Raw genomic sequence first — 56,311 nt, forward strand, 5'->3', positions numbered from 1 at the left:
AATCCTTTGTCTCTATCCCGTAAAGGCAATACCCGTATATGAAAAAACTGAAGCTAGTGACATCTGACGCATCTCAGTGCATCAGAAATATTAGTTAACACATACTCCAAACACTCCAAGGATACATCATCTTGAATTCATCCATTGTACCAATATTACAAACCAACGATCTACATTATTTGTCTTACAAAATAAGGGAGCTAACAATACTAAGCATCAAAGAAGTCTTTCCAACCATTTTTATTTTTCAGTCAATGCTAGAGAACACCAGCACAATTCCAATAACAAATGAGGAAATTTCATCTCAAATTAGCAAGTTACACAGGCACCATAGTAGACAATAAAATACTTTACAATGAAATTTTTGCATTCAAAAGCCAACTGTGCAATCATTCGGAAGTGCTTAAAGCTGAACAAAACAGCACATAAAACAGTACGTAAAGACATGCACCCTGTAGAGTTTATATTTTCTGCACCTGAAACAAAAGTGGCTCCGATAATGGAACAAAATGCACTGAAACAGCAGCTACTCCACAGAGTTTCCCCCTTCTTACTACAAGATGATGGTTAAGGACAGCCTACTCCAAATATTGCAGTATTACATATGAACACCCAGAAGGCTCAGTTAAAAAATGAAGAGCTCTAACAAAAGCAGGAAGCTGCCTCTGACATCCAAAACATAGCTACGTAAACGTTTAGAAACATGTAATTTAGAGCGGAACATGATTCGCAAGATTTTCTTCTTCCCTTTACAGTACCTATCAAACAACCACGCTTCTCTACAGGAAAAAAAGGACTTACAAACAGCCAAAACCAGCTCTGTATTACGGAGAGTTCAGGGTAAAAAACAAACAAACAAAACAACACATGCTAGAGAAATGAAAGCCTCTTAATGTTCTATCTTGCAGTGCACAATAAAAACAGGTTAAAAACTAAGATGGTATCTCCAGAGTTTGCGACATCTCGATTTGTTTCGATTCAGTGTATTCTGAAAACAACTTCACCTATCAAAATTATCAGATGACTTTTTGTATATCTTGTAAATATAAAACTCCTGGATATATTAAAATTTCCTCACCAGCATAAGCGTTTATGTTTTCTTCCTCAGAACAGTAAGACACCAGTAACAAGTCAACTCCACTAGAAAACTTCATGAGAGCTAAAAAAAACACTACTTCCTTGAAAATTAAATAGCTATTGGTCATAAAATAAATTAAAAAATGCTATAAAATACTCCAGAAGAAGTTATTTATCTGATCAGAAACAGGCAGAATATTCAGGAACTCGCAGGATTCTAGTATCTTCAGAATTTGTCCATATTACTTTGTATAATCCTCAGACCTAGCAATTTATTTAATAACTTCTCTATTCACAGAGTTTGTTCCTCGCAATTAAATCAACAGGGTTGAGTCCTGCCTCTCCAGAGGCCTTCTATAAAAGCAGAAAATGTACTTCAGACTTTGATCACACAGATGTTTGGAACAGTTTGGCTCCGTCTGTGCTTCAAAGAGGATTATAATGTGCTCAAAAATTCCTTCACCTGCAAAAAGAAACACATACTGTCAACCAAAAAAGAATTTATCAACACAAATACACAGTAACTACATTTACCTCTCCATTGCTTTATGCCGTACTACAGGACGCAGGACCTGGGAAAAATAAACTTAGAATTGTCCGTGCCATTTCTTGTCCACTAAGACCTTTTTTTCCAGCCACAGTGCCTGTAATTTAGCAGGTGCGAAGAGCAACACCTTGGAATGACGCTTGTTCCTCCCACGCTCCTAAACTACAACCCTACATCACAAATGAATTCATTTAAAAGCAGGTCTAACCTAACCACAAGGAAGATAATGACCACCTCAAAAAAATCCGTCATTTGGAAAACATCAGGCCACACCCACTACCACAACACTGCTCATATTTTATGTCAACGAAGAGCCCAATGTTCTTTTAATCCATTTAATGGGTTCCTCATAATTTGAGGTTGGAAAATAAATAATAAAACAACACCTAGCAAAACCACAGTCCTTCAAAAAGATCTAATACTGTAGGACAATGTCATAAATATTCCAGGTACTGTTAAACTCCATGTCCTGTGGTTGAAGAATGGATCAAATGTTACCTAAAAATTAATACTGAAGTTCTGGCCCACAGAACGTAGACCTCTGGGTTCTAGGTACCATGTTCTACTTAGAGCACCAAGACCCAGTACAGCACTTCAAATAATCCTTACAATTGAACGAGAAATGACTCCAAAAGAGACAGTGTACCAAGCAGTAGAGTAGCACCATGCTTTAAGGTGCAATCCCTTTAGACAACATCCTCAATTCAGGTCACTACCAAAGGCTGCAGGAAGACAACGTGTTGAGAATGCTCTTATCACAGGTATGCAGCCTTTTTGTTGTGCCCCCGCCACTCCCCCTCCCCAAGAGGAAATTCCTTTAAAGCACAGAGGTAGCAAGAAGTGGCAGTGAGGCCCAGGCACCCTTCTTTAAAATATTTAAAACCTAATCATTACAGGACCCAAGGAATCCAGTGTCTAGGGACAAAACTCCTCTCTTTCAAAGGATTCCACATAATCCTAGCAACTACACTGTGATACAATCAGAACTAGGAGAGTTTTCCTCTCCTTCCACTCAAGCAAGACTACTGCATAGAGAAGTATGCACAATTCACTAGAGAACATGGCGTTATTCCATTGGCAGAAGCTCTCATACATGGGACACATCTGTAAATGTTTTGTCTAAATTCCTGATGTGAAATGGAAACAGATCTTGGATCACATTCTCAAATCGTGACCATTCCTTTCCTATTTCAGGGCTCCAGGAAGCAGAAATAAAGAGGTCAAATCCTTTCATGTAGTGAAGGGAACTGAGTCTTCTAGTCAGAGTAATGGCAATCATAAGACAGCCATCCTCCATTTTAGAAAGTAGCAACAATAATGCTGCGTGAGGAAATTTATAAAAATGATTTAGGCACTAGTTTCAGGACTAATCTTTGAAAGCGAACATTGCAACAGAGGCGAGCAGGAAACGTGGGTTTTGGATCGACATCAGCCATAAGCACATATTAAAGGCCAAAGCACCCAGCCTCAAGAAGAGCATAGCAGTTTCACCACCTGGGATATACCAAAAAATAAGGCCAACACAGGGCTTAGGTTGTTCGCAGGTAGCGTCACAGCAACACAGGAGAAAACTTCACTGAAATCCCTACGTAGCTGCCTGAGCCTGGTCTTCACTCTCTGTGCAGGCAGAAAGAAAATCAACTCTACAGCCAGGATGATCAGTCCTTCCATCAACTGACAAGCTTTAAAGGAGCAAATATGATGAATGCTGGTTTTAATCAGGTGAACGGTTCCACTTCTCAGTGGCTAAACTGATTGCAAAGTACAGAGTCGCTTTCCTTGAGGGTAAATAAGCAATTGCCAAAGGAAGGAAAAGCACGCACTTAACATCGCTAAGGCCTGGAACTCATTGCAACTACTCAAACACATCGGGTTGTCCTCAGGTGAATCCCATCATGATTCAACTACCAGACACTTGAGTTATTAAAATTTGTGTGTTACACCAGTTGGTGCTAAGATTTAGATTTTCTCAATGCAAACAAAAATCTCAGCTTGAATTCCTTTCATACCAATATTTTTTTCCATGCCTTCAAATAAAAGAGTAACTCTGATTCAGATTCTGCATTACTTCTCAAATAAAATAAGAAGCCATATTCAAAGAGTACTCCCTGAATGTTAAGATCACTGCTTTTGAGAAGGATTTTGAGTAACACTATCAAACACAACTGAAAGGAAAAGCTTTAACGATACTGCCAATTTAGCAAACGTGATCCCAACTAAGCAGTATTGCAGCAGGCTATATGGCTGTTCAGTATCTGAACGTAACTCCATGCTTTAAATATTTTAGGATGATTACATAAGTAAATACATTATTTTTAGAGAATCTCTTTTCATTAGCTTTGTTATATAGTCCCTTATTGTAGCAGACTTACCAGAAGACAGAAGGATAGCTTTACTCTTTCATTTAATTAGAAAAACCTACAAAACCTAAAATATTTTTCCATTGACTCACTGCTTTGCATCAAAACTCAGCTGCAGGTTCAGTAAACTCATCCTTCCGTTGTCTGTTTAAACGGTTTTGTACTCTGTTTTCACAGCACCCGGAACCAAAATTCCTCCACTGACTAGCACTCTAGGTTAGACTTCTTCACACATATTACAGGGAAGACCTTAACCCAAACATCTGACCTGTGTAGCCTCTCTCTCTCTTCCTCTCATCAGCTAGCCTTTCTCATCCTCTCCCACTTCCATCACATTTCTTAGGACAGCTGCATGATGTTATAAGCATGACATAGCAAATAACACTTCCTTTAAACACTTGAGGGTTTAAAGTCGGCATTATATTTGCAAACAAAACTAATTGTCAAAGTTTTCTCAAATAAGCCTGGAATATTTCCTTTTTTATTTATTTATTTTTTTTAAATCAAAAACTTAGGTCAGAAGTTACATCAAGAGACAATTTTGAAGATCAGTCTGACTTCGAAGAACAGCACACTTTTTGACGTAAGTATCATCCTGAAATCATTTTGACAGGTTGTCAATCCAAACAATCAGTTTGTTCTGTTCACAAGATTTTTTACCTTTTCAGTCATGTGATCATATCTGTCCTTTTTGCCTTTGAAGTCCTCATTAACATCTAATGTTAAGATAGGTATTTCCTGTAGATATTCAAAATCCGTTCTGTATTGGAATAGAAACAAAGAAAATATTAGTAGCTGCAAAAAAAAAAAAAGCACGTATCCATTGTTTTTTGTTATTAAGAAACCCATGAAAAGAGCTGCACATTTAAATCACAGCCATGAATTCTGAATATAAACAAAAAAGCTTACATTGACAGTGTAGCTCCTATGATACATTATTGATCCTTGAACACACTGCTCCCCCAGCACCCAACGATCAATTCAGCCATATATTAGAATGAGTTCAGCTGAACCATCTGCTCTTCAGAGCTCTATGTGAAAAGAACTGAAAGCACATTGCATGTCCTAGCAACAATTAACACATAAAGTCAATACCACTAAGGATGTATAGATAGATAGATTCCTGGGGTTTGACTTGATATATCAAAGGAAAAGCTGAAGTTTCACTGGTAGAAAAAGCATTATAGAACGTCCTTAGAGCATTTATCCATCCTAAAGTAATTGTTAAACAGATCTTACCGCAGCGTCCTATGCTGAAGCCAGCTTTCATGTTTGTAGTGAAGCTTCTCCAGATATTCGATGGGAATTTCTTGTTCTTCATCTCTTCCACGCAAGTAAATCCTATTTAAGCATTTCTAAATGCAAAATTGAAAAGAGAAAAGATTGGTTATTTTTGCAGACATACAGAGGAAGTCTAGTTTGCTGCGTTTTGTGTTGTTTTTTTTGTTTGTTTTTGTTTTTTTCCCTGACAACCCTTTCTACTGTGCTAAATATGTCAAAAATGAATTTTCAACTTGCTTCCTATCTTAGGAACAGAGAAACGTTGCTCCATTTCCAGCTGATGGAGCCTACCGACTATCTTCAAAATCAAAGAAGGACTCAAGGAAATTTATTGCATTGTTTCTCCTCTACAAGGAATGTCTCATATAAGCTTTTTTATTAAAAGAACAAGGGGACTGGTGTATTGAATGGAAAGAGAATAGAAACACCCTTACAACATTACAGACTGGCATTTCAAAATCTCCTTATGTATTTCTGGGTCTAAAGAGCTCTGTTTTTGAATGCCATACTTCGTTTCAGTCCTAAACACATCCAACACCTCCAGTATAAGATGATCAAAATTCTTTAAAACTGCTTAGTTTTTTAAGTATACATTCTCAAACTAAAGGAGGAAAAAAATCCCTTGACAGTAAGCCTAGGAAAAAAGCCCTCACAGAAACTCTATCTAGCATGTTACATTACTGAGTTGTTAAGCACAAAAACAAAAGATCAAAGTAGAGAAGTATGGAAGTGACCTACAAGTCAGTCAGTTACTAAAATCGGAGCCTTTTAAAACTCTTATTTTTTATCCTCTTGTGCAACTTTCATACTCAAGAGTGGTATTTATGTTGTTACCTTCTTTTAAAATACATTGGACACCCAGTCATCAAAGCATCGTGCTGAAGCACTGCATCAACCAAATGCATTCATCTGGCTTAGCTCCATTGCTCCAGGTGAAAGGGCTTCACAAACACACACCCCATATCCTCTGAGGCGTTAACTATAAATTATTCTGTCACAGCAAAGATCCTATAGCTAATTTTGCACTTTTCGCTTATTTTATTATCAATGGTATTTTCTAGTTTGCTCGTCACATAAACGACCTGCTTTTATAATTAGAAAACCATTATCTTCACATTTTATTTACAAATACGCAGGCTACATTTGAAAGAACATTCTTATGTTAAGTACTTCCAGATGGTATTAGTAATAACTCAAGTATTATAGTCTCTGGGGGAATACTACAATCTAAACTGAACTCTAATCATCAGGATTCTTATGGTGAAGGTTAAGGATAGCTCAATATTTTGAAAAGATTATATTTGAAGGCAAGTTTTTCAACTGTTTCCTTGTCTTAGACATTCAAAACCATCCGTAAAACAAAGAAATGGTGAGATGTAACGACAAAGAACTGTGACCTTAGTAGAGTTGCTTACAAGTACATTATTCTTCAATCATGAAGTCCTATAATCATAGTTGAAACCTGCATTTTTAGCAGAAGAAGATACCGTGGGAGTACACACGAAGACCACATTTTAACAGCAAGGCATGGAACAGGTACTAATTTTCTCTGTTGTCATAATTTTTTACTCCTTACCTCAGGAGTAGCTCTGAGATAAATGATCCCATCCAGCGCTAGGCTTTGACCGAACTGCTTATTCATCCAGTCATGCCAGTCTTGGTAAATAGTCCATTCTGTTTCATTCATGCAATCAGACTCATATAAATTAGCTGCAAAGATGTATCTGTGAAAACAAAATAGTTCTGTAAACAAAACTAAGCTTGTATACATTCATCAAGTTCTTTGCCTGAACTACTGGGCAGCAACTAGGAAAAGAAGCAACATAATAACTGTGTAACTTTCATGAATATTTGGACAGGAAATAAACAGCTGGTTTCCTCATTCTGTACCTCTGTCTATTGCAGTTGCCAATAGGAGCATCCACAAGGAACAGTAAAAATTGCAGCTCAGGTATCTGTTCAGGAGTAATTTACAAGCCACTGAAACACTGTGGCAATTTGTTTACAATCTATTAGAACACAGTAAACCAGGATGAAGAATTCTGTGACGGAATTCAGTGATCAAATCTAACCTTCTGCAACTACACACGGAGAGGTACAGCAATATAGAACAGCTAGACCTCTTTCATGAAGCATAAAAGAAAACAAGAGCAAGCAACAAAGAAACTGCTATTTGTTCATCTTGTTGCCTACTCCCCTTTTGTTTAAAAGGAAATGTGCATGCACAAGCCATAAAAAGATACCCAGAAAGAGTAAGAAACTACAAATAGTTTATCGAGGCTTGGGGGCAACCTTATAATTCTCTACAACTACCACTAGTACCTCAAAGGAGATTCTAGTAAGGTGGGGGTCGATCTCTTCTCCCAAGCAAGAAGTGAAAGGACAGGAAGAAGTGTCCTGAAGTTGCACCAGGAAAGATTTCTGCTGGGTATTAGGAAAAATGCCTTCATTGAAAGGGTTGTGAGGCATTGGAACAGGCTGCCCAGGGAAGTGGCTGAGTCACCATCCCTGTAGGTCTTTAAGAAACGTGTAGGTATGGTGCTTAGGGACATGGTCTAGTTGCAGTGCTACCACTTGGCAGTGCTAGGCTAATAGCTGGACTTCATGATCTTACTGGTCTTTTCCCATCTAAATGATTCAATTCTATGACTTCAAGGTTATTCAACAAAAGTATAAACCCTCAACTCAGTAAAATTATTTCACTGTCAACACCAATGAGAGAATGCTAACAAGCCTCTTATTGCTATCCTTGTGATTCACCTGCATCAAAGTTAAGACAAAGGAAGTGACAAAGCTCAGGCCTGCTCCACCTGTTATTTGTTTCTGGGCTGTATTTAGGAGGATTTTGCTCTTCACTCGAAGGACTTCACATCCAACATACCTGTCGCTGTAGACAGATCGTTCGAAGAAGACCACAGGATTCTCTGCCTCTCTGAGTTTGCCTTCAAGGGATTTGATCTGAGCCCGAATCCTGCTGAGGCAGACGTATGTCTGGAAAGTGAAAGACCACCTCTCTGGTTTATCATACATCATCCGAAGCACATTTCCACCGCTCTTCTGTGATGTAGTCAGCTCCTGTTTTTAAATAGATATGGTGACCCTTTAAAAGTTGGGAAGGTAGAGTATTAAGCTAAAACAGAATTGCTCTACTACATTGAACTACAACTTCATCCAGCTTTTCTTTCAGGTTTGTAATTGCATCATTTACCTCTCAACCCTATTAGTATACAAAGCATACATAGCAGTAACATTACTTCTCCTAGCACTGAATACTCTACAGTGTCAAAATGCTCAAGTACAAAAAAAAAAAAACACTTTGATCAGTATTTACAAACTTTAATGAAAGAACAACATTCTATCAGTACAAGAAGTCAACAACATTGTGAAAAAATCCATGCTCCTTTCACTCTGACAAGCCTATGTTTAATTATGAAGTTGAGCTATTTTTGTTTTTCCGTGCATTCCAGTTCAGTAATTACAGTACAATTACAACAGCTACTAATACAGCACCTTAAGATGTTCTCATCATACCTGAGAGGTTCAGAACAGGCTCCAGGCCAAAAATATCCCTCAGCCCACAGAATGTTGCTCAAACACCTTGAGGCAGCCACTAAAGCCACCAAAACTGAAAGCTGCATGCCTCAGCTTTACTAGAAAACATAATCTATCAAATATGATTGCTTCTGTCTGAATATTTTTGCCACATTACCTCTAGATGTTTGAAAATATCTCAGTATTTGGACTTAGTGTTTTAGCTCAACTCAAATTCTAGAACAAAACTGGAACAAACAGCTTAACACACAGTAGTCTTGTCTTTATATATATATATATATTTTTTTAAAGTGTTTCCTGACTAATTCTAGGAGTTATATATAACGTCATGTTTCTTCAAACCAGACAAAGCAACTGCAGAAAAGTGCCATTTTTAAGGCTAGCCTCAAGGGGTTATTATGATGGATTTGAAATTTCACGCAAGTATGCTGGACCCAGCCGCAATGGAGTTGTTACAGAACAGCCCATAGTGTGATGCATTATGTTTTTGAGGCTAGAACAGTTAATCCCAGACTAACGTTCTGTCTATTATTGAACAGCGCTTGCACAACATAAAGGCTTTCTCCGTTTCCCACTCTGACCGCAACAAGCAGGCTGGGGGTGCACAAGAAGTTGGGAGGGACACAGCTGGGACAGCTGACTCAGACAGGCCAAAGTGATATTCCACGTCATAAGACATCACGCCCAGCAATTAGCTCAGGTAGCTGGAGGAGGAGGAGGGGAGGGGTTTGATTTGCAGGGTAGTGGTGCTCAGAGGCTGCCAGGGCATTGGTCTGCTTCTGGGAGGAGGTCAGTGATTGCCTTCACATTACTTGTTATCTTACCCCTCACCCCTTTTTTTTTTTTTTTTTTTTTTTTAATAAGACTTCATCTTGACTCAGGAGTTTTCTTGCTTTGGAAAGGCTTTAAACTAAAAGAGGGTAGGTTTAGATCAGACATTAGGAAAAATATCTGTACTCTACTCTGAGGGTGGTGAGGCACTGCACAGGCTGCCCAGAGAAGCTGTGGATGCTCCATCCCTGGAATTGCCCAAGGCCAGGCTGGATGGCGCTTTGGGCAACTTGGTAAGGTGGGAGGTGTCCCTGCCCATGGCAGGGATTCTAACAGAACTGGATGGCTTTTAAGATCCCTTCCAACCCAAACTGTTCTATGATGATAGTCAGTGAAAAAGATATCACATGTATTTTCTAAACATACCTGTTTTTTTCAGAAGACCACTACCTCTCATATTAGAAGAGCACTTAACTGGTTTTGAGAAAAATAAAGCTTCATCTTAGTTTATCATACCTCACAATCCTCTTCCGAATTTTGTTGAACATTGCACCATCTAGCTACAGGCTCATGAACAACTTCCCATTCTTCATCAGCTTGTTTGAGGATATTCACAAACGTTGATTTCCCTGCAGCTGTAGAAAAGCATTGAGGAAGAATAGTAGTCAAGAATGCTATCATTCTTTAACAAGGGAACAACTATTTCCAAGTATCATAAACGAGTGTCACCCGCCCTTTTGACATCATGCAGGTATGATTCAGAGACCCTAGCACACCACAAATTATCAAGGAACTGAAACACCATTTTTTTGTGTTTTTAAAAACCTTACAACACTCATATCAAAGCATTAATGACAGCAAGCCTGTCAATTATCTGGAAAGTTACATTTGCTTGTTGGTCCGCTCTTGGGCTCAAAGTTGCTGCAGTTTATATTTCAGGCAAAAAAAAAAAAAGGAATAGCAAAGAAGAAACATAGAGCAGAAGGGATGTTTTCTCAAAGATACAGCATGCAAGTCCACCACCAATTGAAAAAACGCTCAGATTTTAAAAGGGGTACTTAGACCTGAGAGATGCCAAGCAGTTGGTTCTCAAGTGCAGGAGTAGGCACCAGTTAGCAAACTGGTACCTACTCCTTAGAACTCCTACCCTCAATTTTGAGCTCAGCCTCTTGGAAAAAAAAGAGCATCTTATTATGAAGGAACCTCCTGCTCTTCACAACAGTTAAACAGGTTTCTCTCGTTTGCTGAGAGAGGTATTGAATACTACAAGTTTAACCTGACAGCCTGCATTTACACAGGTGTCTTATGCTACAGTCAGGAAAGAATAAATCTTTATAGGAAAGGCAGGAGAGAATAATCCTTTAAAAATAAATCCTTAGAAAGGCGAACAAGTTAAAAACCATCCCGGGAAGCTTTCTTTTTCCCTCAAAACCCCCGCAGCTTTCCCAGCACCGACGTTCTCGTCACGTTATCCCCCGGCTCGCTATCGCGCCGCGACTCCGGTTCTGGGGACGGAACCGGAGGGAAAAGCCGTCCTCGGGCACCAACCGCAGCGGCGGGGCGCCCCCTCAGCCCCCCGACTCACCGATGTTGCCCTCCACGGCGATCTTCTTCACCCTGCCCTCCAACCGCCCGCGCTTGGGGGGAGTCGCCATGAGGGGACGGCACCGGGGGGGGGGGGGGAAGACGCTGTGTGAGGGAGCCGCGCGCGCACAGAAACCGCGCGAGCCGCCAACGGCCGCAACGGAAATAACCGTCGCCCCTTCCGCCGCCGCGCTCGCGCCCGCCTTTCGAATTTGGCGCGCGCCGGCCCCCGCCTCAGGGGCGGCGGCGCCCTGAGGGGACGGGAAGGGGAAGCGGCGGGGGGACGGGCAAAATAAATAAGACAACTGTGGTCAAACATAAGCTATTTATTTTCCTCTTATAAACAGCCTTCAGCTCCTTGTTGAAAAAAAAACAAAAACAAAAAAAAACTAGAATTTAAATATTTTGTCCCATCACAGACAACGATCTGTATACATTATTTACAACTCTCAAATAAACATGTTGCAAATTTTCAGACATTCAACTTTTTTTTTTCTTTTTGTAAATCAAAAGCTGTCATTTAAAACTAAGGAACAATCAGTGACTACAAACTGAAGCGATATTGGCACAGTTAGCTTACAGTAAGGGTTCTCGTCTTGCATTTTACACCATATTTTCTCCCATATGTTATTAAGATTTTAAGAGGAGGAAAGGTTAGCGTTGCTTCTGTAATATACATATATATATATATATATATATATATATATATATATTTTGCCTTCAGAAATGACCTTTTATTGAAACCTTGTTCACTCCTACTGCATTCTTCTCTCCCATTGCACAGCAAGGTATGTGCTTCTGTGGTACGAAGCAACACGACTACAGCACACAGAAGTAATAAAACAGCAATGTAAATAAGCGTTCCCTCTGCGACACATCTCTGAAAAATGTCAGAAGTTGCAAACGTACAAAAATAATGAGTATAGTTTAGTGACTATAAAAATTAATTTCCCCTAAAAATACAATATTCTATGAACAATTCAGGGAATTTGTTTCTAAAACAAAAACGTAATCTGGTATTTACCTAGGCTGCAATCTTAACCTGGTAAAAGGAAATTGTAAGAAAAGCATGAAAGTAGAAAGGTTTAACACTTAAAATGACCAATGTTAGCCTCATCTTATAAGATATCCAGGAAAAGACAACAGACATTCGTAAACCTACTAGTGGTTTTAGTGCAGTTTGGGAAAAAACAACTGGAATTAGCAGTAAAGGAAATAAGATTCAGAGTGAATCTTTTAGTGAAAGAAAAGCAAGGAATCTGTATTCATGCTGCACCTCTTTAAATAGTCTAACTAAAAGGGGGTGTTTTATATACAGTAATATAGCACTCTGGCAGGTAGGAAGGGGGGAAAGGCTGGTAAGAAAAAGGAAAGCTACCCAAAAAGGATATGTTTATAATAAAACTGTGTCTTGTGGTTCAAGAGAAAGGGGGGCAAGAAGCAGAAAGGAACAATCTGAAAGGTACGTTAAGTCCATAGCAGCAAATAGGTATCCTTTACCTGTTAAGTGAGTGTCAGGGAGACTGGGAGAGTGTTCAGTTCCTAAATACTGAAGAAGGACAGTGCTCCTCTGCAGCTTGAAGTAAAAGCTAAAGTTCAAAGCTCTACATTGCATAGTAAGCAGTAAAAGAAACTTGATGCTTGCAGACGGGCCGTCAGCCCCTTGAAACCTGTTTTCTCCCCTCACCTACCATTCAGCTACCTGCAACAGCAGAATGTGGCATTTTTCTTTTCTATTTGCACAATTAACTTGTATCCCTGACTTGAATATGAAAGACTGCAAGCATAACATATCCAAAACCATCTCAACAGTGTCAACACTGGCAAAGGTGGCCAAACGTGCTTAACTAACAGTTTGTCCCATCCCGGCTTGAGGTAGATGACCTCCTGAAGTTACCACCCACATCACTGACATGGTCAAATATGCTGGTAGCTGAAGAACACCCCAAACAGCAGAATTTAAGGACATCAGTAGACTGGAAGGCCTCAGCAACCACTGGCAGCACCCAGCCTGATTTAGCCCCATCGGCACCTTCTGCTCCCGATAGCCACAAAGCAGAAAGGTTTTGTTTCAAAGATCTCATGACACGTAACAGAGACTGTTTGTAACACAGGCCTAAAGCAGCACATTTGTTCTGGGTTCATTTCTCTGGGTTTTATTTGGGGGGTTGCCACCCCCCAACCGATGCACTATTTTATAAACATATTCACTCTACCCAGATTTGGCTTGTAAAACATGACAACTTTTGTGTAGCATTTTGATGTGCCCTTACTTCACAAGTGTAAACACACATGAATTTCTGGTCCCACATCTTTTTGAAGCAAAAAAGGAAAAAGTAATTAAAAGCTGCAAATATAAACAGCATAGGGATATTGAATCCCAAACACTGCATGCTTACCTTTAATGTTATTTTCAAGTGTTGTATAATTAAACAATGTGTTCATACAGTTGTCAGGCAAATCAAGATCTCCAAGCTTTTATTACATGCCTAGAAACTATTCTGTAGGAGTGTTTTCTACTGCCAGATCCTAAATGCAAAAAAATACACTATCTCCATAAAAATAATATTTTAAGTAATACATTCAAATTCTGATTTGCTGAACTGCAGTGAATGCCTCTGAATTTCTAGAATTGGGTGTTCAAAAAAAGGAAAAAAAAAATATTTCAGAGTGCAAGTCTGCGAAAAATGAGGAGAGGAGAGCAACTGCAATGGTTACCAGTCACAGCAAATCCTCACTTTTAAGTATTCTTCTTTTTAATTTCTTTCTTGTATATGCCACCAAACCAACAAAAAAGCTTTAAATCTAATAGGGGGTATCTCCCCTTGGTGCAGACTTGTGCCACTGTCACGTCTTGTTGCAATGTGATAACACAAACTCTAGCACTGGTTCAAAGGCTCCAGTAAGCTTTATCAGCACGGTGAATATATACATGCAGCCTATTGAGCTGTAGTGACTCAACTCAGTAAAGCAGTTTTCATTGGCAAGTTTATAGGATTTTTAATTTCAAACTGCATCCGCAGCACTCTTCACGCCTCTGTAGCTGAACGCCTATCTCCCTCAAGCTTAGAAGTTTCAGTCATTAAACACTTCTTGGATAGAAGTATGCATAGAAGGCTGTGTGTGCAAGATCCTGTTCTAAATTCAGCTTCCTGCATGACTGAAGTCCATTTAAAATACTGCACTTCGAATTCAGGAGCTAAGCTGCTTTTGCATAGTCACGTGAGTGCTCTCCACCCCCATAGCTCTGCAAAGATGTTAGTCTTCTGCATTGTTTAGTCCTGAACTAAAAGAGCCCTCCAAGCCTCCACCCAGAGCTAGCAGCAGCCTAACTAGGCTCAGAGTCACATCCAGATCAGATGTCAGGCATGCTACTCAGTTCAAAACAATTCTGCAGCTGCAAAGACATCATGAATCATGCACAGTCCCTACAAGGACTGCATTCCCAGCTACCTTGCTGAATGTACCATACAGCACAAAAAATAAAATAAAATAAAATAAAATAAAATAAAATAAAATAAAAGGTAGTGCATGGGAGGAGAACTGTTTTTGCAACTATTAAAAAGGATGGTACTTGCCCAATCCAACACATGGGATGTTCTGCCTATGAGAGCTCCTTTCTTACTAGCACATTACTCGACCCCTGACAGCAGGATTTAGATGTTACACCACTGACTGACTCTTCCACCGGCCAACAAAATTTCATGGGGATGCCTGTCAGACCACGTATATCCTCTGAACAGGAAGACTGACAAAAGCATTGGGGTGAATACTGCAGTCATAGGTGTCTTGACAAAGGGAAGGAAATTGCGCTTGTGTCTCTTATGTACTTTTGCCTTCAGTTTTCTTTTACCTTGCACATTTTTTTCTGACCTCCAACTCACTGAAGAGAGAACAAACACGGGATACCTCTCCTCTTTTCCTCCCACGTGCACGTACACACAGGGGAGAGTCAATATCGTGACTGGCTGCAAAATGGTATGACCCTACTCTATCTTTTTTAAGCTAGGAGTCTGTCAAAACATTTGAGGGAAAGCTCTCTTTGCATCATCAGCTTGACCTACTTCATCTTTCCAGCGTGGACTGTGATCAATGTAATCCAATCCCAATTTCCAAGTTAACAAAAATCACAGCAAAGAAGCCCTTTCCCTTGATAGTTACATATTAGGAAAATGTCTTCATTCTGTGTAGACACAAGCTGAAACAGAGTAAGTGAAATTTTCCCTTGTCCTTAACTTATAAGCAGCTTCTATTGGACATTGACCTTGACCTGCAAAGGAGACAAAATGTATTCTATGTTTTTTTGAACTTTAGCAAAGCTTCTAATGAAGCCAAGGGCTGTCTGAATTACCTATGCTAAACTCCAGGTGTTTTGCAAGCAGTCGCTGTATCTAACTTTACTGTAACCAAACCTAAATTCACTATGAACACTACTGCATGACCACTCTTCACTACTCTACAAGAAGAAGAACAGTTTCCATTTCTAAATGAAAAGCTGTGAAAAAAAGCACACAAGGCCATTTTTCTTGTTCAGTACTAGGTCTTCTCAACTATTCTCCAGTCTGGTAAGAAAAAAAGAGACAGAAGTAACAAAAGTTTAAACTGCTTCTCATGCTGACTAGGTAATTTAACTCCACTGAGGAACAATATTGCTCTTAAAATAAGCTTCTGATGATTTTGAAGTACAGTATTTTAACTCAAAATCAACGATTCTTGTCTCCAAAATGAACATATATTTATTATTGTGCTTAAATACTTCTTAGCTGTCTATACTAATGGCCACTTAGATGTTTTGCAGGCTGCTGCACAGCATTTTCTCCTTTACTCAACGCTTTCAGTCAAGCAGAGGTGCCCAAAATAAAAGCTCAACTTTTCTGCCATGACTTTACCTGTAAATTTCTGAGGTTTGAGAGTCAATGTAGTATACGTGGGTCAGTTGATACATACACATTACTCAGATCTAAAAATGGTGTTTTAGGAAAGTCACAACCTAGAAAAGCCTGCCAACCTTAACCACCTACTGTATTAGATCTGGCAACTAGTGATATCATGGGATAGCACACTGCAGACCCTAATGCATATTTATTTGAAGCCCAAATGCAGCAGCATTGACAAGACCCATAAATGAACCAGAGAGGAGAGTCATATAGGCTTCTGCAATGGGAAACCCAACTGATATAGTTGCAGCAGAGATTTCCAAGCCATTGTCTGCAACAGCCCCAGAAGTTAACTTGTCACAGGTGATTCTCATGTCTGGTTTGAGGCAAGAGAAAGCTAGGGAGGCAGAGAGGCTAACACAGGTGGGGGGAAGGACACATTTCAGTTAGGTTTTCTCAGAAACAACAGATGCACTTACAAAATTACAAACCACTAAAAATCACCAGTATGTTCCCATTACTTTTCCCAACTTCTGTAGTTCTTTGGAGATGGGCAGCAATTTTAAATGGGGGAGAACACTGTTGTGCTAATGAAAATCCTAAACAGTTCACAAAATTACCTTCCCTTCAAGCTATGTTCCCTATTACAGAAAACACTGGCCATCAGACCTCCTCCATGGAGCTGGGCTTTTTATTCCTAATTTACAAACACCATCTCATTAGTTATTTTTAAAGGCAGGATTTTCTTAGTATTACTCCAGTGTAGTTTTGCTATTGACTATCTTCCCTAACTGTATTTGTGCAAACTGACGGTTCATTTGGCAAACGCTAGGAAACTTAACAGAAGTGCCCTACCCAACTTGGTATTGTACTCACCTGTTACAAAAAAGTAACCACAAAAAGCAAAAAACAGTGCAACAGACGTGTAAGTATTTGCTAACCACAAGTTCTCTGTAATTTTGACACCTCCTTCATCATTTTGATTTGGCGACTAGAGGTTCGTATCACTTCTCTTTATAAGAAATAGCTACTTTTGAAAAATCCTATATTAATCTCTAAAAAAATAAGACAAATATTCGTATTAAAAGCTGGAGATCATCGATTTAAGTAAGTTATGGCTTTTTTAGTGTAAGTATATATATATTTTTTTTCTAAAACAAGTATCAGTAAGTGTCTTGGGTGTTAGTTCGTATTTTCTGTTTCCAGCAACGTTCAGTATTGTATGTGCTTTGCACCTCAGAAGCGAGTTTGCCAAGGCACTTAGAGAATGTAAGGAAGTCTTTAAGGGACTTCATGAGAATGGGCTACCATTGACACAATACAGAACCCATCCACCAGCAGAGTCAATCCCCCAACCAAGCATGTTTCCTTTACAAACAGTCAGCACCTGCTAAAATTCCACAATGAATAACAACTATCAAAAAAAAAAAAAGGCTATTTACTGCATGTCACTAACAGACAAAAGATTTCCCCTAATAAAAGCACAGAGAGTAGAACTTGGCTGTCAGGAATAACAGCACAGGGTTTTGTTTTTAAAAAAACAAATGAACAAAAAACAAATACCACACGCTCGCTTAAAGAAACAAGTGACTTCGAAAAAATCCTCTTCCTTTTATCTGTCCTTAGAGGTGAGTTTTTCAATCAGTTCTTGAAGTGGTGCAAGCTCTCTTCTATCAATAAGGTTGAATTCCTGTAACAGGGGTGAGGGGAAAGACAGTGTTATATCTGTGCAGCTCAAGTAAGAAGTCTTATTCTGACAGAAGTCATTTGGTAGTAAGCTCTTCCAGTCCAGGCGTAGCCACTACATCGTTTTCTGCCTGTCTGCCATTATCTAAATAGTAAAGTTCACTGCCTAAAGCTTTTTTCCCCATTTAAGGGGAGGAAACATGCCAAGAAGATGCCCTTTGTTGGGCTGGGAAGGGAGAACAATGTAGTCTTGTAGCAAACACTCTCTTTGTAATCCTTAATCAATAGTTTCAGAGACTGTCCTCCCTCTTTCTTTCGTAAGAAATTACTGTTCTATTTATTTTTTTTGCTAGGAAACAGTTTTTTCTATTCAGTTTGGTAGCAAACGAATACCTCATTGAAAATGTTTCAATTCCTTGAATACTTCTAGCAGTAAATATACATACAAATACCATGAGACATACTCTTAGAGCCTTGGAGGTGTTGACTCATCCACAAACATACCTGCTGTTATGAAACTGAACGGGTGTTGCTTTGATACAGTACTTTTCAAGATAATAATCATAACTGTAACGTTCCTGCCACACTTACCTGAACAAAAAATATAAAGTGCTTGAAAGAAGTGTTAAGATGTGCCTCTTCCTGTAGCTGGATAACTGGATCAAAGTGCTGGTGATAAATGTGAGCGTAAACTCTGAAGAGACGCTTTAAAATCGTCTTTGCCACTGACATGAAATTCTTTGGGAACGGTACGCCTACAAATAAGAAAATGGATGGCTTATTTTTAAACACCCATGCCATGCTCATTTATGTTAAAACCCACTATAACCCAACCTTATCTCTTGCACCCAACTGTGCTTCCTTCACAAGAAGGGCTGCTTCATTTCACTCAGCAATTCTGTCTGTAAATCACACAATGCACTTAGACCAACGCACAAGGACAAACTCATTAGAAGACCGCAGGGGAGGTTTCTCTCCCTCCAGTAGTCCAGTGGCTTACAAATTCACCCCAAGACAAACTCAACTACATTTCTATGCTGAACACACCAGATACATTTGTGTTGGTAGCTGAAATCCCCTTCAATATCAATCACATTTTACTATTCGCTTGGCTACAGTGAAGTAAGAAAAAATGCTCTCTCCCACCTGTCTCGTGCTCTGTGAAGAGATTCCATTTCCAGCTCATCATCATCCCTTTGCCTGAGGCTACTGCTTTCTTACCTGACTGCTGAGGAACTGACACATGCTCCTTTCACTCTTTGCAGTGAAAATGACCCAGGACATGTAAAATCAGTTTCAACAGCCAATCTTTGTCAGTGTACAAGTTCTATTAATATTGGTTAGGAAACCGCAACCAGCCACTGGGAGCAATAATATATTTAGCCAACACAAGTTTAAAAAAAAAAAAACAACCCACAATTATTGACCATCTAAGTAGATGAAACTTGTCTAGCTTCTCATCACATAGCAGATTTCCCAGACAGCTTAGTTCTTTTGCAGTCCTTCCAGCTGGTGAAGCCCTGTCAGAAGGCCAGTGGCCAAAGCTGGATGCTGGTGGCCAATCATGATCTTAATAACGCTTTAAAATTCTAGAAATAAAATTTCCACACTTCACTTCAGTTTGTCCTGCTTATATATACATCACATTTCCTTCATCGGCTACTGCATCACATGCAAAGTTCATATTTAATTGCTTGTTTAATTGCACTGTGGCTTTAAGTCCCTTTTGGTATCACTGCATTTCAAAAATATATCCTATTAAAAAATAAGTCTTCACTTATTTTCATTCATACTTACAATCATAAAAAGTATATGCTGAAGTGAAAAAAAGATCCATTTCTGACGTAGTCTTTTAAGCACCGCTTTAAAACAAGCTGTAAGTATTTAATATCACTCCTTTTAGTAACAAGACTTCTACCCCAGCTCTGAACTCTACCCTGAAACACCAAAACAAGTGTCACAGTATATGAAGATACTATGTTCACATCTACGGAGCAGGAAAGATTTAGATCACTCTTCTCAAACTAACCAATCTTCTTTGCATATCTGCTTAACATAAGTAAAAACAAATGCCACTTGATTCTGACAGGTGGCCCTGTTACTCTGAATAGGCTTATTGAAAATGTGTCAAATGCCTCAGAAGCTATGGACAAAATACAAGCAATTAAGAGATCTCCCTTCCTTTTTCTACAATGGTTCATAGCCCTATGCGTAGTAGTGTATTGGAAAACTGCCAGTTTGGAGCTTTAGAACAAATTGTCCTCCGTGCCTCCAGCAGGATTTTCTTCTCCTTTTCATTTCAGGAACAGTGGTTGTTCGTTATTTTCCTCCTCCATTTCTGCAAGAAACCCTCTTAAAAATGTGTCTTCCATCTTCATTTGAAAAGAAAAAAATTCATGCAATTAGGATGAAAGATGCAGTTCAGCTTCCTTGGAAGTAAGGTCTAGAAGTTCGCCATGAGGACCTAGTGTCTTTCCTTTATCAAAAATCTGCTAGTTTGCTCCAATTTATTGGTTATAAGGTTTAGAGAACCTCCTACATATTTTTAAGGAAACAACTCACCTTTCAAAACTTAAAAAAAAAAAAAAAAAATCAGATTTGATCAAAAAAGACAGTTAAGTAGAAGCAAAGCTTCCTGCATTCATAATTGTTAGATATTTACTAAAAATATTAACACATGGATCAGAGCTCATGTACTACCACATGAAGTTTATCTTAACAGATCCAAGTGTCTTTCTATATATAATGTTATCTTTTAGAGTTGTCCTACTCCAGGATAGTCATTTAGGAGACCTTACAATGCTACAAGACTTGAATATTCCTGTACAACTGTAATCCAAACACATTGTTCAATTTTACTTTATTTACATTACCTATTTTAGAAGGAAATAGCGTTTCATCATCCAGCTGATCCTGGACCCAAGTCATCAGGTAATCTATGTACTTTGGTGCAGAGCACTTGATTGGCTTCTTTATGTTTGTCCCATCTGCCCAGTGGTACTCGTACCTGGGGTGGGATGACAGCAAGACATTTCTTAACACAAGTGAATCATTCATAACAAGGCCTAGAAGGTGGCTCTTCCTGCACCACTCCGCATACTCCCACACCCTCCCACAGCCCTTCCTTGAAACAAAGGTCCAAATGCTCCCAACGTCATCTGCAACTGCTCAGTACGGAGCCTCCCCATAATAAACAAAATAAATTACAAGCTCTTGGAATGAAACATAGAAAATTTACATTATATTCTCCCGAGAAAAAGCTAAGCTTCAGGGCTCAAAAAAGTGAGGGCAGCCAACTGATTTCAAAGGGTGCTTCATGCAGTCGACCCTGGTAGCTGTTTGTTCTTCACCTCTGCCTGCAGAGAACCGCAAAGCAAGTGATACTGCTTAACAGCTATATCAGCTGCCAAAGCCACCCCAAAAGTTTTTTCAATTTCTTTCCACCTGAAAACAGACTTAAAGGTTTTGCAGAACTGAAGACCGAACTACATTGGTTTTTGCCAGAGATCCCAAATTATGATTGGATTAAAGGCATGGAAGAGATTCAGAGGTAAGTTAATGCCAAGGAATACTATTAAAAAAACAGAAGCTGGTGCGAAGTGCATTTCATCCAACAGTTAGAAGAAAGCTTCTAGATTAAATAGTCATCTTTATGTTCGTATCGGATGGTCTAGTATTACCATGCTGCACACTGAACTAGCCCAAGATGCACAAAGTCTCAGTTTCCAGCTCTAACACCGACTCACTGGATAGCTGCAGTCTTTTAGCTTAGTTTTGCTATCTGTAAATAAGGTGACATCACACCTTCAACAAAGCCCTGATGTCACTATAGAGCAATAAAACATGCACTCTTCATCCTTTTCTATTCATAGGGCTAATGGCATTGACATCTTTTACATGGCACAAAAGGAGTAGATTGCAGCTTCATTCATTTCACAGTTGCCACTTTAACCTGACCAATTATAAAGCCATGGAAAGCCGTATTAAACAGCATCCATTTGCATGCACAACCAGAAATAAGTCCTCATGAAATTAGAACAGAACAGATTTTTTTTGGCTGGCTTGGGGTACACAATGCACACAAGCCCAGACAGAAGAGAAAACAGCTTACCATGGGAAGATATAGCTAGAAAAAAGAAAGAAAGAAAGAAAGAAAGAAAGAAAGAAAGAAAGAAAGAAAAAAGACAACAACAAAAACAACCTGTGTTTAACACTGGGAGTCTGACAATACCAGCTTTCAAGTGAACCACAGTGTTCCTTTCTGTTTCTTGCTGAGCACAAATGCATATATCTCAGTATTCCCAACCAATCTGTTAATATCTGAGCAGGTTTTTTTTGTTGTTGTTTTTTCTTTTCCCCTCATCAGCACAGCCACGCGTAGCCATCTCTTAGATCTAAAAGCAGCATAATTCCCCACGTCTGTTTTAGATAGTCCAGCCTTGCTCAGCCAAGCGGCCAAAGAGCATTGCTGCAGAGTGGCTATCTGCGGGGCAAGCCTGCTGCCCAGCCAGAAATGAAGACGACTGCTGAGCTCTGCAGCTCTGAAATCCTCCCAAAGAAATGAATGAATAATGGCTCAGACTAGCTGCACCAACCACTCCTCTTATTAAAAAACAACCACAAGGGTAGTACTGTCAGCTCACTCGTGCTTTTCCAGGAAACATACCCACCACATCTACAAGTTCTATCCCAGTTCTCTTGAGAAGAATTTGAAGAGATGTTACTAACAGCTAATGTTTCTTCTTTTCATGAAGGAAAACATGCTCAGCTGTTAGGTTTTCAGTACAGCGGTAGCATACCACACTGTTTGGGCTGCAAACAGCACCATCTGAACTTTCTCTTGCTATCTGCAATTAATATTGTGAGGACATTTGGGAAAGTTCTCTATTTTAAAGATCATACACATCATTTCACACAAGGCTTAACCGTATCTGATCCATTTGGCTTCAAATTCTGTTTAACATGTTTAGTTTTGTCAGAACAGTAACCAGAGGAACATTTTCACAACAAACAAATTTTATGAGCAATTCCGAGTGTGCAGCTAACAATGCTACAAAAGGACCCTATTTTTAGAATGGTAAGAAATCAGAAGGTCTGAAAGCATTTTGAAATCATCTCTCAAAATACACAAGGAAATTCCATATGCAGTGAATAGACCACAGTATTTCTAGCATGAACAAAATCGGTATTCCTCACCACCCAGTATTACCCAAAAACTGAGATTTAAGTGGTATTAACATAGGACAAATGCCAGCCCTTAGCTAAGGTGCCAGATTCAATCTAGAGGCAAATAGAATAAGAAGAAAAAATCTAAATTACATGCTAAATCTCATCCAAATAGCATATATCCCCAAGACAGCTCCTCCTCCCAAGACTATGCATTAGTTCTGCATTTTTTAGAGAAAGGAGCGCCGTAGAATTACCTTTAAATAACACAGCTCTTAAGAAACATAAAAGATGTGCCTTGACAAAAATGAAGTCAAACTCCCCAGGCTCCACACAGTCGGTATGTAATGTTCACGGTTGTCCCTACACTTGGGGTCAGCAAGGGAGGGGAAAATGAGTTCTTCTGACAACCTTAAAAACATCACCAAAAAAAACCCCAAAAAACTCAAGAATTTTAGCAAAAGAGGAAAAAAAAAAAAAAAGAATTCTTAAACATAAAACCAAAATCAACCAAAAAAAATCCACACATTATGGAATTATTTCAACAGCTACAGGATACGAGAGGTAAAAAAAAAGACACCTTAACTCCCTAACTCAAGTTTTTGAGCAAACACCTACAGCTCTGATGATAGATACAAGCCGATTTTATTGTGATAAGGGGCTCCTGTAGGGGAAATAAATTTAAAGAATTTTTTACAATACAGTATAGGTTTTATGGACAGAACAACGTATGAAAGAGCAAGAAATACAGAGTTCACATTAGCAAGTGCAGGGGAAAACCTAGGAAACCCTAATGACTGAGAAATTTTTCTAATACTAATAAATGCAAGTTATTTGCCATCTATAAATAGATAACCCAATTGTGCTTCTCACACTAGAAACCATCTCTAACTATAAACATTTATAGGACCAGCTTCTCTATCAGCCAATTAAAAGTACTTGGCTTGGAGAAAAAAAGGTTTAAAGTAAAATTAAAGCTGTCACCTTTTCCAAGACCAATAAGATACCGTGGCTCAGTAACGTCTTTTAAAAGACTCTGGGACATATATTTGGACTTATCATTTCTAAATCTCAGTAAAATTCTATTAAATCAGAGAGCTGGAAAGTGCCATATTCTGTTTTGTGTCTCAGTCATCAAGGAATACAGGTGCAAAGTGGAGTGCCAAAACAAGGCAAAAGGACAGACATTGCTGAGAGATGCAGGGTATTTCAAGGACCTGATTAACTGGTTATTTCTTTATTTACTGCTACGGACACACTGGATGGAAGATAGCACATGAACATTCAACTACAGTGTATTACACCCATGTAGGATTTATGGGAGGCTGTCCACTTCCGAGTGTCACACTACACATATTTGACATCTAAACTTAGAAGCACTGCGGACCTGAAGTATCACGAAAATCAAAAGGGTCTCACCACCACAAACAGTGAGCTTAGTTCACTCACTCAAATGCCTAAATATGGATTTGAGAGCCTCAGTTCAGACATCCATTTTTGAAAAATGCAGCAGACACGTCCTTCCTTTGTGTTCTTATTTAAGGCATGGTTGTAAAACCATGGAGGAAAATAAAGAAAACTCCCGTCATCCCATACTGGTCAATAAACATATTACTTTTACACATGTTCTTAACGTGTTATCATGCCCGTTGCATTGACAGTGACTAAACTGATACATGAACAGTAAGGAAGTGAAAACCAGCCAGGGTTTGTTTGGGTAAAAAATGGCTTCTCTTTGCAGACATGAAAAGAATGGAATATTACTATGAGAAAGCATATATTTTGGAAGAAATCAGATAATTTTCTCAAATTATTAGACAATGAGCTGTGCAGCAGGAAAGAGATCTGTTCTTGATGTTTATGCCAATCCTTAACTAACTCAAGGTACTAATGCCCTGTTAGACTAATTCAGCAATCCTTCCAGCAAAGACAAGTCCAAAATAAATGTAAGTGATCTCACAGCACACATGCCTCATGTTAACAGAATGGCCAAACTGGATTTCAGTTGGATTTTATCATTCCCAACCTAAAATCAGCGTTCAGCTCCCCAACTCCCACCCATTCAGACCAGGAAGCTTTGGTGGGTCCCAAAAATTGACTTGCCTCAGCCAAGGCTTCCTGGTCAAGATCACTACCAAGAAAAACCAGAGGACCCAGGCGGTACCTACCCAGCCCCAGGCATTTGCTTATCACTGAAGGTAGCCCTTGAGAGAAGGAAACCACCCCAACATCAAAAATAAACACGCAAAGCCCACACACAAACCCAGGTGAGTTGTCTGTTTTTCCAGTCTGCTTCAGGCTTGTCAGTTGTGCTACAAAAATTGTGACTGAGCCACTATGAGTTCCAAACAGCTACCTATGTATGCATCAGCAGCTTACAACCCTTTTTTAATATAGGGGCCATAAATGTTTTTCCACTGGGAACATGTAGCCCTGTGTCTGTACAATACCAAGGCACTCCAAACTCTGAGTTATTAAAATAAAGAGAAAACCCCAAGTGTGGATGTAATTATACTAGCTTGCAAGTAACTTACATGACTTAACTTGCACAGAAAATTAATAAATAAAAGGAAATCAGACTGTAAAGCCACAGCGTGCTTGCTGGTTTTAGTTCTCCCCAGCTACTCATGCTACTGCTGCCTAACCTGTTTCAAATGACCTTATACAAATTGTTTCAGCTAACTCACACTCTTTTATCTGAAAGAGAGGAGTATGCAGTAACGGTGGCGGCTCAGCCATGCATGTAAGCAGACAGCAACCTTCACCCTAGAAGCACTAAAGAGCTCATACGACTCAATGCCTCCTCAACTGGTACAGCTTAAGCCAGAAGATAACAGGAAACAGAGATAAGAAAAAACAACAACTGTAAATATCAGAGCTGTTGCTCTAATAGGTTTTCTACCAGTACTTCCCTAAAAATATTTTGCAGGTCACCTTTAACTTAAAGAAAGGCCACGCTCACTCAGACCAGAACCACAATACATGCTCTGCTGCCAGTCACCGCCAGCCAAACAAATCACCTGTTCCTGTGCCTGCCTGGCCCTGGCCCCTCAAACACAGGCACATTTCTGACCCTCTTTCACAAACCCCATCCCTGAGCACAGGTGGGGCCTGCAGAGTTCGGGGAATGCTCTGCAAATCCTAGGGACAAGGTCACCTAATTAAAAAGTTGGCAGAATGCTTTTCTTGGCCTCTAGCAACTCTCTCCTACCCTGCTTCATAACTACTTGAGTACTACATCAATTTCCGTCAATGGTTATCAGTGTTTTTGGAGAGAAATAAATTGTTTAGACTGGCAACCAGAAAGCTAAGCCTTTAATAATTAACCTCCGTCCCCAAGTAACCGCTTGTCATTCAGACAAACAAAGCAAACAAATATTTTCATGCTCTTATTTAATAACCAAGGGCCTGTTCTGCATGCCAAAGCACAAAGCAGACAATGGGCTATGTTATTGCACAAGCCTATTCCAAAGATCTTTTGTATAATAGTAAACTTTATTTCTTTTGTATTTTCACCCCCCTTCCCCGCTTTGCAGCAGCAGGTCTGCCTGCCCACACTGGTTTTGGCATTCAGCAGCATCCATTGTTAGTTTAACAACGTAGCACCAACCCTTTTCTCAGTCAGTCTGGCTGCTTTCGCCTTGCAGAGCTCGTACCCTCCCGCCTCACCAGCTCTCCCTCCCAGCAGCACCACTTTGCTCGACCTCGGCTCCCCACCTCACTGGCTGGCAGTTACTGGCTTAAAAGTTAACAACAAATGTCATTAGAAAGGAGGAAAAAGTGAAGAGCGGATCGGTTTCCTTTGCTGTTTATTTAAGATTTTAAGGTAAAAAGGAAGCAGTGCCTTCCCTCTCCACTTGCTCAGAAATGCAGTTGTTTTCCTTTTTGGAGGACATGAAGCAGACGGAGAGAGAGCAAGCACAAACATCACGTTGGGTATCTGTACAAAAGCGTAAGCAACAATCAAGGAAGTGAAACTTAACTGAGTGACAGCGTAGGGGATTCTAACTCAGAGTACTCAAACCTACAGCCAAGTTTCTTTCTGCAGTACCTAGTCAAACACCTAAAAGAAAGATTTTGCTAAATCTTAATCGAATGTTGACAGATAAAAGTTTCCAGTCTTCATTTTAAAAGTCCTCATTAACATTTCTGAACAAAAAAAGAGAAAACAGTTTTGATAGTCAGGCTACCTCCCAGACTAAATAAAAATAAAAAAATAGAGAGTACCTTTCCATTCCCCTATCCCTTATGAAGGGCCAAGGCTTTTTCCCCCACAGGTAACAAGAGAAGACATCCCTTCCACCCAACAGAGGTTATCTTTTCTTTGGCACTCAGGTGAGTTAGTCTCTTTCAAACGCAAAAGCATCTCAAAAATTATGCACACACGCAACAATGAGTAAAAATAATCTTACTTTGGGCCAGCAGACATCACCGGGCAACTCTCCTCCGTGCAGAAGTCCGTGATGGTTCCATAAAGCATATTGATCTGGTTGAAGAAGTCAACGGCTGTAAAGCATTTAAACCATCCATTATCACTCTGCAGTTTAACTGCAACACAAGCTTCCTACAGCCTAAACTAAAACGCGCGCTGCTAATGAGGGACCTGGAATATTTTTCATGATAAAACCTCATTGTTATTGCTTTTTAAGATATGTTATAAAGGAGATGCAGAATGCAACCAACAACTTTCTAGACTACCCTCTAGCAAGAACTACATAACCATTCACTGTAGCAAAACTTTAATTTGAGAAAAAAAAAAGGTAAAAGAAAGCTGTTACTTATTTTTCTAAATGTTTGGTGCATTTCATTAGAACCCCAAATTCTACTGGCAAGGCTGTAAAAAAAAAAAAAAAAAAAAAGAATTCCAGTGTAAACTTTCAAAGCAGAGAGAACTGTTAGATATTAGCTGAGGTCCCCCAAGCTTTGCATCCAAAAGACTATCTTTCCAAAGAATATTTATGCTGTGTTCAAACAACAAATGGGAAGGGAGGTGGGAGTTAGACAAGGCATATAGTCACGTGACTTCTGTTCCTTTGGTTATTAATTAATCACCACCAGTTCATATTTTGTCCAAAATGTTTCCTCTTTTACAAAATATCCTTGGATATTTCTTTTGGGGAGTTATTCCTTAAGTTTGGTTGCAAGTTTGGGATAAATGTTCTTAGCCATTTTTTTTAAGCAGTTTACTGCTGAATCACTGAAATAAATAAAAGACCCAAAGTTAACACATCTAACTATTCCCATTGCTCTAACTACTTTAAATGGATGCTCAGGCACTTAGAACTCTTTGAAAGAAAGGCTCTTCTTCAATAATCTAAGAGGAGGTTCAGTTTTTAGCAACCATGGTCACTGTGATCAATTTATAAAATCCACTTTCAATGCCTAGTCCCCCTTGCACCTACTGGGGAGCGCAGCACATTCCCAAGGTATCAATATGCAAGTTTATCTTTTCAAAGTAACTTTCAGACAATGGATATCATGGGTTACAATTGAAAGGGGACTTATATTAAGCAGCAGGAAGCAAAATTTCAATTAGGCAGGGTTAAATTCTTACCACTAAGAGCATAACATGGTTCCAGTGTAACATTTTACTCAATACTCCTACCTTCCTTATCTGGCAACGACTACTGTAACTTGTGCTTCTGGATGAACCCAAGCAATACAAGCATACAAGAACTTAAGACTTGTGGGAGTAGCTTTGGTGTCCTTACTCATCTATCCCATATTTTCATCATATGCGTGCATGAAATTCAGCAATTCAGCCATATACAAAGTAAAAATAGATTTAATGTCCCGGTGCCCAGTCCACACTCTACCATTTCTCCTGCTAGGAGCATCAGGCCTCCCATCTCTGACAACAGGAGCTTTTACAGCTCGAATTTTGTCATCATGCGAGGCTAGTCCTCACGAGAAACCAGTACGTAGTCTGTCTGAGATCAGCACAACGTAAGACTTACTTTATTTAAGTGTTACCTGCGTGATACCCACAACTCAAGGCATCAGTGACAGACCATTCCTTTATTGAGACAGATTTCAGGAATACTCAGCTAAAACCCCTTATATCATTAAATAGACATGCGCTATCCAATTTAGTGCTGAGGTGACAAAGCTCTTCATTCTGAACAAATGGGAGTGTTTTTCTGAGACCGACCTCTGCTGTAGTTAAACAAATGTGTTTGTCTTCGCTTCAAAATTGACCTTTTTAGAGTCATCAGTTCCAACAGTGAACACTCATACAACCAATCTGCAGGACCCCGTGGAATGACCAACAACAACAGGCTCCTCTCAGCCTGCTACTATGCCAAAGAAAAGTCAGTTCATTACTTTGTAGCCAGACCAAATTGGTGCTCTTTGCTTAAGTCTAGAGAGAATTACAATTACACTGTAATGCAATGGAGGTTGACATCCTCAATGTAAGCAATAGAAAATATAGTATACTATTAAAGTAACTGATGGCTAAGGGAATAGGAGGGTTAAATACTGTAACTATCCTCACTGAATATTCAGAAGTATAAACAAAGATTACATGCACATCCTGGCAGCAAATTACAGCTACTGCTCAGCAGATGCAAGATCCAAGCTACAGCTGTGTCACACAACTTCCCAGGTATCTAAAAAGGGAAGCAGATAAAAACTGGTATGGCATGCACCTAGCGCAGTTCATCTCCAGCAACAAAAAACGTTTTTCTACCTTAGAAAGCACCAGCAGAAAATGGCAAGACAACTTTGGGAAGGGTTGATAAAGTTAGAGAGGACAAGAAGGGCTGCAAAGCTTGTTTGGGTGGGCAGGGGGGAGGCATTTAACACTGCAAAGGCAGCAAGAAGTGGGTATATGCAGCCCTTGTTTCGTAAGTGTACACAAGAACAGCTAATTAAGTTTCCATTCCCTGCTCCCAGTAGAAACCACAGCCCAGTGTTTGCTTCGAGGCAAGCATGTTCAAAAAACCCACACAGACTTCGACAAGATGACTGATTATTGTGAATCCCACACTTGCAAGTCTCAGAAGGCCATGAGACACACCACCCAGCCACCACAGCCAGCAGTGCCTGACAAACAAGAAAAATGCAAGATCCTCCTTTCCAACATCTGTAAAGCAGTACAGTGCCTTTGCACATTTTCATTTCCTCTTTTTACTCATGGTTAAGTTTTAAGGGTTTAGGTTACTTTTCGCGCATGCTTTTCTACTTGAAGCACACATTGTCTGGTGTAAGTTTTTATTACTACAAAGATAAGGATGAATTGGACTTGTGAACTCATCAAAAACTGTACATGAAACTGAAAATAAACTCATCACACACTTCTCACCTTTTCATTTTTTATTTTGAAAATATACTTCAAAAATTTACATGTAAGTCAACTCATTACCAGAAGACACCAGCAAGGATAAGAGTCGAGCAAGAACTGGCAGAGCAGAGCACATTCTTCCTCTGCTCTTACTGTTATGAAGGGCAAAACCAATGACATTAAGTCATTTACATCATTTATTTGTTTTTTGATCAATAGAGGAGGCTCACAGCTACCATTAACTGGTACGAGGTGTGGTAGACAGATGTTGTAAATCAAGGGAGCATCTAATGAGCTTCTCACTTTTAAAAAACAAACAAATAAAAAAAAAAAACACTAAAACCTCACTTTGCTGCAAGGAGGCATGAAAAAAGACCATTTCGTTACAAAATGCAGCTGTTACCATGAGCCAGTCTTGTCAAACGTTTCACTGTGTTTTGCCAGCCAGCTAATTTAGTGGTTATATCATTTGGGAGCTGAAAAAAAGAGGAGACATGGAGTGGGGGAACCACCAAAAGGGAAGGATGCAAGCAATATATCAAGCACTGCTAGTAATGCTTACTCATAAAAACGGGCTGGCTCTTTTTCTAGACAGTTTTGCAATGCAGCATGAACAAACTTGTATAAAGAATGGTGTCAGTATGACAGTTCACTTCCCAAACATGTCAAAGAGCAAAAAGAAATAGAAGTACTGAAAATAAGCAATTAGAAGACATTTATCCTAAGCATAACCTATACTGCTCTGCAGTGCACAATCAATACTCTACTTGCAGGCCAAGTCAAAGACGCAAAAGACAAGGAAATACCGAGACAAGGCACTGAGTTTGTGGCAGCCAAAATCCTGCATGGCTACAGAGCATGATAGAGTTTGGGTTAATCCATTCTCTAAGGGTAGAAGGAAGGCAGCAAATCATGCTGCAAGGAGAGGGAGGAAGAAATATGGTCAAGCAATCAGAATTTGGGCATCGTTGTTTGGCCTAGCCTAGCATAAAAAAAGAGAGCTAGGAAAAACAGCTTTAGAGAAGTTAAACAAACAAAATCAGAGACTTACCAGAGCAAGGGCTCACTACTTGGTAGAAACAAAAGGAAAGGACTAACTTTAGGAACATTGCAAAGATTATCTCTGGGTTTGTAATGAGCAAAAGGAAAGACAAGCGACACATGACTTACATCTTAATATCTTTTAGACCTGGTCTTCACGCTTACCTAAATTAAGGTACTACGCTTCGCATGCAGAGGCTTGCCTGTACTGTTGAGTAACCACCCTAGCTGCAAAAGAGCTAGCTTAAACATATTAAGATGGCACTGACGGGCTCTTTTCTAAAAACAGCAGTGGCATTTCTACCTCAGCACTTGTTTGCAATCAAGCACTCAGATTTTAACCACTCAGAATAAGAATTATTTTGTTAACAGGAACATGTTTTTGGCACGGGGAACTTAAGGAGTTTAGTCTCAGTGAGCCATTCTGTATCTGCCAGCACTAAATGATATGACATTCACCTCTTCCCACTTCAGCACAGCGCAGAGTGGTGCATATACGACAAAGGAGCCCACCCCACTAGAAAGGAGCACACAGTTGTTTTCCCACAAGTGTCAGCCCACATTTAACACCCCCTCACAAAAAAACTGTTAGCTGACTTACTGTTAACTGCAACCCATTCATTTAAGTCTTCACCCTCTGGAAGCATAACAGCCATCCGGAGGTTACCACTTCCAAGCGTGGCCTCGGCATGTTTGAGCAGCTCGTACTGGTGAGAACCCTCTGGAATATTCTTCTTTGGTTTGAAGGTTTTGGAAGAGCGACTGCCGCTGTGAAAGGGAGAGGAAATATTTAGAGAACTTACAGAAAGGGAGGAGGCAAGAAGTCGCGCGCAAGCACTGGATTAGCATCAAAAACACTTCTTCCACTCCCATATTTTCATGTCCAAAAGGATATTTAACAAAAACTGGGATGCAAAAGTAACAGGTGCTTTGACTTTTAAAGTAAAATAAAATATATTCTTCTCTGCTACCCTGCCTTCTCATCTGTTCACCTTACCATTAAGCCAGCTGGACATTTCGGAATGCTCAGCCTCCCTTCATCCCCTCAGCAAGCAGGATCCTAGGCAAGACGTGACCAGAACTATTTCCTTCCCCAGAAGTTGTACAGCCACACATAAAGGACAGCAGCCCAGCCAAACAGAAATCTTCTTTATTCTAAACAGTCATGAATCTTCTCATGGTAATAAAAGACAGCAAATAATAGATAAACCCAACATCCACCTTCAGGAGCCTGTTCAGACCCTCATCTTTTCAAATCATGTATGGTGCATTAAGTAGTTACTATGAATTAAGCTGCTGTTATTTACAAAAGCATATTTTCTGCAGGCCCAGCTGATTCAGAATAGTATCTTTGCTACCTCAATTCACCAGCAGTGTATTAGATCAAAATATCCACATCTAAAGGGGGTTAGGGGCTTAAAATGCCAACATAAAATACACTTTCCAAGTATCTGGTATTGTTTAGAAACTGTTTTCAAGACACTGTTGCTCAAAAATATGCAAACGCTTTAGCTGAATTCTGATATAATTCCACATTGTCCACAAACTTTCTACATCATTTTCCCCTCGTTTCACAGCACACAGACCTTTTAGTCTGTCAAAAAATACAGATGGCAACTTTTACAGCTTTCATATAGATCATTTTCCTGCTTATAATTTTGTTTGAAAAACACGGACTGACTCAAGAAAAAAGTTTGGATACCTACATTTCAAATGATGGCAGTGAGCCTGGATAGCAGGTTAGCCCCTAGCAAGTCAGAAACATGACGTGCAAAAGTAAATATTTGAAGAAGTGTCAAATGAGCCAATACTTGGGAATGTTTCAGTGTATGGGCTGAGGAAAAAAAGGGTTGGAAAAAGAAAATTGATCTCTTGATTCCAACGAAAGGAAGTGCAAAGAGGTGAAACCCAGGCAGCTGAATTTTCATTACAAGCACTGACCAGTTCTCATTTCTTTAACCAAGTTTGCCATTTTTTCCCCAGCTCTCCATAGGACAGAACAGAAATTTTTGTTGGTGAAGGGTAAGGACGCTCTCAGGCTCACCACACGTCTGAACGTGCAAGGGTTGTAGCTCACCTTTAAGGCAATTCTAGCCTAGCCACCTTGTCACACAGAAGCACTGCAACAAACTTGTTTCTGGCATTTCAGTTTCCCCACCACACCACACTACAGCCATGAACAGAAAACTAACAAAGGAGATCGCTTGTTTCTACAATCCTACACGCCAACAGCTCTGGCAGAGATGCAATGCACACCAAAGAAGGCAACAACATTTTTTCTTTCCAGAAGACAACAGGTGATCGAGAATACATCATACACCAAACATACGACAAAAATGTCCACAGTTTGGTTAAATCTAAGCTTAAAACAAGAGTAGGGGGAGACGAAAACATGCAGAAACTGGAGATATATGAGTTTTCCATTTCTTTTAGGCAAGTAACATCATCTTTGCAGGAACATCCCTGGGTATTACTCTCCCTTGGCACAATGCAGCAGCAGCATCCGCCCCCATCCCACAGGCTCTCAGGGTCATCCTGCTTCCTAAGCCTCATAAAGAAGCTCTTTGCTGGACTAAAGGGGACCGTGGGATGGTAGAGCTGAACAGGCCGTGCCCATTCATACGCACATTAGAGTAACACCAAGGAGTATCTAATGCAGTCAGCTGCAAAAAGCAGCTAAGATCCAGAATTAGAAGAGGATGCGTATGGCTCCCATCTCTTCTGCTACGCGACACTTCTAACGTGCACCCAGTCATTTGCATTACACCCTAAGCAAGGATACCAGATTCAAATCTTAAATAAAATAATTGCCTCCCAGTGGGAGTGAGAAGCTACTGCGGCTCAGGGAGTTCCCTTCCCCTCCCACCCCCCCCCAGCCACCTGCATTTGTTGCCAGGCCACGCTCAAACTCACTCAGAAGAAAGAGCACCTGTTGAAATAAAAAATATATACATGAAAAAAAATAGAGAACACTTTTAACTGACTGCTTAGAGATGCAGCGTTTTCCTCCTCGGGAACACACAGCCACAATGCCAACAAGGGAATAAAAATACAACTTGGAACATCTGGCAATTGCCTTGGTGTATGTCTGCAGAACAGGGCTGGCACAAAGCAATATCCACAGCAACTGAAGACCAAGAGTGACTGGTATTGTTATCTTCCCACGTGTGTCAGTGTAAGCAGAAGAAAAAACAGCACAAGATAAAGACAAGCACGGCACTTCCTGACCTGCTCAGAAGATTTTGCTCTCTGCATCGTAATATGACAACAAGGGAATCCAAATCCTGATACTTGCATGAAATTCAAACCAAAGGTTCCCAAAGACTTACCACCGCTCCAAAGCTCAGGTCATCCATTCATCAATCATCATAAAACAGAAAGGAAAATAAGAAACTCCCTTCCCCCTCGATGTACACAGATTCCCTAATTCTTAAAACTTAAGCCCTCCTTCCCTCTCCCTGTTCCAAAACCTAACATACATCAGCTTCTCTTCCACAACGCTGTCATTTTATAAAGAGATGAAGACTGAAGAACTTAACTGCTGTAACTGGTCTGGTGTCGTTGCCCAAGGCAAGATCCACAGCCTCATTACAGAGACTACTACTGGGTGCATGGAGCTCCCCGAGTGTGGTGAGGAAAGCTCCATCCAGACAGAGGGAGCACTTACCGGAGGGATTCAGATTATCAAGAGCAGTACCCCACTTCCAGCTTCAGCTGAAAACCTTTGTTTGGGGAGGAGACAGTAGGGGAAAATACAAAGCAGTAGCTAGAAGAAAGTTACTTCGTAACTCAACCAAGAAACTGTTTGTTTGGATGTTATCAGAGGTTAAGCCAGCAGAAGGAGTGAGGGTTTGAGAACCAAGCACAAGGGAAAGCATGGTGAGGGAACTCCCTAAACAGCCCAGTCTATTTTGAGCAAACTCTGCGTAAGAATTCACACCCCAGACCATGAGCTTGCGAGATAACAAACCAAGTCATCGCCGGTCAGGTGAACAGTCAGCAGAGATCTTCTATGGTCGAGGCAGCAGAGAAAACACAAGTCAGAAAAAGGTATCGCTTCATCTCTGCTATCCCCTTCCCATATCCAGGTGTTTTCTTTCCACAAGCTGGCAAAATCTCTGAGGGGATACACAATGCTTGATCTCATCAACTCCCCCAGATAAGCCACCTTGTATTCGTGTATCAACCTTTGGCTCCTTTACCTTTCGGATCCCTGCTTTTCTAATTCAGCACAGCCAACCTAAGACAGCAGGAAATGGTCTCATGCGAAAGGCAGGCAGGCATCCCAAAGGAAAAGTAATTAGGATAAATGCAGGCTGCTAGCGATCCCGTGCTATGGAAATATCTGCAATTTTGGCAATACATTATCAGAATTCCATGCATTTGTGCAGTTGGCCATATGTGAAGCCAGTTATCTGCACACGCAGTCACACGCTCCTTATTACAGAGTTCAGGGACACAACAGCCCAGCACAGCTTTCCTGATCCAAACCACTCACAGACGAGTTTGCTCATGGGCAGTCTAGTTGTAAATGGTGCTGCAAACACGGTTTCAACTTATTAGATCGGTAGCTCTCCTGTTCTTTAATCAAAACCATCCTCATTTATTTATGTCTTAGCACCATCAGTTGAATACCCCTTCAAAAGGCTCCCTTATTGAGTAATCCTGCTTATTCCCCAAATCCAGCACACAGCAGCATCTTCTTCCTGCATTATGATTCCCAACACTGAGATGTAAATGCCTTAAAAAAAAAAAAGTATCTTTTCATTCTTCCTATTATGTTAATCCATTACCTATGGCAGATTTAGAAAGTCCTCCTGTTCCACATCTATTTCCCCACGTCCTCGGGCATAAACTAGAAAAGTTAACTTCTGAAAGTTGTCTGGTGACCAATAATACAAGCAGTAATACAAGGCTTGGTCAAGTATGACATGTTTGTCATAATAGAATCAGCTGCATCCATGAACCCGTTCTCCTGAGAACTTAAAAACACCCCGAGCTGGCAGGTTGCAGCCACCTTTCCCTGTTTAGACTTTCTGAACTCTCCTTCAGTTTCAAAAACGTACACTGCATTAATGAAGTTGTGAAAAGGAACAGAAAACTCTCACAAATACCCCACTGAGGATCCTTGGGCATAAAAAGGTCACGAAATGGGGAAATGTTGCATCAGACCCAGTATTTGTCACCACCAATTTCTAGTCTTCCTGAAAGAGCCGACTTCTCAAGAATTTCTTCCAAATCCGAGGACGTTTTGCTGCTTTTACTCCCACGTCCAACATTTCGAGCAAATTATGCCCTTCTATTTTTATAGGTAAGTGCAGCTACAGCAGTGCCAGATGCAGCTCAACCTAGCACTAAATCAGGAAACGTGTTCAAAGCCATTGACTCACTGTGCCAGGACGAGTCTCGAAGCCTGCCGAGGAAGCCGCACCTCTGAGCCGCAAGGAGCGCTTCCCACTGTCAGAAGCCCACACGCTGCTTGGCCTCACAAAGACGTCACAACGTGCTTACGAGCAAGAACACAACATTTCCTCCAAAGCTGTAATTTTATCTAGCCATCTGCTGACAGGGGGGGTTTTTAATGAGGCGGATCCTGCTGCCTGGTCTGTTGTAGGTTTGCAGGATGATGCTTCCAGAAGAAAAGAAAATTCTCAGGCATCCTACTTGCACCACACTTCACACCCTGCCTCACAGCCCACTCCAGCCTCAAACACAGCATTGGCAAATCTTTTAAAATCCAAGCAGTTAAAAAACCAGCCTAACCTCCTGGTTCATTTCTTTTTAACTGGGGTAAAGGAGCCACTTAAACCTTCACGGTCCTGCTGGAAGCACTCTGGCTGACCTGGCTTACACCGCGTCATACCCAAGGGATTTGTGCACTCGAGTCTTTTGCTGGAGCTTTTTACCTATTTCTACAAGGTCTGCTGCATCTCCATGGAAACCTGGATTAAAACAGAAAAGTTAGCATCCTTATGCAGAAAACTTAAGGCTTCACAGCTTGTTCTTACCACTAATGTCAAATTCTTACCTACTGTTGTGTCCAAGATGGTTCAAACTGACAAGCAAAAGCCCTGCCCCAAGTCCAGTGGATGCAGATGGAGGCCCAAATCCTGCCTCTATGCAGGCTGCCAACATATCTGTTTTGCTGCAGTACCACATCCTGAAGCTCTGAAATACTGACAGTGCTCCAACGTCTTCTCCAAATTCCTCTCGGGCGAAAAAGTCCAGACCACGTTATCCCCTAATTCACTGACACTTCACTAGAGCACCTTAAGCTAGCCCAGTGCTTATAAAACATGCAATCACTACGTCACTGGCAAAATGGAAGAAGGAGAAGAGGAAACACCACCCTGGAGAAGACACAGAACAATCCGAAAACTCTTTTCCCCCCCCCTCGCACACCTGATCACGCGTAGCATACAGAACTGACACGTTTTTCAAGTAATTAACATCTTATTTTTAAAATACCACAAGTATTCAACTTCCATGGAAAGTAAAGACAGCATTGCTCCTCCCATCTGTTTCGGGCTACCTGTCGGCTCTAGAACACAGTGCTGCAATTACCTTAAATCATTTCATACAGGGCTCATCAGCAGACTGTTTTATCAAACATTGGAAAGGGCAGAAGCTTGCCCTGGGGAAAAATAATTAGAAAATGCTGCAGTGGCACCTTTTTCAGGATAAACCTGCCGCCTGTATTCTTCTGGCCTGTACATATTACTGAGGCCAAGGGATATCATCTTTCTTTCCTCACGGAACGTCCAAGCAACTAAATTTTGCATGTATAGCTACAAGACTCGATGTCTCCCAAAAGCATCCACCACCAGGGCCCAGCTGAAGTAAGCCCCTCAAAATATTTGGAGGAGCTCGAGAGATTTGGAAAAAGCCGAACTCAAGTCAGCACACAGAACATTTACCTGGGGCATGGAAACTTTCCATATTTCAAATCCTGCTTCTTCATCTTCAAAGGCCTTTGCAGGCATTAATTAATCCTCACAAAGTATCTTTGAAGTAGGCATCATTAGCGTCTTGTTAGACATAGGGAAACTGAGGCAGAGACTCATTGCCACAGGCCAAGGAGCGAATTCATCAGAGAAGTCCCCACGTTTTCCTTCTGTGCCTCCTTGTCTCCTTTCTCCCGCCACGCCTCTTTTTCAACTCCAAGGCACAGAAACACTGGAAGGAGAGAGCTAAATTCCAGAAAAGCAAGCATTTCAGGCCTTCAAACAATAACAATGGGCTTCAAATTGTAACATGCTGCTAAGAATAGACACATCAGAGTAGGAGCATGTTAGTTTCCAATAGCCAAGATGTCAACATAGAAATTAAAATAAAAGCTTAAGCTACTTTTTGGAAAGCAAATCAATAGTTTCAGCATGTAAAAGCTTATTCTCTGTGACAATCACAGCAGCAGAAGGAGAGCAGGTAAATTAAATCATACATGCTCGAAATCTGCACTGACAAGATGTAACTCGAGCATTTCTATTTATAAAACTGAGTAGTCACAACATTTCTGTTCTGAAGACAGAAGGTGTGCGAGCCAGGCATTACTTTCTTCAGCTCTTATAATACCAAAAAGTCAATTATTTTCCAGTCTGATTCCACTCATTAAAATAAGCCCGTCTCATCGTTCACTTGTTTGGAGGTATCAAATCCACCATCAGAATTCAGGAAGCAAGTATTTCACAACCTTACACTCCTTTGATGTTCCAGCATGCAGCAGGTCTAAAGACAGATAAAACAACCACCAGCCTATGACTGAGAAAGACAGCGAGGAGCTTCAGTCCCGTGGTCAGATGCTGCGTGTGCTATGAGCATTTCTGCCGGGCTCTGGGGCAAGATGAGAAACTTCAGAGGCCAGCTCTGCAAGAGCTACAGGCAGTTTTGGAAATGCTGTTCTCCCACCCGACCACTTTCCATGAAGATGACCATGAGACCCCTTGAGCAGAGCAGGCTAATGGCTTGAAATGAGACGTGGTGCTGGAAGTGCTCTAAGACAGTGCAATACTGAGTTACAACTCAACATTAATCGGTATTTGAAGGTCATTCAATGCAGTGGAAGAGTTAAAAGCCAGCAGAGACTGGAAGCGCACAAGCTGATAGCTCTTACCCAGAAAAATGTCCCTTTGTGTAAATTCTTCAGCCACCATCGCTGTATTATTCTGAACACTAAGAAAAGCAACACGCTTCTAGAGAGCGCTGCCGCCTAACAAAAATAACTTTCCTAAACATTAAGCTGTAAATAGCATAATTCTCTTCCCTCGTATGGAAACACAAACTCCACCAAGATCACTAAGGAAATCGAAGCAGTCCATCTGGGCAAGAGTTAAGAGCTGCCAACTCCTTGCGCAACACACCTGCTCTCCCAAAATGCAAGGCAGGGGTTAGAAAGTAATTCCAAGCCCAGGGTTTTGTTGCTGGTTTTGTTTCTTTGTTTTAAAAGAAGAATCAGTTAACAATTTCATAGACACAGGGTCGTTCCTCCAGGTACAAGATACGTGGTGTTTATTACTTATACACTCTACTGTAGGAAACTGTACGTAGAAAAGCTCCGTGGAGCACCTTCAGGAATAAGTACCGGACTCTGCCAAGGCACCAGCTGGGCTCACAGCTTTTCTGTGCAAAACCACCCCTGCCATGTTCCCCGAGGTGCTCCTGCTCGCTCCGGAACAGGACTGCTTCCGAAACGCAGCTTTCCTTCCAGAGGCTTCACCCTGCAGGTGTGGGGCTTTGTTCCCACCTCCTGGTGACACGCAGGCAAGGAGATCCAAAAAAAAAAACAAAAGCCAAGGTTAACAGTTACAAAACACAAAGGCAAGGGGCCTTCTGGAAGAAAAAGGAAGGAAGAAGTTTAGTTTCAAACACCATTTCTTTAAGCGCTGAAAGCCATGCTTAAAAAAAAGCCACCAGCAAACATGCATCTAAAAGTTTCCTCATCTAAAAATAATCCAGCACAGACCTGGGGGATTTAAAACCTGATTTTCCAGCACGTGGAATTGGCAATGATTGCAAAACAACACAGGTTATTCCAAAAAGAAATGCTTCTTCAGATGTCTAGAAAAGGGGTAAATATAAAGCCAGAGAAAATGCCACACCCCATTTCTTCAATGAAGTACTAGTATCTGTCCTTCCCCATCCTACCTTTTATCTTTGCTACAACATGGAGTAAGTCAAGCTTCCCGCATGCTTTTCAACCTGAATAAATTCTCCAAGGGCTATAACGACCACTGGTTTTTATAACTGATTTGAAATAGTGCCTCCTTCTACCAAAGGAGAAAATACTGCTTTCTGACTGTGAAACAGGTATTTTAAGGAGATTTTAAATCTCTCTCTATCCTGTTAATGGATAAAGATTGAGAACAAAAATCTGGCTTCCCCTTCTTGGAAAATTAACTGTCTTCGTAGATTAGTGTTTCACACAGGATGGTATGAGAAGAGGCAGATTAAAATGTCATAATCTTACCAGGGGTTCTTAAAAAACACAATATGCAAGACTCTACATGTTAAAAGAAGTTTATCAGATGATTCACATCCAGTAAGGAAAAAGTTACTTAGGGTAGCCTTAAGGAATGTTTTTGCTTTTGCTTGTCCCAACCATCAACACCCAGTGTTGCAAGCTGTCATAACATGTACACTTCCACATTTTTAAACTACTTTTTTTTTTTTCCCTTTCTATGCATACACATTTTAGGCAGTGAAATCAAGCAAATTCAGGGTTCGCCTAGCCTAAGTTGGATGCTGTTGCAGCAGAACAGAGCTGAAGACAAGCTCTTGCCATCATTCCTAAGCAGCCCAGCCCTCAGGGAGGCAGAGGCTCAGCGGGGAAACTGGGGGCAGGGGACTGGCCCCGCGGGGCTGGCATTTCGTTCTGCCCTCAGACACTTGCGTGCCCTGCAGCAGCACACTTGGTGCCAAATCCCCCGAGGTGTTCAGTGGCCGTGGACAGTTTCCTGAGAGAGGCAGGCATCTACACCCCTCTGCGTCTCTCCACCTCCGGCTCTCAGGATGAGCGAAGGGGAGGCGTTGTGCTACAACGCTGAAGTCTTCTGCAACCCCACCCGGGTAGGTGGCACTGGTGTTCCGGCTCTTTACCCAGCGGGATGCAGCCTTTCTCCGAAGTAAGCACAATTCCTAACACAAGAAAGAGGCAAGCATCCAGAACGCCATCCCGTAACCAGAAGTCATCATCTGTTTGCTATGCTTGCACACGAAATAAATTCCCTTGTCTGACTTACAGCACGGTCATTTAATACACTTTCATCTCCTGGAAAACCCTCAAAATAAACAAAGCAAGCCAGAGTTGCGTTCACTGGATACTACTGGAGCTCTGTCTGCGCACTCAAAAACACAAACTAATTCCCAGAGCAGCCAACAGTTGCGGAAGTGACTCAGCTTCGAAAGCCTTGTCCTCTGCAGGACCGACAGCGGTGCTGGACAAAGCAAGGAGAGGGACAGGGCACAGAGCCAAGAAGAAGAACGAAAGAGAATCCACTGGAGAGAAACTTGGGGGGAAAAAAGCAGTACACATTCAGCCACGTGTGTCCTTTTGACTTGCGGGGACAGGCACGCTGACATGAAGACAGCAGAGCAATTGAAATATGCACATGGTATAAAAATTGCAGCCTCCCAAGAGTCTTCTGCCCTCATTTTTCTCCCCTCAAAGCCACAGTAACATCGGTAATTTTAAGACCACTGTAATAAAAAGAAATCCCATATATTTTATGATTAGAAATCTACCAGGAGCTATTATCATCACTGAAATTTTCTTTATGGCTAGACAGAACAACAGTCACGTGTTCATTGGTTTAAAGGAGAGAGGAAAAGCACATCATGCAAAACACCCAAAACCTTTAACCAGTGCTACAAGCAAAGATTTCTACAGTAGCAGCAAGAGACGCAAGGATCTCCACACATTCTCCTCTGTCATACATTCGAAAACCTGCTGCAAGAAGGAATCGAGATTATCCAGAATGTTTTGCTGCACATTCCCGGCATCTACTGCCTGCCTCGACGCAAACACAACGCTGTCGTCACTCGCACAGTTTGTTGTAGGGCAGACCGAAGTTGGCTTTCAAAGAAGGCTGAAGAGTGGGCTGTTTTGTTGGGTTCTTTCAATGAGATCCAGTTTCCTTTACTAGTTGAATATGGGCATTTACAGTGTATGTACACACACAGGCACAACGTATCTTGGAATTGTAGGGCAAAACCAAAACCAGATTTATTTCTACATATTCTAACATCCTAATATTCACGTACTCCTTCTTTAAAAGAACAAGCAACTTTGAAAGAGGCAAACATAAAGTATTCCCTCCTCCCCAAATACTTCTTTTTTTTTTCCTCCAAGGACCACTGAGCGGGAGTTCAGTATCTTTATCATTTCAGTCACTAATTAAGTTCTCTGCAAACTAAATAGCGCTTTTTTTCTCCCACTAATGTTCCCCCCTTTTCCCAGGAAATCCTTATTTCTGTCAATTAGCATTAGCTCACTTAAAAGGGAGGGCACAGCGTGAATTCAAACAGAAGTCACAACTTCACCCAGTTATGCTTCAAAGTTCAGTTTCCACAAAGGTTCAAACCTCAGCTTACTGAATGAACGTGCCTAATAAATCATTCAGCAGGCAGAAGAACTACGCTTCTTTTGTAAAACCAACCCTTTCCCATACATAAAACTCAGCACTAAAAAGCCATCCGAACACTTATTTCTACTGTACATGAATGCATGGGGTGCGTTTTCCTTTGAAGAAAGAGGACTCAATAAAGCTGTAAATGGCAGATTACTGCAAGAGGCTGAAAGGCTGCTAAAAGGGTGCTGTACATACATACCCTGCAGCAAGGACTGCTGCATGAGAACTAAAGCCACAGAGGGTGCAGTCCTGCCCAGTGGCAAGCAAATTCAGAATCAAGAGCCAGGTGCCTGCGACAGATTATACAGATTATAATACATCGTGTTAACAAGTGGTAACGCCACCCTGCTCCAGAGCAATGACACCTGCAGGAGGACTCCACCCGGAGAAGTCTGCCACCTGAACCATCTCAGAGCACTTCTCTCTGGACGTTGTGCATGATGAAGACAAAGACCAGAGAGCAAATGCAGGCAGAACATTTTCTGGTTTTAGAGAAACTCTTAGAACCCGTCAGTCAGCTGTTTCCAAAAAAATGTTATGCTCCAAAGAAAATCAATTAGACAGAGGGAAGATGCTTGGTAACAGATGTAGGAGTGAGAACGATACTGCACATGTTACGCAGACACATGGAAACATAAAAAGCAGAATGAGGAACCTGAACGTCATGCGGAGCAAAAGGGAACAGAACAACTTTTTTTGAGGGAAGCAGAGCAATGCAGAAGTCCTTGCCTGGCAGTCAAAGTGAATACCAACAGGAGAGAGAAACAAATCAACCACAGAATGTGAGCACCCACAAATGACCAGAAATGTAAACTAGAAGGTACCGTTACAGAAGACACAACTGAGGAAATTCCTAAAGAATTATAAATCTGTGAGTAAGTTATTTCGTTTTGTAACTCAACTGATTGTGTTTAAGGAAAAGCTACTGTAACGCTAACAAAGAAAGATGGTTTACTAAACCATTTAAGTAGGTGTGAAGGAGTTCAAGATCTTTCAACAAGTAACCGAAAACATCATGAAGTGGTCTGGAGAGCTCCAGCTTGCTTCAGGCAGCCTCACTGCCCAGCAGCAGCATCCAGATTGTGGAGCAGGAGACAAGGAAAGGAGGTTGAGGAGGCAATTAATAAAGCTTGTGATTAACAGCACTTGCCCATCTGTGATTTCTTTACCATAGCACTCTTTCAATTTCATAGAACAAGGACAAAAGTGCCCCATACCAAAGGAATAAGCTACTTTGCACGGCAAGCTATTCTGTCACAGAGACTTCCTTATATTCAGCTCAATTCTCTGTATGTCTTTACGTTACCAATGCCCTCTGCATCCCATCCTAAACCGCATCTACTGCCAACAGTCACACCCTTTAAATACATTTAAGAAGGTAGCAAGCACAGCTTTTCAGAACGCAATCTACACGCTGTTGAGGATGATGAATTACAGTAATAAAAGTTGGCTCTAATATCAAATTAGATCCTGACTTATACACCAAATATAGTTCTTGAAGAGCATGCCTCAGAACATGGATGGTTTCCCAAAACGCTGATCAGTGCTTTTGAAAACCAATGCTTTATGAATGACTAAAGCAAATCTAGTCATACAACCTACGAAAGCACAGCAGGGCATCCAAGAAAAAAAAATGACTAACAACTGTTTAGTTTAAAAGGAAAGTCTTCAGTCCTTTTAAACTCAGTAAAAAGAATAATCTGGTAATGTGTTTAGGAAAAAGGCAGCAAGAAAAAAGGAGAAATTTAACTGAATTTTAATGGAAGAGGAATCACTTCAGCACTTCTTAAAAGGCTGGGTTTTACTTTAACCCCCAAGCTGAACAGGCTGACGATACAGCTACGGTGAATAAAAAATAGCTGTCAATTTCCTAGCAGAAACCTCAGAGCATATACTTAAGGTTACACTTCCACCTTGATTAATTGGTAAAATGGGGTCTGGATTCAGGAAGTACCAGAACAAGAGAGACAAAAAATAACAGAGAACAACAGGAAGAAATGGACAGGAGGCAGTAATGAATAATCTAACAGCTTTCCAAAAATACACTGCATTATCTCATCACCAAGTATTTCTTACACATCCCCCGTATTTAATACAATCTTGTATGTGGTGTGTGTAACCACCTTTAGTAAAAGCTGCCTGTACCCTGCAAAGTACCATAACAAGAATATCCACCTGTCCACAACATCTGAGGTGGAACAATTGCTCCTACCTCCACAGAACACATCTCTTGGCATTAGTTCAGCTTGTGCATCTGACAGTTGAGTCCACAGTCAGTTTAACTGTTCTCCCATGAACTTGTATACAGAGTTTCCTCTTGTCCACTCACACTGCAACAAGAAATTTTAAGAGCTGTCAACCACAACAATTAGTAACAGCACTTGAATTTAAAGGAAAAAAAAAAAGAGAGAGAGAAAGAAACCAACTTTTATATAAAAATAACTTCAAGATTTTTTTTTGGTGAAAGTTAGATTTTACATTACACTTCGGCATTAGGAAAAAAAAGTTCTGTTGTATGATGAGTAAAAGACATTGTAATGCCATTTTGATCCCTGGATCTAGAGCACTCAGCAAGTCCCTAAAACAATTGCTCCATTCAAGTGAAACCAGGACTGTACCACTGGAGTTGGTAAAAATGCAATAAAAATATCAGCTACCAACTAATGGGTTACTTGATTAAGGGCAAAAAGGGAAGCCCACCTAATCGTTATCTGGATTCAAACTGTTTTTCTATCAGAAGTCAGATGTCTCACTTTTTTGCAAAAGAGGAATTTACCAAAGCTTACTTAAAATCATTTATTCTCTCTGCCATAAAGAAAGGAATTCGATTTGTGATGAGGACAACAAATTCAGGCGTTCGCAGTTCTAGTCTGCAACACGTTCTTCTTCACTGAAGAAGGGAGAAAGATTTTGTACATCAGCAGTGCTCATATCCCTAGGACACAAGTAACTAACTCTGTAGGTAAGCTACCAAATGAAAAGATAATATGCAATGATAGGCAAGCAAAACAAGAAGGTGGGAAGGGAGCAAGCTTCAAATAAAACTAAACTGAAATATGGCAAGGATCACAGGAGGTATGTAAGAATAACAAAAGGAATGAATTCCTGCCAAGGAACAGCTGTGAGCTGGAGGAGGGAGGGAGAAAGTCCCCTTAAATCTGCAAGTTACAGCAGTGCAACAGAAGTCAGTGATTTGAAGGGCCTAAGAGGACCAAGAAGGTGCACCTTATCCGAAGAAAAACTGAGAAAAAAAGTCCAGTAAGAGTGAATGAATTAACTTCCAAGTCATCAGCAATTCACTGCTTTTCAATGTTTCAAAAATATATTTGCGAGGATAAACGCCTTTTACCTTCGTGAATTCACTGTGGGGGACTGCCTATTTATTAACACAAAATTACCATCTCGTAAGCATGAATTTGGTGTCTGCTGACTCAGGCTATTTATTAGAAATGAGAAGACCTGAATATAAAAGAACACTTCTGAGATGCACAAAGCACTTTGCTACAGTGCACAAAGCTGTGTAACTTTGTGGTTATTTCTTTAGGACCTGCTTCAAATTGATCCAGCAAAGCTGCGCACACACGGATTCAGGTAACCTAGTCAGAATACATGACAGCTCTGTAGGGAATTCTGTAGCACCCTGCTCAATTTTAACATTCGGTGTGTTTCATCCCAGAAGAGGAAAACAGAACAGATCACTTCCTCCGGAAGAGAGGTCTTCCTCTGTAAGAGATCCCCCTGCACACTCCAAGAACAGTAATTTTCTGGTCCATAGATGTCCCTTAGAGACACTTTCAAAAAGGACTTTTCCAGTTTTTCCTCCCACTTTCGTCACCATTCACCTGTGTCAACCTTCCTAAAGCACAGCACTTCACACGGCTGCCAATACGTCCTCTGCAACTTCTCTTCAGTGATTCTGGCATGCTGTGCAGCCGGTGAAGTTACAAGAATGACAGCCAGCACTACACTAGTGCCACAGAAGTGCTATGGAAGTGAAAGGGAAGGAAATGCCACGGTTAAAAAAGCAACACGCACAGATATGACAAAGCACTGGACCCTTATAGTCCCACCTCATTACATTTAAAGACTAGAGGAATAAAAAAAATCTGTGAAAAGCAATTAAGTTATATTTGGCTATAGCCAAAACCAGATTCTACAGCATTTCAGTACAGACAACCCACAACCTCCCTCTCTGCACATTTGAAAAAAAGACAAAAAACAAACAGTAAGTTCACTGTGCCTCGATTTTAATAGGAAATGGCTTAGTTTACAAATGCTAAAAGCAATTCAAAGCATATTCCGTGGTTTAAGTTGATTTGTGGGTCAAAGGCTTATTGATAGCTTTAGCAGCAGAAGCTCTGTTACTGCTTACTACATAAGACTTAAGGTGGCATAATTAAATGCAGCAATTTACCTCTCTAAGACAAACAAGCAGCTTCGCTCTGCCAGCCTTGGGTATGATATTATCACGCTTGTGACTCTTAAACCAAATGCTTTTATTATTTCATCCTTTTTGAATCAAAAAAGACGTATCTTGCAGGAAACCTACAGCCTAAGTTTTAAGTGGGACCCCCGGGCTGTCCTTACCACAGTTCCCTGTTGCCACGAAGAGATCCTAAATTCAAAGACTTGACAGAAAATTATCCACTGCATTAGACACCTCTTCCAGATTAAAAGCCGAGCTACATCACACCTGCACAAATCCTCCCCTAAAAGCGATCCTTGTTCCATCACCGTTCTCATCTGACAAATGTAAACAGCTAATTGCATAGCTCCACTTACATTGCAAACACAAAGAGAGAAGAACAAACAAGGGAAAACAATTGTGGCATAAAAACAAACAATTAGGAAGCAATTAAGACCGGACATCCACTGCCATGCAGTATACACAACTTTCACACTGAACAATGCCACTTTTGGCGTGTTTGTTTCTTCACTTTAAACTGATGCTTCCACGTGGAGAGAGAAGCATCCAAGAACATCTGCAAGTGTCAATCCTTCATTTCACCAACGAGATGCGCCCCAAAACAGCCTATTAGTGGCAAGACTTCTTTTCAAGCCCGATTCCAAGCTCCGACACCTTGCAGGCTGAGTGGGGTCTGCCCAGCTCTGTTACTCAGAGGCAGACTCATTCTTTCCGAAACGAAGCCAGCGCCTGCGTAAACTGAGCTCTGCAGTCCTCTACCGCCGCCCTTAACGATAAGGCAGCAGCACTCGAGCACTGCTGGCTCCAATTTATTTGCGTTTCATGGTATGCAAATTTGGTCAGCCGCTTTTAAAAAGCATACATTAGCTTACTGTGACAAGCAGACATTTCACCAAACTCATCAAGAAAGAACAAAATCAGTGACAAGGGAACGGCAAGGACTCGACTGTCTCAGAAGGCAGCAATGCACACAGAGCCGGATGAAGTCTGAGGACAGGTCTGATCATACACCCAAGCTAATTCAATTGCCAGTTCGCACAGAAAAGAAAGAATCCTCCTCCCTGGCTTTTGCCATGTTCACACACTCCTGCTGCTTCCGTTACTCTAGCACCATCCCTCAGTCTCACTACACCATGACCCCAAGTAGCTAAATTAGCAAAAAACTAACCCTGCCAAAAAGGAATTCATAGTTTTCTGCTGTTTAGCTTCCTCAACCAGCTCGTAAGAAGGATGACAAGTGCATCAGCACACTGCACCCTAATAAACTGGTTTAGGTTCTTCAGCAAAGACAAGTGAGGAGGGAAGCGTACTTTAAGTAGTGTTTTTTCAATGGTCTGAGAATTGGAAAATATACTACAGGTAGTGCAAGGGGAACACGGGCACTTCTGTATGAGTTGTAATGCTGTATTCATCACCATGGTTTCTGGAAGCTTGCTGTTCTTTGGTTCTCCCTTCCTTAAAAGCGACAAGCTGCCAGCCGAGGGGCAAATCTCTTGACAGCAAGCCTTTCAAAACAGGAATTAAACACAGAGTTAACACTGCAATTGGAACGATGTACTTGAACAACATGACACACCAACTTCAGATGAGAGTGTGTATTTCAACAGCCAACCATTCAATGAAAACTATAAGCAGCTAAAAAAAGAGGAAAAAAAAAGTAGAAAAACTACTTCCTGTGTGGTTCAGGGTCACAGCTGAATCCATATGAACTCTACCTCTAAAGAATCCTTCTGGGTTCCTCAAAACTCAAAATTACAGTTATTAAGACTTAACGAAAACAAATCTTTAAAAACTTGGCAATAAGTTTTGCAATCCCCTCTCTGATTTACTCATAGGCAAACTCAAACCTTTCATTCCCAGTACTCTTCAAAAAAAAAATAAAGGAACTGAATGCATCGATTTTGTGGTAAGGCAACATACTCATGTGTCCAAAGCCTTTACCCTGATCTCTTCTCTAGGAACCCAGCCGGCACAGCAGTATCACATTAGTCAAAGCAAAGAATAGGTCATACTCGCTCCTGTAAAACCTGTATTTTAAAATAAAGAGAACAAAATCATCTAATGTTGGACAAGCACATGTGCCCTTTCTAACAGTTTGTGAATGCCTACACATTGATTTTCAGCGACTGAGATTCCAGTTCAGAAGTGCCTAACAGTCTGCTGTGGGAGTCCTTGCTAAAGAGGAAACACCACTTCTCCAGCTTTTAATTACAGAAGGAGCACTCACGAAGCGCTCAGCTGCTCTGTTGGACTAGAGTAAGCTGAGAAACTCTGCCCACTTTAAACAGCTTTTCCAACAGGTTAAGTAGCAGCAACTGAGCATCGAGGAAAGCTAAAGGAGAAGGAAATAGCCATGATGTTAAAGACCAGGAGCAGGCAGGGAAATCGGGAGGGCCATAATGCTCTTAAAGCCAGAAACAAAACCACCAGCTCTGATTTTGATGCTGCTCCACAAGAGACGTAAGGGAAAGACGAATGTCCCACTGCACCTTCCCCACATATTCATACACACAGAAACTCTGACTTCAAAAAAAAAAAAAAAAGCACCACAACAACCCCCACACAGAACAAACTGCTAGAGGCTCTACCATACCGTGTTAGGTAGCAAAGAGTACATCTTTCCCCTCTTTGGTTTACAAGTTAACTTCATTTTGATTCATAAACCAATTCCCACCTCAAACAACGGCTACTCATCCCCACCATTACGTGGCGTTTCCATCAGCTCTTGGTCTGCCAAAGTCTCACCACTTATGACTGCTTATACAAATCCAGTATTAAGAAACTCCTGGAACACCATACACTGGAATTTTCTGAGAGGGATTTACAGACTACGCAGACAGCTTTTATATAAAAAAAAAATCAATAAAAAATATGGTTTCATAATATCAATAATAAAAACACTTTCCTTTTAAAAATAAATTACTTTTATCTAGCTGCTTTTTTACGTAAGTTTTGCCAGCGCAGGATAACACAAGCGTGTTACCATATGGCACGCCTACCAGAACTATCTTTAATTTTTTTTCGTGGAGATGTAAGCTACAGTACCTGCAACTAAGCTGTAATTTCTTTTACAGAGAACTTGTCAAGTTGAATTTTTTTGGAACTAAAGACATTTTCTAGTTCAATTCCCTTTTTTTAATTATTTATTTTTTAATGGGATGACCTATTAACCATTGCAGAAGTCTATAAGGTGTTTTCAGAAAGGAAGAAACTGATCAGAAACAGAAGATGGTGATGCTGAGAATAACAATTGCTGTCAAAACCAAGTTGTATTAATTCAGTGACTTGTCTCAAAAGACACTCTTTTTATAATGTTATCCATAGCGAGAGAAGACAATGGTTTCCCTTGATTTTTCTCCCCATGTAGCTTTATATGTCACTGGCCCTAGCAACAGAGAAGAATAGCAACGGATTCGTCAGTGGACAAGGACCATGCAACGGGCTTGCGAGGGGGGCCCCAAGCACCCTGTGTTATCCAAGCACAATCACCCTGCTATTTGACAGCAAACAAAGTCTGCAAGCAGAACATGGCTTTTGATACCGTACTTGAGTGTCAAACTGACAAACTGCAGCCAAGTTGCTGATGATAAACCTGCGTGACAGGTTCGTCGTAATTCAGATAAAGTGTTTCTAAACACTGACAACCCTGAGCTGCTGCACTTCTACTGTGTGTTCAAAATTGCGAGCCTGTTCACAAAAAGAGAACGGGACCACACAGACAAAATACAACTTTGTTACCTCCATACCAAGGAAACTTGTGGTGAAAAAGGGGGAGAAAAAATGCTCTGAAAATCTGTTTTAGAAGTACTATGAAAATGTGAGGGTTTTGCAACACAAAATAAAAGTTTGAACTACTACATCAGTAAAAGTGTAAAGATGTCCAACCGCTATGACCAAATAGCTCTATCAAGATAACATGAAGTTGGAAAAAAGGTGATGCTGACTTTCTGGATACTAAAAAAAAATAATCAGTACTTGCAAGTAACACACAAACAGCTTTCCTGGTCTCCCCAAGGCCTACTGGGCATCTCAGGAAATTGTTTTTTAAAAATCCACTTCTAAACTGCAGATGAGCAAATGAGGTGTCGTTGACCACGCTCTGCCAACGACAGCTGTGACAGCTTTGCCAGCATTTCTAGCTTTGCCATGCAACAACTTCAGTTTCCATTTCTACTTTTCAACCAGCAGGACTACTAGAAACAATGGAGGCGGGGGGAACGGGGGGAAGGTTCGCTTTCCTAGGTTTCAGAAGGGTCTGGAAAAAGAAACAAAAATCTCATTATTGCCTGTGACAGAGGGTGGAGGGTTTCATGCTTTTCCGTTACCAGTTAGCCAAATGCCACGGAGCGTGAGGCTGTCTAATTTGCAAACCAGACTCCCAGGACACCGTCGTATGAGAAACCCTGTCCCCCTTCTCCATTGCAGCAGCTGAGAATTATGAAGGAGGGGGACAGCTGGGCTTCTCATTAGGAGCAGCGCTCCTGAATCTGCGGACAGTCATTTGTGCCCACCTCTGACTCGCAGCCCCGACCCTGCAGCTGATAGGTGTCTTTCAATTCCCTCTTGGGGCAAGGCAGCACGAGTGCAATTACAGGCAAGCTGCTGTGGTACAGCAGGGTTAAAAGAGAAAGGCAACGCGGAGGTTCGGAGGACGTTAGCTAGCGTCTGTGTTACCCATCTCCACGCAAACCCCACTCGCCAGAACCCTCCAGTTCCCCTGATGAAGTGTCTCCTTGGGAAGCAGGCTGCACGTACATCTGGTGGTTATCAATATAAGCCTTTAACAACTGTCAGAGATTATGGCAGCAGACCCACTCGCTGCTCGCACGTAACTCTGGCTGCGCGCTCGGTGGGGCAAGGGCCTTCGACGAGCTTCGCTCCGCGAGGGCTCCCTTTTCAGCCGCTTCTGTTTCCCTTCTTTCCCTAGAGCGCATCTTCTCCTTAATTAATAGGTCACTGAACCGGTTTATGTTAATTGTCAGAAGTACCTCGTCTTTGTCCCCAAGGGGAGGGACCGAAGTTCATTCAGTTGTTGTCTACGAAGCGAAATTGCAAAATGCCAGGTTCTGCGCGCACCTCAATTGCCCCTCGTTCCTCGGGGAGCTTTTTAAGGCCGCAGCAAACGATCGCCTCCCCATTAGCGCCATCCACCCTGCCAGCGGTCCCTCGCCGGGCAGCCTGAGCCCGGAATTAACTTTGAACCGCTCTTTTGAGTACAAATAACGACGTAAAGGTTAAAATTAAAGACCGAACAGACTCCGGAAGATGGGTGTTTTCCCCACGAAGCCTGCCCTCGCCTTCCTGCCGCTGCCTCGGGGCCGCCCGGCCGGGAGGGGCCCGCGGCCGCCGTTAGGGGGGCACAAAGGCAGCGGGCGGCAGGGGCTGGGGAAGCGGGAGGGGACGAAGGGAGGCGCGGAGAGGGGCCGGGGGCAGCCGCCCCTCGCCCCCCCCGGCCGCGGCTACTCACAACAAGAAGCTCATGGCGATGGCGGCGGAGCGGGACCGGCGGCTGGGCTGGGCTGGGCTCGGCGCGGCTCCCAATGGCAGCGGCGGCGGCGGCGCAGGGCGGGCGGCTGCGGGGAGAGCGCCGCGGGGCGGGGACACGGCGACACCGCCTCCGCTCACAGCCCGGGCCGTCGCTGCTGTCTCCTTTCGGTTGTTCGTGTGCCCCCCCCCCCCAACCGAACGACCCCGTCTCCAGTGCCCCTCACACCTCTCCCCTCACACACAACGGCCCCCGCCAGGCTCTGTCCCCCCGCAGCCCCGGGGGACCTAGATGGCACCGGGCAATACTTCAGGGCACGGGCAGAGCATAAATGTTGTGACAGCCTTGGCAAGTGAAATCCTTTCTGCTCTGTCCCCTGCCTCATGTACCCTGTCCTGTGTTAGAAATCGAGCATTCCCTGACAAATTTGTGCGGCCTGTCACACCTGTACGCGGTGGAAGTGTTGACATTTCTGACAGTGAACCCTCAGCAGGGCAGCCCCCTGTTTTTTGTGGAGATACCCATGTGGTAGTAGCCTCTGGGCAGCATATAAGAGCCCCACAGCTACTTACCAAGCGCTGTGGAAGAACTGTGAAAACTGCTGAAGCACTATGGCCTGCCCGTACCCCTTTTCTACTCCAAATTGTTTCCCCAACATCCTGTGGAGCGAGCCTATGGGATGCAGGAACACAGTAGTATGCTTTACGTTAGCATGTTGTGTCACATTACAACAGAATTACTTATCCAGATTGCCCTAAAAGGTCACTAAATGACTTTATCCTCATTATCCTCACCTTGCCACAAAAGGAGCTACCTAAACCCACAAGTAATCACCAAGGTCATAAAAGGAGATCGTAAACTTCTGCATCTCTGCCCTCTTCACTAACAGTCCTGACTAAACAAACATATCAAAATGGCTTCCAATATTTCAGAAGTATCAGTGTTTGATTTTTCAAACAATCTTTAACTAAGCTGGCTGGGGCCAGCAATCAGCTAAGGAATGACACACCTCAAAACTGAAGATATGGGCAGCTGCAAATTCCCGAAGTAAAAAAAAAATAAAAATCCAGTCCTGCCTTCAAACTCTTGGCAGGTCATCAACACCGCCTTCACCCAGTCTCTGCCCTGACCTGCCTCACCTTGCGCAGGTGTGGGTTAAAACCCACACGTCCTCCCATATGCAGATATTTTACCTACAGCACGGTCACAGTATCATTCCAGTATGAGACACTTTCAGAATAAATGCAACTGCATCTTCACTGGCATTGTTCCACCAAATGCAAACCAAGGGAGCACAGCGCATTGCAAAAGACAGCCCACAGTTCATTTGACACCAGATGACAGCTGCAGGCTGTGTTTTTGGGGTCTGGGACTGCACTCCCACTCCCAAACCAGGAATGATGCTCTTTGGTCTTGGGCTTGTCTCAGCTGCTTTATAAGCTCCAGAGGAAACAGAGCAGCATCCATAATGCTTTAAGGTAAAACCTTATATTCAAACCCAACAAGGGCCACACATCCCACTACAGACTTGGCCACATCCAAGTGGCACCTCTTGACAGAAGAAATGACAATCCCAGGAGGTTGTGTCACATGAAAACCTGCTTCTTTATAGGTCAGTAAGAAGCCGGTTGGATTTTGGAGAGCTGACAAGACAGACAGCCTGGCTGTCTGTGAGGTTCCCTCCTGCCCCAAGAGGATTGTGTGGCTGCAGGCTACCCCACAAAGACTACGGCTGCAGGTAGGCCAGAGGAAAATCTGCTTTTGGATTCGTTACAGGGTAAATTCAGTACATCCAAACATACTATAATCCCACACAGCGTTAAGTTTCTGTTGGCACATCATGGGTTTCTCTCAAGTAGAATGCCTTACGTGGTAACATTGAGAGTTGTCTTATTCTCTTGTGCTTTTAAAAGCTGAAACTGCATTTTCCACATTCTGGCTCTGTCCTCCTGACCAGGTCCAAAATGCCAGGTCAGTATATTTCTAAGTGAATGAAAATTACACTAGTGTTTTAGGACTCTTTTAAAACCAAGTGTTCTACCGGGCAGCAGCAGAGGCTTAATTAAAACCCAGTTCCCAATGTTTGCAATTTTCCTTTTGGCCACATTAGTAAAAGCAGGCATGAAATGGGGCTTGGGGCACTTTTTAGCAGACTTTGTCAGACTAAGTTGGCCACGTAAATCCAACTCAAAAACACAGTGCTGACCTTTCTGACACATTCACGTTGGGACACGAATAACCTGCATTCTCTTTATCCACCCATACGCTTCCTTCTACCCACACAACATTTTATTTTAGCGGCAAGTTAAAATTAAATGTCTGTTACTGCCACAGTCAGTAGGAAACACTTTGCCCGTGTGGCTGAAGGGAGAAATGGTTACATAACGTGTACAGTTGATGTCTCAAGTTAGTATTGGTCTGCTCATGATGGCTAAGGGCCACGTGAAGTGCTCACTTCAGACGCTGCCGATACAAGGGACTGGCAGCATGCTGCAGTCTTACGTAAGGATCAAACTGCTCAGTGGTTCAAGACACAGTGAATGTACCCAAGCCCTGACGTCTGTCATTTTGGTTTATCCATTATAATGTAGAGCTTAAAGAATTACTCTGAAAAGGCCCTCAAGCTGAAAAAGCGCTTTGGTTCTGAACTGAAGTTTGTAGCAAAGATTATAACACAGCTCAGTAAACACAGAACATTCAGGGTGAAAAAAAAGTTCTAAAATTAAGAGCTGAATCCTTACTATATATGGACTACAAAAAGGGAAACAATTTTATTTTGAAGTGTAAAAAAGTGTCCACATACTGAACTCTGTAAGCATTCTATCCATATTCTAGATTAAACTTGTCTAGCATCGGACAGTTTTTCAAATCAGATACTTGTCTGTGCATTAAAGTAAGGGATTTAATTTGTGTACAAGCAATACCTAGAGGACTAACTACAGAAATGTAGTGAAGCATTTAAGTATAAATATCAGATTGAACCTGTGATATGTACTTGTAACTCTTCTCTACAAAAACCACAACACATGAAAAAATTGCAGGAACTATGTGGTATTACACAGCAGTCCTGAGAGTTGCCATAATCCTGGAGCTGCCATAATCCTGAAGCTGCAATAGTATATCCCATCAGCTTTGTTATTGCTGGACTGCAGAAAGAGAAATAAATACAGCACTCCGTGGCCTTCCACAGTTACAGTACTCACATGTATATAATTCCTGATGCAACGTTTGTACACAATTGTCTCAGAAATCAATGATTTGTGGAGAACCTTCTCTAGAAATTTCAACAGCATATGGAGCATGGACACCATCTGCAGAAGGTTCACAGTACTTTAACTTCTCCATGCAAAATATGCTCTTCCTCTTTTCCAGTCAGCGGCCTCTCAGGCTAAGCTCATTATCTCCTGCTGATTGCTGAGAGGGTTGTACTTGTATAACTTTGTAACGGGCCCATCTTTCATAGAAAGTGAGGGAAGGCCTACTGCTTGAATAACTTAAAATAACAATTTCAGAATACACTCCAACAGAATATAAAGTCAATTTTACTTG

At 41.4% G+C, this 56,311-nt stretch overlaps 2 protein-coding genes across 4 annotated transcripts; both read right to left on the reverse strand.

Moving 5' to 3' along the window:
• Positions 1–224: 224 nt before the first annotated feature.
• Positions 225–11,342, reverse strand: DCK (deoxycytidine kinase). The gene is made up of 7 exons (XM_035541895.1): positions 11,174–11,342; positions 10,105–10,223; positions 8,147–8,340; positions 6,842–6,989; positions 5,224–5,339; positions 4,645–4,744; positions 225–1,540 (listed from the first exon to the last, which is right to left on the reverse strand). Exons 1-7 carry the CDS (start codon positions 11,241–11,243, stop codon positions 1,514–1,516), a joined length of 774 nt encoding a protein of 257 aa, XP_035397788.1. The 5' UTR covers positions 11,244–11,342; the 3' UTR covers positions 225–1,513.
• Positions 11,343–11,483: 141 nt separating this feature from the next.
• Positions 11,484–52,866, reverse strand: MOB1B (MOB kinase activator 1B). Of its 3 annotated transcripts, none has more exons than XM_035541608.1 (6): positions 52,745–52,866; positions 31,829–31,995; positions 27,314–27,407; positions 20,609–20,742; positions 18,327–18,490; positions 11,484–17,739 (listed from the first exon to the last, which is right to left on the reverse strand). In XM_035541608.1, exons 1-6 carry the CDS (start codon positions 52,756–52,758, stop codon positions 17,662–17,664), a joined length of 651 nt encoding a protein of 216 aa, XP_035397501.1. In that variant the 5' UTR covers positions 52,759–52,866; the 3' UTR covers positions 11,484–17,661. The 3 variants fall into 3 exon arrangements, with proteins under 3 accessions (XP_035397501.1, XP_035397664.1, XP_035397576.1); XM_035541771.2 differs by lacking the exon at positions 52,745–52,866 and adding an exon at positions 52,266–52,646; XM_035541683.1 differs by lacking the exon at positions 52,745–52,866 and adding an exon at positions 35,198–35,220.
• Positions 52,867–56,311: the final 3,445 nt, after the last annotated feature.

Source organism: Cygnus atratus, chromosome 4 (genome assembly GCF_013377495.2).
Source record: "Cygnus atratus isolate AKBS03 ecotype Queensland, Australia chromosome 4, CAtr_DNAZoo_HiC_assembly, whole genome shotgun sequence".
In the NCBI taxonomy this organism is placed as follows: Eukaryota; Metazoa; Chordata; class Aves; order Anseriformes; family Anatidae; genus Cygnus; species Cygnus atratus.

What these genes read in the sequence shown, in the direction of transcription:
- DCK (XM_035541895.1), bottom strand. Translation starts at nt 11,243, where the DNA reads ATGGCGACTCCCCCCAAGCGCGGGCGGTTGGAGGGCAGGGTGAAGAAG. An exon ending in CGCCGTGGAGGGCAACATCG is followed by an intron (nt 10,224 to 11,173) that starts GTGAGTCGGGGG and finishes GCTTTTCTACAG; the next exon opens with CTGCAGGGAAATCAACGTTT. An exon ending in ATCTCAGAGCTACTCCTGAG is followed by an intron (nt 5,340 to 6,841) that starts GTAAGGAGTAAA and finishes TTTTGCATTTAG; the next exon opens with AAATGCTTAAATAGGATTTA.
- MOB1B (XM_035541608.1), bottom strand. An exon ending in TGAATGGGTTGCAGTTAACA is followed by an intron (nt 27,408 to 31,828) that starts GTAAGTCAGCTA and finishes AATGCTTTACAG; the next exon opens with CCGTTGACTTCTTCAACCAG. An exon ending in GCTATTTCCTTCTAAAATAG is followed by an intron (nt 18,491 to 20,608) that starts GTAATGTAAATA and finishes TCTTATTTGTAG; the next exon opens with GCGTACCGTTCCCAAAGAAT.